Source organism: Onychomys torridus, chromosome 8 (assembly GCF_903995425.1).
Source record: "Onychomys torridus chromosome 8, mOncTor1.1, whole genome shotgun sequence".
NCBI classification, from domain to species: domain Eukaryota; kingdom Metazoa; phylum Chordata; class Mammalia; order Rodentia; family Cricetidae; genus Onychomys; species Onychomys torridus.
Genome location: NC_050450.1, coordinates 6,722,026 through 6,779,976, shown reverse-complemented (window position 1 = coordinate 6,779,976; position 57,951 = coordinate 6,722,026). Strand labels below are relative to the sequence as shown.

General features: G+C 47.3%; 1 non-coding gene across 1 annotated transcript; it reads left to right on the top strand.

Annotated features, from left to right (window-relative positions):
* Positions 1-17,014: 17,014 nt before the first annotated feature.
* Trnat-cgu lies at positions 17,015-17,086 on the top strand. Its single transcript has one exon. It is a non-coding gene; the product is annotated as a tRNA-Thr (tRNA).
* The last annotated feature ends 40,865 nt before the right edge of the window (positions 17,087-57,951 follow it).

Genomic DNA, 57,951 nt, shown 5'->3' with positions numbered 1-57,951 from the left:
TACAGCAGAACTTCTTAAAGGAGATGTGTCTGGCTTGTTTGTTTGTTTAAGCTTTCTCAGGCCTTATGGAAATTTGAGCCCCACATAGGGTGCCCAAATGTAGGGTTTTTGTTTTTGTTTTTTTTTTTTTTTTAACCTCTTTGTTCTTTAGGGATAAGCTCCCAAATCACACAGAGACACTTACTTATGACTACCTGGCCTTAGCTTGTCTTTTTTCTAGCCAGTTTTTCTTAACTTAAATTATTCCATCTACCTTTTGCCTCTGAGCTTTTACCTATCTCCATTTCTGTATATCTTATTTTTCCTTCTTATTCCGACTTGCTGTGTGGCTGGCCCCCAGCATTCTCCTCTCCTCCTCCTTTTCTCAAGTCTCTCTTCTCTTTCTCCTTCTATTTACCCACTTTGCCTGGAAGCCCCACCTATCCCTCTCTCCTGCCTAGCTATTGGCCATTCAGTTCTTTGTTAAACCAATCAGGTGTTTTAGGCAGACAAAATAACACAGCTTCACAGAGTTATACAAATGCAACACATCTTTGCATAATTAAACAAATATTCCACAGCATAAATGAATGTAATACATCTTAAGTTAATATTGCACAACACATAAATAAAAATAAATCTTCAAAAGACAGGCATGTCTGTGTACACCAGTTACTCCAGCACTGGGGATAGAGATAGGCAGCTCTCAGAGGCTCGCCAGCCAGCCAAAATCCTGAGTTCCAGATTCAGTGAAACCTTATTTGAAAGAAGAAAGAAAGAAAGAAGGAAAGAAAGAAAGAAAGAAAGAAAGAAAGAAAGAAGGAAGGAAGGAAGGAAGGAAGGAAGGAAGGAAGGAAGGAAGAAAGTGTCAAGGACCAAGATGTCAGGAACCAAACATGAACCATGGAAAAGTACTATCAAGGCCAGAGAACAAGTCATAAGCCCACTGCCCTTCCCCAGAGCAGTAATACCTGTATACTAACCAGAGGCTCCCAAAGATAAGACATTCCACAGTCAGGTGCCATGGCAACCAAATGTAAAGAGCATTCCATGGTCAGGTAGCCTAGCAACAGAACAAATGGCCCCTGACCAGTGACCTTAGCCGACATCTTGCAGTTGCACGACCTGCACGTCTCCCACGTCTTGCACCCCTTCCACATTCCTTCCCCTTCCCTCCTTCCTGCCCCCTCCCCTCCTATGCTATATAAGCCTTGCGGAGGAAAATAAAATCTGCAGCTTGATCAGAATCCTGTCTTGCTGTCGTCTCTCATGTCCTCTGTTCCTTTCATTCACTCCCACAGGTGGGTCACCCCCATTGAAACTCCGCTGGCTGGGGAAAGAAAGAGAGAGAGAGAGAGAGAGAGAGAGAGAGAGAGAAAGAAAGAGAGAGAGAAAGAAAGAGAGAGAGGGAAAGAGATGTCACAGTGGGTAAAATGGCTGGCTTCATAAGCCTGATGACTTGAGTATAATCCCCCAACCCACATAAAGGTGGGAAGAGAGAACCAACTTCACAAAGTTGTCCTCTGGCCTCTATACAAATGCTGTGGCACACATGCTACACACATCATACGCACACATTAATAAGTAAAATTACATCTTAATTTATAAAGTGGAGAAGTGATTGGAAAAGATACCTGATACTTCTCTTGCTTTCACACATGCACTCACAGGTAAGTATAGCTCCACACACATGCACATACCACACAAACACACATAGACCTAAAGGTAAAGCTAAAATGGTAACAAATGTACAGGAAAATACAGGAGAAAAGTTTTGCAACCTTGGTGTGCTGCGGTCCTGCTGCAGCAGGGTTCAGGTCCTGAGATGGGGGAGGGGCGTTGGCACAAAGAAGAATTGTCTGACTACCAGATGAGTTTCACACAAGCAGCCGCCCCTGAACAGCTTGAGCCATCTTTATACTTCAAAAACAAGCATGTTTTTCCCACCCTCCAGGATTAGCCTCCAGAAAAAACCAAATAAGTTTTTTCCCAACTTTTACATTTTCAAAACAACTTTTAAAATAAAAAAATGCTCAGCATTTTGTTAGCTTGGCTAATTATTGAGCCAGACATATCCTGTCCTTACAAAACTAAAGTTTATAAACATAGACACACATTCTCAAAAACAAGAATATTGTTCAAAACTTAACAAAGCCTATTTACAGAAATAGGGGTGATTTACTATAAACTACATGTATGCAGTTAGCTTGTATTTTTTCCAACTGTTCCCTTGTCCTGCAAAAGGGCCCTGTATGCCTAAGAGTCTCTATAAATGGCTAACTTTGATAAGGCACTCTTTTTTCATCTTAATGGTTTTTTCTCAGAATTAGGAGACATAGTTAATGTCCTCTGTGTTGCTTCCTCATATGTGCCCACTACTCTTGTATTGCCTTTAATCCTGTCAGCACTGAATCAGATGGGTTTCCAGGTCTGGAGTAACAACTGGTATTTCCAGATTAGAAAACTGAGAAGCATCAGTTCCCAATGAATTTTAGGAGAAAGTATTGGAGGGAAAAAAATGGAGTTTCTGGGAATGATCACATCTGTTCCGTGCATGACTGTCAAAGTGAAACTATAAACCACCGGGAGAATCAGTATGAGAGAAAAGGGAGACTGCAGGCTTTGAGGTCCCAACAGCATTCTGCACTGTCCCATGATCTACTGGTCCTTGCTGAGTGAGAGACTGTCTCCATGGGCTTTGCCTCTCCTGTTGGACAAATATTCATATGCTGATCCAAAACTAGACTACACTACTCCCAACCTTCATGTGTAATATTTTTCTTTTTTCTTATTTGGTGGGGTTGGAGTTGTGGTTGAACTCAAGACCTCATGCATACTATGCTAGACCCCTTTCACTTAGCTACACACCCCAGTCTGGGGTGTTGCAAGATATTTGATTACATTGTGTAGAGATATGTCATTGTGATTGGTTTAATAAAAAGCTGAATGACCAATAGCTAGGCAGGAGGTATAGGTAGGATTTCCAGGGAAAGAAAAGAAGAAGAGGAGGAATCTAGACAAAGGAGATGCCAGCAGAAACAGAGAGGACTCTGGGAAGGAGAAAGGCAGGAGACATGGAAAGGAAGCAGAAGGTGTAGACTAGAATACATAGTACTGTTTGCTCAGCCCATGACCCTGGGCTCTGCCCAAAGGAGGCGGTGCTTCCTGCCACTGCATGTGACCTCTGAAAAGGAGCTGGAGAAGGGTCACATGCCCCTTCTCCCTGCTCCTGCCTGCAAGGTGGATTTGCTCCCGGTTAGATCAGAGGACAACTTCTGCTGTCTACTCTGTTCTGTAATTGTGAGTGTATTTCCTCAATTTATATCTTAATAAATTCTTTTACCCATTTAATAGATTCATGTGATTGATTTTAATAAATGGTGCCCAGATGTGGTGGCAAGAGTTTCCAGGTGCACCTTCCTAGGTCATATCACTCATGGTGGGCTGAGTTACAGTGACATGTGAAAGGATACACAGCACTAGTGGGTCGGTGAAAGAGTCACGGCCAGGGCAGAACCCAATATGAGTTTTAGAGCTTTAATGGAGGGAAAGGCGGGAGATTAGCCAGGCCTGGTGGAGGGAACAGAGCAGGGACAGAGAGAGGAAACACAGGAAAAGAAGTGCAGACAGAGTGTGGGGGTGCACATCCACCTTTAAGGCTGGGACACAGTCACCAGCTGATGATGTAAGGCACCAGACAAGCCCCTGAGCTGCGCATGTACAGAATCCTAACAACATGTCCCCTGGCTGTAGCAGGTACATGGTGTGCGGGCTGGAGCTACAGAGGTTTCTTTAAGCCATGCAGTCACTGCATGGTGGATTTAGCTCTTGCTAGTACAGACAAAAAAAAAAATTGATTCTGGGCTACATGCTGCTTTGATGGAGGTGAGTTGGTGGTGTGCCTGGCCCCAAGAGCTGGCGGTAAATGTACCACTGCCATATTGGGAAGTTGAAGTGAGCAGAGTCAGCAGCCAAGGTTTCCACTTTAGTACTAGCCACTACAGTTTAAAGCAATAGATTCACAATAAGGCAGATTCAGATGGAATAGGACTTTAAATGGTTTACAGTGTGTGTAAAAATGTATGTAGGCTTGGAAGAGAAAAGAAAATGAATATAGACAGTTATATAACAAAATAGTTTTTAAAAACAAAGTCTTTAAAGAGACAGTAAGGTAATATAAAAAAATAAGCCACGTAAAGATGGATATTACACAGAGAATCTGGATTGTGTTGTCTTTGATTTTTTTTTTTGGAGGGGGCATTCAAAACAGAGTTTCTCTGTGTAGTTTTGGTGCCTGTCCTGGATCTCACTCTGTAGACCAGGCTGGCCTTGAACTCACAGGGATCTGCCTGGCTCTGCCTCCCGAGTGCTGGGATTAAAGGTGTGTGCTACCACTGCCTGGTGTCTTTGGGATTTTTTAACTGCAGAAAGACATGTGATTGTACTACTGAGTTAAACCAATATGTATAATTTAAAGGTATCTTGACTTCAAAATTTGTGTCTAAGGATACATTGCTTTGCAAAAGAGGATCTGCTTTTATTTCCACAGAAGATGAGAACCTATGGATTGCTTCCAGGCTAATATGGTTTGATCAGCCAAGATTCCCCTAAAAGGTCTCCAATGACCCAACATCCAGAACTCTAACTGCTCTAACAGCTAGCCCAGACCCCTATCCTACAGAGTAAAAAGCCCAAGCGCTGGACTTGAAATCCCACCAATCCCCACCCTGGAAAGCTTCACCCCAATAAGTTCCACCCTCCTCCCCAAGAAACTCTATATAAACCCTGGCTTCTGCTCAGTTCCCTGTTGCTTCTCACTCAAACAGAGGCAGCCACCCTCCTGATTTTTTCCATCCCAATAAATTTCTTACATGAGATTTTTCGTGTGGTGTGACTTAGTGGTATTCCTTGACTCCAAACTGCCAGGATACCTTTCCATCTGAGCTGTACTACTTACATTTGATGCGGAAACCTGGATAGGCTCTCCTGGTGCCTGTTTCCCCTCAGAGGCCTCAGCTGCTCTGAGACCCTCACCCCTATTGCCAGGCTACCTGCAACAGACTCATTGTACTTGTGCTTTCTCATTGGGACCACCAGCCTGCAAATAATGACATGGAGACCTATTAATTATAAAAGCTTGGCCTTAGCTTAGGCTTATTTTTAACTAGCTCTTATAACTTAATTAACCCATGTTTTTAAATCTATGTTCTGCTGCATGGTTCTTTATCTCATCTCCCTTCTGGGCATCCTGTTCTCCCTCCATGTCTTGCTGGTAACTCTGCCTTTCTTCTTCCCAGAGTTCTCTCTGTCCCTGGAAATCTTGCTTAGCCTCTTCTGCCTACCTATTGGACATTTAGCTCATTATTAAACCAATCAGAAGGTGCCTTGGCAAAGACACATCTTCACAGTGTAAACAAATATTCTGCAAAAACTCACCTTCCTGCTCATTGACTACTCACCCTATCCACCAGTGGAAATTGGGTAAGTTTCCCCCTTGATCAGTATAAACATTTCCCCGAGTCTGAGGAAGTGACTGATGAATGTATGATATGCCTCTGGTACTCCTGGAGACAGAGGTACCCTCAGCCACTGTCTTTAAGGCTACAGCTGGCCCTCTTCCCCAGACCCCATCCCCTCTGCCCTTGGAGCTGCAATCCTTCAGTTTCCTTAACCTAACAGGACTTTTGGCCTCTTCCTGCCCTCCTCTCCCATCTTCCCTTCAGAGTTGCCTGTAATCCCACAGATCCTCTAGGCCCTTGTGACTTTTGTGACTCAGTTCTCCAACCATTTCCTGTGGATGAGATCCCATATAGAGCTAGGTTTTGGTCCTCACCTCCTGGCATCTATGAAAGCCCTGGTACCAGGCACAAGTCTCTCCTCTGGCTTAGCCAGGTTAAGCCCCTGACCCCCATTGAGTGTGGTGATGACCCACCAAATGGCTTGGTCCTTGTTCTGTCTTTTCTGAGTTCTGGGGTCACCTACAACTACATACTGCAGTGACATTTTCTCCACCACCACCCCATCCATGGGAACATGTCTTTTATACCCTCCCATTCCCCCTTAGGATGCCTCTTAGAAAACCTCCAGCCTTTCCACCTGACACTGACCTGAAGGGCCCTAAACTTATTTGCTTTTGCAATCAACTCTGGCCTCAATACCCCTTAGATAATCAATACAAAGGGCCGCCTAATGGCACCCTAGATCCTAGTATTATTCAGGACTTTTACAAATACAGTGAATGATCAGGAGAATGGAAAGAAATTCTCTATGTCCAAGCTTTCTCTTGCCTCCACTCCAAACCTTGTCTCTGTACTTACTGTTCCCCCACTCAGCTCCTTTTAGCTGTGAAGTCTGAACAAGATGATTCTTCCATTACCTTCGATCCAGCTAATGAGCTCCCCACTAACCAAACCCTACAGCTCCCCTTCTTTTCCAGCCCCTCCAGTTTCCCTTTCCCCCTCAGTGACAGGTTGCCCACATCAACTCTCACTGGCACCCACTTTCAGCCCACAGGCATCCACTGGTCCTTCCACTACTCACTCCCTTTCTGCCATGGAGCCCCTTCTACCTCCCCCTATCCAACTTAAACCAGCCTCATTTCTCCCTGTGCAAGAGATTGCCAGGATGGATGGCTTGGTCAGCATATACATCCCCTTCTCATTAACTGAACTTTCTCAAATAGAAAAAAGATTGGGGTTCTATACTGCCAATTCTTCCACCTTTCTAAAGAATTCCAGTATATTATCTGTCTATTGCTGTGAAGAGACACCATGACTATGGCAACTCTTACAAAGGAAATTGGGGTGACTTACATCTGCAGAGGTTTGGTCCATTATCATGGTGTGACATGGTGGCATGCAGGCAGACATGGTGCAGGAGAAGTAGCTGAGTGTCCTACACCTTGACTTGCAGGCAACAGGAAGTGGTCTGAAACACTGGGTGTGGCTTGAATATATGTGAGACATCAAAGCCTTCCTCCAGCAAGAACACATCTACTCTAACAGGCCACACTTCCCAATAGTGCCACTCCCTTTGGGGGCGCATTTTCTTTCAAACCACCACATTGTAGTCCATGGTCCCCAAAAGCCTGTAGCTATATCATAATGCAAAAATGCATTCAGTCCAACTTCAAAAGTCCCCATAGTCTATATCAGTCTCAAACTTATTTAAAAGTTTAGAAGTCCAAAGTTTCTTCTGAGATTCATATAATCTCTTAACTGTAACCCCCTATAAAATCAAAGAGCTGATCACATACTTCCAACATATAATGGCACAGGATGTACATTACCATTCCAAAAAGTAGGGAAGAGAGCATAGTGAGGTAACACTGGACCAAAGCAAGACTGAAAACAAGCTGGGCAAAAAAACCTCCAAACTCTGCATCTTCATGTCTGATGTCAAAGTGCTCTTCAGATCTCCAACTCCTGTCAGCTTTGTTGACAACACATTTCTTTCTCTTGGGCTGGTTCCACTCCCTGTTAGCAGCTTTCCTCAGCAGATATCCCGTGGCTCTGGCATCTCCAACATCTTGAGGTCTCCAAGGTAATCCAGGCTTCAACTTCACAGCTTGACAAAATGGTCTCTCTAGGCCTCCATTCAGGGATACCCCTGGCCTCAGCAGCTTTCCTTAGTTGAGGGGGCAAATTCTATAGCCCCTTTCTTCTATCCTTGACTCTGAATCCAGAAGCATGTGGTTAAAGCTGCCAAACTCTGCTGCTTACTGGGGCTGGAACATGGCCCCTTGTTCAATTACATCTTTACCAACTTCCTGTTTTCCATGGTTTCCTTCCATGCCTGAGCTTCATGGTTCTGAAACTTGTTCTGTAGACCAAGTAGGCCTCAATTCAGAGATCTGCCAGCCTCTGCCTTCCTGGTACTGGGATTAAAGCTGTTCCCCACCATACCTGGCTCTAAGCTTTTCTTTAATTATTTTTATAAGTTGTAAGCTGGGTGAGGTTATCTTGCTTTTAGGTCCATTTCTTCCTTTATTCCATTTCTTGATCTGTTTATCTCCTTGAACACAGGATTTTTAGTGCTGTTCTGCTTTCCAGTGCCCCTTTTCTCAATCTGTACATTTTTCTTTTTATTTTTGCTTTTTTGATTTTTTTTTTTTTTTTTTTTTTTTTTAGACAGAATTTCTCTGTGTAGCTTTGCGCCTTTCCTGGAACTCACTTTGTAGCCCAGGTTGGCCTCGAACTCACAGAGATCCGCCTGCCTTTGCCTCCCAAGTGCTGGGATTAAAGGCGTGTGCCACCACCGCCCGGCTATATTTTGTGTTTTTAATAACTTGGCTTGCTCCTTTTCATTATAACTTTTCATCAGAGTTAACACTAATAACCAGACAGAGTTTATCCTAGGCTGTTTTGAGATTTCCTCTGCCAATGGAATTAATCTAAAACTCTTCACTTTAGCCTCAGGGAAACTCTTCAGATAAGGGCAAAAGGCAGCTACTTCCTTCACCAAAATATCACAAGGCCACATACAAACATTCTTCTGCTCTGAAACCTCTTGATCAAGACAACCACAGTTCAAATCACATTCAGTGCCACTGTCTTCCATGCTCCTACTAGTATGGCCCATTAAACAACACTTAAGGTATTCAACTGCTTTTCTAATCCACAGTCCCAAAGTCCATATTCCTTCAAATAAAAACATGGTCCAGCCTATCACAGCAATATCCTAGTCCCTGGTACCAACTTCTGTCTTAGTTAGGGTTTCTGTTGCTGTGAAAAGATGACCATGTCAACTCTTATAATTTAATTTAATGAGATGGCAGCTTACAGTTTCAGAGGTTCAGTCCTTTATCATCATGGTGGGGAGAATGGTGGCTGATGACATCCACCCAGTTGAGGCTAAGGCAGTTCCCAACCAAGACCCTACATGGGATTAAAATACCTCAGGGGACATCCTAGCTAGGAATCGATTTATAACTTGCCTCCTGGCTGGTCTCCACAGGGTTACCCTTAAGGTGGTAAATTATAAAAAGGTCCAAGAGGTCATCCAGGAAAGACATGAAAAGCCATCTTAGTTCCGCAACCTCCTCACAAAGGCCTTCTTACAATGTACCAACCTGGATCCTGAGACCCAGATGGAAAGCAGCTTCTGATGATCTACTCCTCCCAGAGTTTCCCTGGCATCTAGAAAGGGGACTCCTGACTCCACAGGAGGAAGACTTAGCTGTGCCCTTCAATATGTATCATGGAAGAAATGAGAAAACAAAAACAAAACAAACAAAACAAATATACCTAATGATGGCTAAGGCCTCTCAGCCAGCCAAAGCAGAAGCCCAGGCTCCCTGGCCTCCCAAAGGAAGAGAACCTCCAGGTCCCTGTTTCAAATGTGGTCAGGAAGGTCACTGGGCCTGGGCCTGTTTGAACCCTTATAAGCCATCTAGACTGTAGCAGTTAAAAAAAAAAGTCCCCCAAAGGGAATGGCTCTATTGGGAAGTGTGGTCTGCTGGAGTAGTGTGGTCTTCTTGGAGGAAGTGTGTCACTGTGGGTGATGGGCTTTGAAGTCTTATATATGCTCAAGCCATACCAAGTGTTTCAGACCACTTCCTGCTGCCTGCAAGTCAAGGTGTAGGACATTTGGCTACTTCCCCAGTACCATGTTTGCCTGCACACCACCATGTCACACCATAATAATGGACCAAACCTCTGCAAATATAAGACACTCCAATTTCCTTTATAAGAGTTATCATAGTCATGGTTGTCTCTTCATAGCAACAGAAACCCTAAGACATGGACCATGTCCAAGGTGCCGTCAAGAAGGACATTGAAGTGTTGATTACCCCCATGTTCCTTGGTGGCATGAGGCACCAAGCCCAGATCACCCTTCAGCTGACCTCCTTGGTCAGGCCTGATTGAGGAGGTCTGGGCTTACTTGGCCTGACCACCGCCATCTCTGACAGGGAGCTTTGGGTAGTCATCACAGTATCAGGGTGATCTATCTCCATCCTTCTGGATACTGGGGCCACATTTTTGGTCCTGATGAAGCTCTGGGGACCCACTTCTCCTTCTTGTTCCTCTTTTGTCAGAATAGGGAAACAGCCTTACCAGGCTCACCAAATCCCACCACTAGTTGTACCCCATTGACCCATTACTTCCTAATGGCACCAACCTGTCCCATCCCCTTGCTGGGAAGGGATCTCCTTGTGATGGGGAGGGGAGCCTCTGTCTCTTTTGCTTCCCCATCTACTTGACTCCAGGTTCTCGAGCCATTTCCCTCCTCCTTCTCCTCCAAACCACACAGCCTGACACACCTTTCCCCTTACCTGGTCTCTTAGGTAGATCCCTGGGAATGGGACACCCAAAAACCCTTTAGAGCCAAACATCACCCCCCCTCATTATTCAACTAAAACCCCACCAAATATATAACCCAGGCTCAATATCCACTCTCTCTCCAAAGCCTCAGGAGACTTAAGCCTCTTATCTCTAGCCTCTTTTTTTTTTTTTAAACTTATAAACTGTATGGCCATGGCAGGCTTCGTGTTATCTATTTCTTCTATCTTAAATTAACCCATTTCTATTAATCTATAACTTGCCACGTGGTTCGTGGCTTACCAGTACCTTACATCTCACTTGTCATGGTGGCAGCTGGCAGCTCTCTCCACCTCCGCCTTCTACTTCCCAGACTTCTCCTTTCTGCTTGTCCCACCTATACTTCCTGCCTGGCTACTGGCCAATCAGTGTTTTATTTCAACCAGTCAGAGCAACACATTTGACATACTTGAACATCCCACAGCACTTCCCCTTTTTTTTTTTTCAAAAAGCAAGGTTTTAACTTTTATATAGTAAAATTGCATATAACAAAACAATTATCAAGCAAGAATTACAGTTACAGTATTAAAGAAGATATCCTATCTATCTTATATTTGTGAGTCTAAGGTGTTATATCTAACTTATCTTTTATCATAATTGAGGAAATTATAACTGTCTAGTCTTCAACCACATCAAAGACCTCAGAAGGATATAATATTATCTGAGAACCGGGAGAAGGATGCAAGCAACTTTCGGGAGATTTGCAGGGTAGACAGAGACAGCTGGCAGCCTGGACAGTCACCTAATGTTCCTTTGTAAAGTTGGGGCATTTGTCTTCAGCCCACAGGGCTAGAGTCTCTTGGTCACTTTTTTTAGCGTCCTGTAGAATGTCTGGCAGTTTCCTCTGTGAAGCAGGAACCTGAAGGACCATTTTCTATCAATTTTTTAAAGCAGTCCAGTCAAGAACAGTTTCTTGCCCAAATGGCTATTTTTGTCAAGAAGAAGATAAACTTCATAACGGAGTATCTTCAATGCCCATCCTCCTTTCTGAAGTAAGTCAGTGCTGCCAGGAGCAGACATGTCTCACTGTCCAGAAAGTCTAAATTTTTAAAAATATTTTAAATGCCATATTCTGTAGGTCTTTGAAGTATTTGAAGATTACCTATCTATCTGAAATATATCTATGTATACCTAGAAGACTTAACTAACATGGCTATGAGTATGATTATCATAGATGACTAAATTATTAATCTATTTTTTCATTATCCATTACAATTTTAAATGAGCTATACAAACATAATACCTTAAACAAGAGTAGAAATATACACACAGTATAACAAAATTAACTTTAAGTTTGTATCAATAGACTAAAATCTATACCAATGTAAAACATTTTAAACAAGTTGTTGCTCTTTAGAAGTAAGTTCATTGGGGGTTGGAGAAGTAGCTCAGTGGTAGAGCACTTGCCTAGCAAGTGCAAGACCCTGGGTTTGATCCTCAGCTCAAAAAAAAAGTAAGTTCATTAATCTACCCTTTCATCCTATCATATCTATATCATATCCCCTTTTCTTCTTTAGAAAGAGATCGTATTTATAATCAACCTGATTTAAATAAAAATATTGGTTTTTCTCTGTCCCACACCAGAGGGCTCTTTCGATTTGGGACACAAGAATCTCTTAACTTTTTCTTTTAACAATATGTCTGGGTTTAGAGAAGGAGTGAGCCAATTCCATCTCCAAAGCCAACTTGGTATCTTTGGGAATCTGGGCGTAATTTTTCTTATTACTTCCTGCTGGAGGGGGGGGTGCTGTATCTTATGTGTAATATCTGTCTTTGTAAGACACCTCCACCTTCCTATCTCTGGCCTCTTAAGAAAGAATCTTCCGCAACAACATTTCTTCTCCCCTTTAATACCCTCATACTCATAGTTTAAAAACCCGACGAAACCTAACACTTGGTTCAGGACCTCTGATTTATTAACTTAGCCGTGATTCCCCTTTACCCCAGAATGCCCAACTCCTATACTCTCCTCTCCACAACCCTCTCAGAGTCCCCTCATTTATCCATCCTAGACCTCAAGGATGCTTTCTTTTCTATTCCCCTGGACCCAATTCACTTGGACCATCCTACCCCAGGGGTTCTGGGACATCCCACATCCATTTGGCCAGGCTCTGGCCTTTGATTTACTCTCTTTGCCTCTTCCTAAATCCAAGCCCATACAATAGATAGGTCATGTTCTCCTTTAGAGCCTGTTCTTACAAATTAGCCAGGCCAAAACCTCTACCTTATTACACTTTCCGTCCAGCCAGGGATCTAGGGTCTCGCCCTCTAAGGTCCAACTGTTCACTCCTCAGGTTACTTATCTGGGATTAGCTATTAATCTAACTCATAAGGTCATGTGGTAGTTTGAATGTAGTTGGCCCCCACAATCTCATAGGGAGTGGCACTATTAGAAGGTGTGGACTTGTTGGAGGAAGTGTGTCACTGTGGAGGCAGGTTTTTTTTTTTTTTTTTTTTGGTTTTTTGAGACAGGGTTTCTCTGTGTAGCTTTGTGCCTTTCCTAGAACTCACTCTGTAGACTAGGCTGGCCTCGAACTCACAGAGATCCGCCTGCCTCTGTCTCCCAAGTGCTGGGATTAAAGGCGTGTGCCACCACCGTCCAGCTGGCTTTAAGGTCTTTTGCTTAAGCTTCACCCAGTGTCACAGTTAATTGACTTCCTGTTGCCTGCAAGTCAAGATGTAGCCAGCACTATGTCTGCCTGCATGCGGCCATGCTCCCTGTCATGATGATAATGGACTGAACTTCTGACACTGTAACTGAGCTGCCCCAATTAAGTGTTTTCTTTATAAGAGTTGCCGTGGTCATGGTGTCTCTACACAGCAATGAAACTCTAAGATAGGCCATTACCCTAGACAGAAAACAAGAAAACACTTAGTCCAGTCACTCGCAGCCCCCACCACCAAGGATGAAATTCTATCCTTCCTAGGAGTGGCTGGTTTCTTATGCTCTTGGGTTCCTTCTTTCTCTGTTCTAGTCCATCCCCTATATAAGGCAGCCTCGAATGAACCCCTCCTTGCACCCATTACCAAAACATTTCATAAGCTTCAACAGGCCCTCCTCCAGGGCCCGGCCCTACATCTTCTGGAATTAACTCATCTCTCTCTCTCTCTCTCTCTCTCTCTCTCTCTCTCTCTCTCTCTCTCTGTTACTGAAAAGGAGGGATATGCCCTCGGGATCCTGGGCCACCAAAGACCTCCCTTTGCATCTGTTGCATACTTACTGAAAAAAATTAGACCACACTATCCAAGGATGGGCACCTTTTCTGCACCCTCAGGTCACAGCTGAACTTCTTCTATGTGAGTCAAAGAAGGTAACCTTTGGGTCACCAATTGCTGTCCTCTCTCCTCACCACCTGTCCCACCTTCTAACATACAAGGGCCTCCAGACACTACCCACTTCCTGAGTTCTCTCTTTTCAGGTAGCATTGGTAGAGGTCACCACACTTACCTCTTAACATTTCAAATCTTCCTCCACCCCTGCCAAGTAATCCCAGAATACTCCCCATCTCACTCCTGCATTGAGACCCTAGAAGAGTTATTATCTCATCCTACATATACACATGAGGGAGTACTACCTCAGGTCATCTATACTTGGTACACAGCTCTTTCCTACATGATGGAGTTCATAAAGCAGGATATGCTCTTGTTTCAGACACCATAGTGGTTGAAGCACAGACCCTTCCAGTCCAAACTACAAACCAACAGGCCGAATTAATACTTCTTACAACTAACAAAGGAACAATCCTTAAACCTTTACACAGACTCCAAGTATACTTCTCATCTTCTCTTGGCACATGTAGCTATTTGGAAGGAGTGTTGGGCTATGAAGAACAGAAGGAGGGTCCATAACCAACTCAGACCGTATCATGGCCCTGCTAGCGGCCTCTCATCTTTCTACAGCCTTAGGAATTGTCCACTGCTGATCACACCAAGCAGACAATCCCATTATCTCCAAGGGAAATCACCAAGCTGGTGAGTTGCGGCTCTCAGAGGCCTGGGTCCTTCTCACACACCACAGACATTCTCATTTTACAGCTCACATATTCATTATCATCTTTGATACTAGGCAGATATTATTCTATCCACACCAAGATCTTTCATCCCAATAGCCTGGCTTTGTCCACTTTACTAAAACCTATTTACAGCCTTCCTCTGAGGATCTATCCTTTTTAAAGACTATAACTGCTTCTTGTAAAATGTATCAAATGTCTGATCCATCTCCGGGCGTTGGAGTCTCCCTTTCCCCTCACTCATCAAGCCAGGGGTCCTCCCTGGATCCAACAGGCAGCTAGACTTCACCCACATGCCCACAGTTAGATGGTTCAGATACTTTTTGGTCCTGGTGGATACATTCTCGGAGTGGGTAGAAGCTTTCTCCATTACTAATAAAAGAGCACAGGCAGTTTCTGATCTCCTTTCCAGGGATATTGGCTCCTATTTCAGAGTTCTAATGTCTCAGCAACCATGTTGGGTACCTCTAACCTGTAATAACTCCAGCTCCAATGGGTCCAAAGGTTACCTACACACAGATGGGATACACACAAACACAGTTCTTGAAACTTGTTAGTTTATTTTGCCATCTCTCCAGCCCTGTAAGCCACATTGCTTGGGTTTTTTGTTTTGTTTTGTTTTAAAACTTGGAGCTAGGAGCTAGGACAGAGGTACAGAAAGAAAACAGAAAACTGTGGGCAGATTTTCTCAAATCTGAAGAAGTGTCTCTTTAACACAAAGGAAATATAGACACAAATTGCTTGATCGGCAACTCAGCCATATAGAGGAAACAAGACATCCCATCGCGTCACATGGTTCATCTATTCAGAAGCTTTCTCACTTGAAGCAGGATAGCCCCCCCCCCCACCCCAAGCGGCAGCACAGGCCTGTTAGGAGAGGAAAGCAGGTCCTGAATTCCAGGCCAGCCTGGGCTGCGAAAAGAGACCTTGCTTCAAAACCACAGGAAACAGAAGCCAGCAGCCTTCCACAACACTTCTAGCAACCCTCCCCGGAGCTTTTGAGAAGCCTTCCTACTAGCTTCCAAGAGTCCCCAAGCCAGAGGCCTGGAGCAACAGAGAAAACTTTCCATAGACTTGGGTTCTTCCAAAAGAGTGGACAACAGACTGCTGGACCCTGAGAAGGACCATGCCCTGAGGGACCATCCTAGTGTTTTCTGGCTGCTCAGAACTAGCAAACCTTCCTGGTACTTGGAAGGTGCAGGCTCCAGAACCACTTGAAAGAAATGCCCACAGCTTGATCCTTCCACTGTATTTATTGAGGCCTGTCTGCAAGCACCACTCTAAAGTGTGGGGCAGGACAGGCTGCCACTACACAGGTGTCCCGTTCTCTAGTTCTGGCCCCTTGGGTTTATGAGTATTTTAAAGCTTGGATTTTAATTTTGAAATTTGGGTTATTTTCCCATGCCTTCCTATGCCCTTGCCCAAAGGCTTTCCACAGAACAACTTAATAAACTTGGTTTTGGGTTTGTTTGTTTTCAGCTTGTTTTCAACAAGGTCCCATTTTGTCGTCCAACATCTTAGGCTGGCTTCCAAGGCTTCAGCAGCAGAGACAATGTAGCAGATCCCTGAGGAGGCAAAAAAGGCACAGCCCCCCCCCCCCCCCCAGTGTCTAGTTCCCGGTGACAGATTCAATCGATTGTGTGAAATGTGCATCAGGGAAAAGCAACTTGTTTGTTTGTTAGTTTGTTAGTTTTCCAAGACAGTGCCTCTCTGTGTAACAACTCTGGCTGTCCTGGAACTCACTGTGTAGATCAGGCTGGCCTTGAATACGCAGAGATCCCCCTGCCTCTGCCTCCCTAGTGCTGGGATATAAGGTCTGCATTACCAGACCAGGCAAAAGACAACTTTTAATGAGGCGACTGAGGAAATCCATCTGTGCATAATGTACTTGTTTTAGCATATGTAACCTACTCAGTCGTAGTGCACTAATATTATGTAGTATGCTAATGAGAAGTAGATAATTGTATTTTCTGAACCTCAGGCTAGCAATGATTGTGGTGATTATACTGTTTTATCTATTATAAACCACCGAATTAAGGCAAAGTACAGGAAATAGCATAATTAGTCCAGTTACAAAAAAATAAAAAGCCCTTTGAGTCCATGAACAGGAACATATACATTAGCAGTCCAGACCTCTGCAGCTCAGACCTGCACATAACAGCGCTATGTAGGGGATGGAACCCACACGGAGGGTTCACAACCCCAACACAAGTCGCATTTCTAGCAAAGACTGCAGATATTCAGGCTGATATAAGAGACATTCCCTACAGCAGACAGCCGTAGTCTGAGTAAAATCCCGTTGGGGCTTTTCATTCTGCAAAGTCGACGCACCGATTCACAACCCTGAGCAGGGCAGCTGAGGTCGCGCTAATGAGGACAACTGGCCACCATGCCTCTGTTTCCTGTGATCAGGGAGAAAAACATTCCTCCAAAGAGGAAACAGGCTAGGAGACCTACAGCCAAGCGAGAGAGCCCCCTGACGGATCTGGGATTCGAACCACCGAGACTGAGACGCCGAGCAAGGCCCGCGGCGCGCGCAGAGACCTGGGCTCGGCCTGAGCCGCTAGCGCGCGCCCGTGCGGAGCCCCGCCTGCCGGGCGGGGCTCCGCACCGGCGCGCTCTGCTCGTGCGCGCACTCGCGCGCGTCAGGAGAGCTCACAGAAGTGGCGCCAGTATAGAGGCTTGCACGGCCTCTACCCTAACGCAGGCGCGGTGGCCAAGTGGTAAGGCGTCGGTCTCGTAAACCGAAGATCACGGGTTCGAACCCCGTCCGTGCCTGCTTCTATTCTACCCTGTACCGAGACTTTTTATACTTCATCCATTTTCAAGAGTGACCGTCACAAGTCCGAACTCGTTCTCCAGGACCGTTGGTGGCACTCACTCTTTTCTTTCAGCCTCGTTTCACAAACTCCTCCTTTCCACCCTTCCTTCGCGCAAGATGAAAGTGGGTGGTCGAACCTCGCTTTGCTTGGCTCTCTGTGAAAACAGCGCCCCTGTGGGCCACGAGGTGCTTATGCCTCAGGGAGAATTTGCAGAGTCTGCAATCTGGAAGGGTCACCTGCCCATCCTCCCGTAGGAGCTTCGCAATGACTGGCTGGCTTCAAAGCACTTCACGTTTTTCTGGTCACTGAAATTCAGCGTTACCCGTCCTAAAGAAAGGACCGTTGTTGCCCCATCCCACACCAACAGTCAGCTAGTGTCTGTCTGTCTTGCAATGTTTAAAAGGAAATCCTCACAGGTGGGCATCGCCTTCTGGAAGAGAGGAATCCCTGCTCGGACTTGAACGATTCTGACTTGAAAATGTAAATCCCTGGCTCAGAGCTTCCTTTCAACCCCTCGCTAAAATGGGTCGTGTGGCTCAGAGGTGGCGTTGGGGAGGGGGCAGCCAGGTACTGGCTGCAGAGGTGGCCACTTCTGCACATGCCTGCACATTACATCACAGAGGTGTGATTTGTGTTATCAAAGGATGTACTGTACCAGAGGGCGCCCAAAGTGTCTTTGACGAGGTCATTGTCTGACTCCAACTCCTGGACCAGAGTCTGGTAGAATCTGACAGACATCTTGACCTGATTTGTGGAAACTGTTTGGGACCGGTCTGAGATGGAAGCAAGCACCAATGGAGCTAGTAGGGTGCTCCTGAGAGAACTAGATTCAGTAGTGGCGGGTGCGGGGCGGGGGAACCAATCAAACCAGAGTGGGCTCTCATAACCAGAAAGGGAGAAGAGCTGTGAGTTGGGGGTGATGGGTTCGATTCCTGACTGGACAGTAGTGAGTATCACAAGTGTGAATATGCAGTAGTTAAATCACAGCTACTGCTTCCGCGATCCTCTAGGATAGGGCCTGATCATCTGTGATTCTAAGGGGCTTCAGAATGATGCTGATGTTTCTCGTTTCCAGGTCACACTCTGAGAACCATTGCCCTGCTGAGAGTCATACCACAAAGCCACATTGCCAACCTAGGAAAGAGAATGAGCTATGGACGGTAATCCATAGCAAAGTAGTACCTGGAGGTGCTAGGAAGATGGCTCGGCCAGAACGTTCTTGTTGGGCAAGACCTGAGTTCAGACTCCCAGAACATACATTTAAAAACAAAAACAAAAAACAAACAAACAAACAAAAAGACATGATAGTGCAGGTCTGTAACCCCAAAGATGGGAAAGGTAAACAAGATGCTCTTCATTCACCAGTTGAGTGGAGGGCCAAAAAACAGGATGTAAGACAGGCAATGGTGGTATTTGCCTTTAAACCCAGTACTCAGGAGGCAGGGGCAGGTGAATCTTTGAATTCAAGGCCAGCCTGGTCTATAGAGCAAGTTCCAAGAAAGCCAGAGCTACACAGAGAAACCCTGTCTCGATAAATAGGCAGATAGATAGACAGACGGATGGATGGACAGACAGACAGAAAGACAGACAGACAGACAGATAGATAGATAGGTAGATAGATAAAAAAAAAGTATAGAGTAATTAAGGAGACACCCTCCATCAGTTCTGGTCTTCCTATGCATGTGCACACTCGCACACAAACTGTGACTATCCATGCTTACGACATGCAGGCTGAGGTTACATGTTACAGTGCAGGTCTGATTTCAGAGACAGTGCATTTCTAGTGTGTCATCAGGCAACAAAAGGAGACAGGGGTTTCAGCAGTGACTTTTTGAACAGAAATAGAACGGGGACACTATTTGGAAGGACCCTTTCCACTCTTGTCCTGGACATTGTATTTTCTACAAGATGGTAGTGACACATGTGGAGTTTTATTTTCACAGGATCTCGTCCAGAAAAGAAAGAATTGGGGGCTGGAGAGATGGCCCAGTGGTTAAGAGCACTGGCTGCTCTTCCAGAGATCCTGAGTTCAGTTCCCATCGTCCACATGGTGGCTCACAACCATCCGTAATTAGATATGGTGCCCTCTTCTGGCCTGCAGGGATACATACAGGTAGAACACTGTATGCATAATAAAGTGCATGAGCTGGCTGTTTGGAACCTGGGGCATATGCAGGGACACTTCGCTCAGCCTGGAAGGAGGGGACTGGACCTGCTGGTTCTGAATCCACCAGGTTGAGCTGAATCCCCAGGGGAGTCTTTGCCCTGGAGGAGATGGGAATGGGGGAGAGGGGATGGGGGGAGGCAGGGGCAGGAGTGGGAGGGGGAGGAGAGGGGAACCTATGGCTGATGTGTAAAATTAAAACACAAATATCCGTATAAAAAAATGAAATAAGTACATTTTTAAAAAAAGAAAGAAAGAATTGGAAGGGAAAGGGAGAGAGAGGCTGCAAAGATGGCCCTTTAGAACAAACGCAGAGTGAAGATGGCCAGCACGGTGGCTCTCCAGCCATGGGCCCACTCCTTTGGTCATATTTTATGTTGTTTTCTCTATTCACTTCTTCTTGAAGAGCTACAAAAAAGCACTTAGGTTCTTCCCCCATTAAAAATGTCTCCAAGCTAGATGTGGTGATATATGCCTGTATTATCAGCACATTGGGGAGGCTGAGGCAGGAGAATGGAGAGTTCAAAGTCAGCCTGGGTCTGTTTCAAGAAACAATACAATGATAACAAAAACAGATCTGGTTTGGGCAGAGCACTTGCACTTACAAAGCCCTGAGATTTCATCTCCAGCAAACACTAGAGCACGCACACACGCGCGCGCGCGCGCGCGCGCGCGCACACACACACACACACACACACACACACACACACACACACACGAGAGGGGGAGAGAATAAGGGTACAAATTCACTTATGAGGTGTTTGCTGTTTAAAAAAATATTGTGTCTGTGTATGTATATTTTCATGGATGTGCAGATGTTGAACTGCAGTGGAGGCTAAGGGCAGCATCAGATGTCTTCCTCTATTGCTCTCCACCTTATTTTTTGAGACACCTCTCTCTGGAACCTGGAGCTCCCTAGTCCCGCTCGACTCTGTCTCCAAGGATTCACCTGACTCCACTTCACCCACCAATACGAACGTTACAGGCATGTAGTGCGTTCCCTGTCCAGCTTTTTTACTTGGAGCTGGGGAATCTGAACTCAGGCCCTTAGCAGAAGAAGCACTTTACCAACTGAGCCATTAGTCACTTTGCTGTTTCCTTCATTTTGTTTTTGTTTTTGTTTTGAAGCTTGGAAAATTACACTGGAATCCCAAGGTGTCACCTACGTTGAGAGGTGGGGGTGAAGGATGCCATGGAACTGCGAAGCTAGTGTGCTGTGTGTTATCAAATTGGGAGCTAGTGACCCAAATCCTGAATTCAAGCTGTTTACAATTTTGTGAATAAAGCTGGTCATGTGTGTGAGTGAGCCAGATGTTTTCTGTTGATTTAAATCACTTGTGTTCCTGAATATAAAGCCATGTTTGGATTTCTAGAGCTTCTGTATACATTTCACGTCTACAGGTCTCCTTGAAGGCTGCTGCCTTTGTGAAAAGTCACACACAGGTCCTCTGTAGATTGGGAAGGGAAGGGAAGAAGATCTCTGGTGCCGAGAAGGAAGGGGCTGAACAGTGTCCTTCTAAGACCCCAACATGGGAAATGACGCCCAGGGAGAAAGTAATTCACATGACTAGTTCATGACTTTCTGATAAGAAGAAATTAAGTGCTTCTCATATCCCTCTCTGTCTTTCAATACACGGTGGCAGCCAAGGGCTTACTAGCTTCCTCAAGCAAAAGGAGCCTAAATTCCCAGACAAACCAGAGGCAGGGTCAAAGAACTGCTTGTCAGCTGACTGTGCAGGCGCAACACTGCCACCTCATGGCAATATGAAGCAAAAGCAGTCATGCATGCCCCGTTGTAAAGAGCCTCTTCACTATGCCTGGGTCCCTTCTGCTGTAGAAGACACAGTCATTTATTTCTTCTATTGTGGACTTTTTACTTCCATTATTGGGGGTGGGATGATCCCAGGGCCTTCAGGGTGCTAGGTAAACACTCTACCACTGAATTACACCCTCCTTTATTTGATTTTGAAGATAAGATCTCACTAAGTTGTCTAGGCTGACCTCAAGTTCTTGACTCCTGCCTCAGTGATTACAAGTTTGCTCTATCTCGGCTCTGTCATGGACTTCTGGTGACTAGCCAGATGGTTCTACCGAAGTTAGCTTATGACATCACAGCTGGTCACTGAGGAAACTATTATCTGAAGCAGTAACAAGAACCTCAGCTGAGTCAGGGAAGGTTTCATTCCAGCTTATTGTAAGAGCTACTCTAATCTATCTATTATAGGGCCTGGGAGATGCAGTGGGTAAAGTCCTTTCCACACAAGCATGAGGACCTGAGCTTGTTTGGATCTCCATTACCCATGTAAAAATCTGAGCAAGACTGGGGAGACCTCAGGATCACTGGCTAGCCAGCCAGCTTAGACAAACTAACAAACTACAGGTTCTCTGACTTTTGCTAAAATCCCTCCCAGGTCTTCTAAGGTCCAATGGAGACAGGATTCCACTGGAGTTTACTCAAGGAACTAAAGAGTTTTTGGGGTGAGGAGTGGGGTGCTCCTCCTCTCAAACGGTGCACTGGGTAATGGCTTTCCATAGCCACATAGGTGGAGAGCCCTCCTCTCTTCCCCAGCCCATACACAGTAGCCTCTCCCATTTAGGACGCTTTTGTATACAGCAGGGGACAGGAAGTGGTTGGGTACTCCTGAGGTGACCCCCCTCATTCCTCTGTGAGGGGCTGTGAACAGTCAAGTCCAGCTTAGGTGTCATGGGCATGACTGAACACTCTTAGATGGTAGTTGCTTGGCTTGGAGGATAGTCCTGTACAACAGCTGTGCACACTCACAAAATATAAATGCACTGGGGTGTGGCTGGATGGTAGAGTGTTGTTTAAGGTAAAGCCATGGGTCCCATTCCCAGCTCCATATGCACATAAAATAACTGCACAAATTTGGTTTAAACAATTCGATAATGTGGTGGTGGTCAGTACACCCTCGATACTAAGTAATAAACATATACATTGCCTCCAAAAGCTGCTTGTGTCTCTTTGACATCTGTTTATTTGTTTGGTGTGGCGAGCACTTATCACGTGAGACTCTCCCTTGGATCAACTACTAGGCATCATGTTGGTAGCAGACCTCTGGCATCAGCTGCTCTTGAGAATTGTAACTTGCTAGAACTTTAGTTGATGCTCTATGTTTGTGAAAACAACTGTCAGAGGTATGAGCTGTGTGCACACATGCACACTGACTTTGTGGACAGCATTGTATTTCTTTCTGTTTCTTAGAGTACCACTATGGTGCAAACACTGAAACTCACAATCTCCTGCCTCAACCCCTAAATGCTGAGATTACAAAGGTGTGTTACCACACCCCCTACTGGTTTCTCACAAGGTGAAGAAATTCTTTCTCCACACAGGACACCCTCATGCTTCTGGCCGTTCATTAGGATAGACCTCTAGGTCGGGATGAAGGATGAAGAGAAACCACAGTGCCAACAGAGACTTTCAAATTCACCGTTTCTGCACAAAAAACTTATAGAAACTGTAAACAGTAAACAGGGCGAGGGCTCTGGAGAGAGTTGAAATGAGCCTGTACTCACATGACAAGATGCCAATGAACAAGCTGACTGTGTCCCTGGCTCTGCAAGGGCAGCCCTGGAAGGTCCACCTCCCACCCCCTTGCCTACTGCCTAGGCAGACGTCAGGTGCTTAGAAAACAACCTGAAAGAATTTTTTTAATGGGCCCTTTCATAAGAGAGTGAGCAGTATGTATACATCCATGCCCTGAGAACCACATTGCACACCAGAAAAATGTCCCAGTTTTCTTTTAAGAACACTTAAAAGAAAAAAATCTGGCAGACCTGAAGTGGCAGCCATTCGGGCACACCAGGGTGGAAAGGAGTTGGCATTCAGGCTGGCTCTGTGTTTCCTTTGTCAGGGGAGTGTGGTGTACTGTGGGAAAACTGAACCAACAAATCAGGAAGCTTCACTATACGCAAGATCTGCAAACAGGCTGGATTTTTCTCCTTTCTCCTCTCCCTCGTTTCTCTTCCTGCCCCTTTTCTTTCTCCCCACTTCTTACTTCAAGACAAAGTCTCATATAGCCCAGGCTGGCCTAGAACTGTCTATGTAGCCAAGAATGCCCATGAACTTCTGATCCTCCTGCTTCCATCCTTCAAGTGCCAATAGGCTTACAGTCATGTACCACCACACTTATATGGTGCTGGATGGAACCTGATGCTTGGTGCATGCTAGGCAAGCACCCTACCAATAACCTTAGCCCATATCACCATTGTGCTCTAACTGGCTGTTGCCTGGTGGGGCTGTGGTCCTTTGGTTGCAAATCCTTTGGCCATCTATTTTTTTAAATGGATTTTTAAAAAAATATTATATTTCCTGATTTAAAAATGTTGGCCACTGAATAAAATACATTCCTATTGTTGTAGATGCTATGTGGGCCAAATGAAACACATTTGGGTCATCTGGGCCTGTGGGCTGTCAATGGCAGGCAGCCTCTAGGTAAAAAACAACAAAGACAAGAACTTCCAAATCCAGCATCATTTATTTTTTTTGCTGTTGGTGAGAGGCAGGGCTGTGGCAATGCCTGGGTGGATTCCAAAGAGAAGTTCTGTGACGTGGAGAAGAAGAAAAATGCTTTTATTTGGGCCAGACTCTGTCTTTCATTGCTTGCTTTCTTCTCTCCCTCCTTTTCCTCCTCCCTTCCTTTCCTGTATTTTAGTTTCTTCTTTTCTTTCTTGTTTGTGTTGTTGTTGTTGTTGTGTTTTTGTGGGTGTGTGGTGGTCATGTGTGTCCATATTCATGTGTGCACAAGTGTGCACGTAGAGGCTGGAGGTCACTGTCAGTGACTTCCTTCGGTGGCTCTCCACCTTGTTTTTTTATACAGCATCTCTCATTGAAACTGGAGCATGCCCACTCAGTTAGACTAACTGAGCAGCAAGCCCCGAGGATTCTCCTCTCTGCCTCCCCAGCACTGGGATTACAGGTGCGCTCTGCCACACCCTACTTTTCATGTGGGTGCTGAGCCAAACTCAGGCTCATACTTGCCTAGCAAACACTTTACTAACTGATCTACCTCCTCAGCCCTTGTACATGTTTTTATGAAACATGGCATCCTTTGAGAGGGGTCCTCACTGTAGCCAAGGCTCAACTCCACATCCTTCTGCCTCCCAAGTGCTGGGATTCCAGGCATCCGCCAACAAGCCAGGCTTCCTCTAAGTACTGAAGCACATAGGCCACATGTCTGAAACTCTAAACATTCAATACTCTTTCACCAGGTAAAAGGCCAGGTGTCAGAGACAGGCCAGTCAGGCCATGTGTATCCATCTAGCCATGTACAAATGCCTCCTCCACTTTGGCTCCAGTGGGTTTGGAAGTAGGATGAAACCAAAGCCACAGATGGCCAACCACACCTTACCAAAGGGAGATACCCTCACACTAATTCTTCACAACCTCACAGGCATGCCCGTGTCACACGTGTTTGCCATGATAATTACTATAATTTATTGAGCAACTACTTTGTGCTTGCTCTCTGCAAGGCTCCATGGGGATCATGCAATTTGCTCCTTCCACATCCCCAACATTGCCACCATGGAAACTGAAACTCAAGAGAGCTAGAGCTCTGTACTCCATTGTGGCTGGATCTCTGGTTTCTTTTTATGTGAAGCCACACTCTCTGCCAGCCTCCCGGCTAGTAGTGTCACCCTTTTCCAGGTGACCATCTTTGCCTCAGCCACCAGCCACAGGCCAGAGTCTCAGCAAGCAACAGCTTGTTTGTCTACATGGGGCCTGGAGTTCTCACCTCCTGGAAACTTTGAGGTCAAGATGTCACCTTGACCTCAGCAGTCAGTCTGTCTTCTACTGCCCTCCCCCCGTGTGTTCATTTTCCTAAACGAACATTGTTGGAGCTCTACTGTTTGCCAGGTGGGGTGTGAGGCCAGGGCCCCAGAGCTCAAGAGGATGGATGGCTGCCCCAGGGACTCACAGATGAATGGGGGAACCGAGGCTCAAGGCAGATGCAACAGAGAAGGCTGGACGTGGAAGGGAAGCATAGGTATCAGGTCAACAGGCCGGGGAGGTGGGCTAATGGACTGAGCATCCCCAACTTGGAAGAGTGTGAGCCCACAGGGCCCTTGGCCAGTTGCTTCCCTTTGCTGCCTTTGTGGAGCAGCCCTGTCCATCTTCTCCACCTCTGGAAGTTTGTCACATGCCTGTGAGCCACCCCCATCCTGAAAATGAATGTAGGAAAGCTTGGGGAATAGTGAACGGTGCATCCCCTAAATGCCTTGCTAGGCATCACATAGTTTCCCATCAACATTCTAGAAATTTCCAGACTCATGAGCCTTGGGCATACATTACCTCATTGCCATGACCTTACATTCCCCTTGTTTGACAGAAGGGACAAAGGGCAGGTCCTGTTCTGTGGGTCCAAGACGATTCAGTGCTTATTACAAAAGCCTGACAACTTGAATTTCATCCCCAGAAGCCCACAAAAAAGGTAGGATAAGAGAACTGTCTCCACAAGGTCATTCTTGGTCTGGTACGGTGACACACACACACACACACTTTTAAAAAGTTCTCATTTTTAATGTGTGTTGAGCATAAGCACCCCAGGACTATGAAGCCCCCCAGCCTTGTATTTCATCTTTGATTTTGAGACAGGATCTCTTGAAGTTGCCTTGAACCTGTGGCGCTCTCCCTCAGCCTCCTGAGTGATTGGATTGCAGACCTGTGCCACCACCACTGATTCTTGGGTTTTTATATTTCACAAAGAAATGCAAGGCTGGAAGTACGCGGGGTATCAGACTGCAGGCCAGGAGGCTCTTGACAACCTTAACTCCAAGGGCCATAGAGTGTGGAGGGCTGTTCCTGCTTGCGACCTGCTGTTTTCATAGAAGACTCAGCCCCACTCAGGCAGGTGCAAGGGCTCAGTGGAAAGTTGGACCTTCCCTTCCTTCCCTGTAGAGAGTCCAGAGTTGAGACACTTCTGGTTTGGGGGGAACTTCAGACCTAATCTGTGACAGTAGTGTGGCCCAAGATTTATAAAGAGTTTTTTGTTGTTGTTTTTGTTTTGTTTTGCTTTGCTTTGCTTTGCTTTAAGGCTCTCCTGTGGTCCAGGCTGTCACTAAACTTACTCTGTAGCAGAGGATGACCTTGAAATCTTGATCTTCCTGCTTCCACCTTCTAAAAGTACTATGATTACAGGCATGTGCTACAGCACCCCATTTATGTGGTGCTGGGAACAAACTTAGGGCTTTATGCATGCCAGGCAAGCACCCAAATCCTGAGCCACACCTGTTCCTGGATTAGATTCTTAACATTATCTCCCAGGCCATGATGGGTTGAAAGAAAATGGCCCCCATAGGGAGTGGCACTATTAGGAGGCGTGGCCTTGTTGAAGGAAGTGTGTCACTATGGGGGTGGGCTTTGAGGGCTCACATATATTCTTTCTGCTGCTGTGGATCAAGATGTAGAACTCTCAGCTTCTTTTCCAGAACCATGTCTGTCTGCATGCTGCCATGAGTCACCGTGTCCCACCATGTGATAATGGACTACACCCCTGAAATTGTAAACCACCACCTTAATTAAATGTTTTCCTTTAGAAGAGTTGGTGTGGTCATGATGTCTCGGCACAGCAATAGAACCCTAAGACACATGGATTTCACAAGTGTAGGCATAGCCTTCTGCTGGGATTGAAAGAACTAAGGGCTATCATGCCCCCTTTGAACTGTGTCCCAAGACACTATCGGAGGACCAAATCTGTTCTCTACCTACCCAGACCTCCTCCCATGTCCAAATAACTTCTCTGTAATATATTTACATGTTCTTTTTTATTCACCCACATTTGTTCAATGTAAACTTTTAACATGTACTGTACGATAACTAACATCAGTGCTGAGGATGGGCCTGGGCCTCCCACATCCTTAGGCAAACTGTCTGGTTAGTTTCTGACAGGGCTTCATTAAGTTGCACAGGCTGTGTTAGAACTCAGATTACTGCCTCAGGGTTTTTATTATTACTTGTGTGTGTATGTGTGCATGTGTGTGTGTGTGTGTGTCTGTGTGTGTATTCGTGTACTTGTGTCTGTCTGCCTGTATGTGTATGCGTGTGTGTCTGTGTGTGTATATATGTGTGTGTCTGTGTGTGTATATGTGTGTCTGAGTGTGTATCATGTGTGTGTCTGTGTGTATGTGTGTGTATATGTGTGTCTGTGTATATATGTGTGTGTCTGTGTGTATGTATGTGTGTATGTGTGTGTCTGTGTGTATGTATGTGTGTGTATGTGTGTGTATATATGTGTGTGTCTGTGTGTATATGTGTGTCTGTGTGTATGTATGTGTGTGTGTCTGTCTGTCTGTCTGTCTGTCTGTCAACTTATAGGAGCAAGTTTAGCAGCATTTTCCTCTTTCCCACTGGCCTGGCCTCGGTCCTCTTCCTCACTTCAGCTCAGGCCTCTCCAGGTAATGCAACCAAGCTCAAGTAATGAGTAATAGTTTATTAAAACTCCCCCAAAAAGCTACAGAGCAGCTTCTTTCTTCTATTTGTGAGTCAACACCACAGGCTTAGGGCTTAACTCCCACTTTACAGATGGGGAAACTGAGGTCCAGAGAGGCTCTAGGGCTGCCTTTACCTGCTAAGCCATCTTCCTGGCCCCTAGAAGTTTGTTTCTTTTACACTGAGAGTCTTGGCAGCTGATAGTTACTAACCACCTTTTTGTCGGCTTCCCTCAGGCCCCATGAAAACCCAGAGAAACCACGTGAGGCCTATGCCTGGCCTCTCTCACCAGCCTAGGGCTTTCCCAACGACTCGGGTTGGCTGTGATTCTCTGGGGCTCCAAAGCCCTTTGCAGCTTTCCCATAGATTTGGTTGAGTTTTGGTGTCACCATAGGGCCAACAAGTGAGGCTCCTTCTTGGGAGGAGGCCAGCATGGACCTCTGGGGCTTCAGGCCAAACAGCAAGTTCTTTTCCATGTATGTTGATGGTAACAGTGCTTAACTGGATCTCAGATCCATCACTTGCCTAATTGTGGGCAGCTAAGTTAGGCCTGGTAAGGACAGGACTCTAATGGACCTGGGAGTATCTTTTAAAAGCCAGGCGTCCCTAGCCTGTGGTGAGGCCTATACAGCCAACCAGAGACTGTTTACCCTCCTGCATCCAACCAGCTAACCCTTTGGGTTCAGGCAGGGTCTGAATTGAAGTGCCAGGGTGAGTCTTGCAGCTCCATACACAGATAGGGAGTATGGTCATCCCTGAAGGACCCTGAGCTGGACTTCTGTAGCAGAAGAAAGTCACCTCAGCTTCAGAGCTGGGCTGGGGCCCCCCCATGCCGCATACAGTCCTAGTGGCATCATCCCACTTTCCTGGCCTCTGTCCTCTTCCTCACTTCAGCTCAGGCTTCTCCAGGTAATGCAACCAAGCTCAAGTAACAGTAATGGTTTCGCTAAGTCGCTGTGGAACCATCCTTTTCTACACTATGAATGTGTATTACTTCCACATAAAAAGCTGACAGGATGGCAGCTGGGCAGGAAGTGAGGCGGGAAAGACAAACAGAGAATGATGGGAAGAAGGAGGGTGGGGTCAGGAGAGACTCGAGCCAGCTGCCCAGGAAGCATGACATGCCAGAGGACAGGTAAAGCCACAAGCCACATGGCAGTACACAGATTAATAGAAATGGGTTAGTTTAAACTGTAAGAGCTAGTTAGTAACAAGCCTGAGCTATTGACAGATCATTTAGAATTAATATAATTTTCTGTGTGGAAATTTGGGAAGCAGCTGCTGGATATTTGGGAACAGGCAGTTGGGACAGCTTCACTAAGTACTCCTAATGGACAGCTTCTTTTTAAATTTCCCTCAAAGGGCTACAAAGGGGTTCTTTGTTCTATTCACACACGCATAGTGGTGTGTCACCACCATGGGCATATGGCTTCTTCACTCCCATTTTACAGATGAGTCCAGAGAGGCTCTAGGGGTGTCCAACTTGTGACTCACAGTCTGTATGTAGCAGTTTGACATACACACAAAGATTTGTGTATGTGATTTTTTTTATTGGGGGGAGCACAGGCTTGAGCATGAACTTTGTAGATGACCATGTTGTGTCCCAGTGTCAAAAGGTTTGACATACCTAGACAGTGCCCAGGTGGAATAGAACATAGTTGTCTCTCCATGAATTTCACCAATGGGGGCAGCAAGGTTGACTATGCCACAGCATCTATTGAGATAGAACACAGCAGAGACTACCTCAGTCTCTTCTCATGGTCCCCTGACCCAAGGCCGCCTGGGTCTAGGACCCTAGACAATGGTGACTGCATAGAAATCACCATCAACTCTGGACTCTCCCCCAGAAAACAAGCTCCTGAGGGCAGGGTCATCATCAACACTGTACCTCCTGCCACATAGAAGCTACTGATCTGCAAGCATGACTCTGCGTATCTGTAAGTTAGGGGTGCCCGTAACACAATGGCACAGTCCTTGTTCTGTGTATGGCTCCTACACTAGAGGGGCAGTCATCAGTGAGCAAGCCCTGTCTCCCTTGGTCAAATGTCCTTTCCACATTGCTATTGGAAAAGCCTCTCTTTGAGGACCTTGTAATCCCAACTTTGCTTGCCTTCTGGAGCACTGCAGTGGCCAAGAGTCACTGCAGCAGTGGCTCACAGTCCTGATGCTAGAGTTCTTCCACACGCGAAGGGGGAGGGGTCTGCCTGGTTCACTCTCCTTGGGGTCTCTGGAACACTTTCTTTCTCTCTCTCTCTCTCTCTCTCTCTCTCTCTCTCTCTCTCTCTCTCTCTTCCCGCCCGCCCCCGTCTGTATTTCTCTCTGTCTCTCTCTCTGTGTCTCTCTGTCTGTCTCTGTCTCTCTGTCTCTCTCTCTCTCTCTCTCTCTCTCTGTCTCTCTCTCTCTCTCTCTCTCTCTCTCTCTCTCTCTCTCTCTCTCTCTCTCTCTCTCTCTCTCTCTCTCTCTCTCCCTCCGCCCCCGTCTGTATTTCTCTCTGTCTGTCTCTGTCTTCCCCCACCCCGTCTCTATTTCTCTCTGTCTGTCTGTCTCCCTGTCTCTCGCTTGCTCGCTCGCTCCCTCTCCCCATGGAATCAAGACTCTGGGTTGGTTGATGTGCTTTTCAGAGTGTGACAACCGCCGGCCAACAGAGGACAGCAAATACATTTTTTATGATCCCAGGAAACTCAGTCCAGTCACGTTTTCGCGCAGAGAGGCTGGCTGGGCTGTGGAGAGGGACAAGGCGTGTGTCTCAGTTATTCGGATCCTCTTTGGCCAAGAGGGGTGGTGGCTTCTGCAACGGTTCTGGGGATCCTTGGGTAGGGGTGTGGGAGGATGATTTCAGGAGCTGACTGAGCTAGGGCAAACTCCCTGATGTTTAAACCAAAAGTGCCTTTTGGAAGTTAGGGTGACAGCACCAGAGGTCAGTACCGTGCCAGACAGAAAGTGTCCCCTTCGTGCCCCACCCCATTTCCAGAGCCTGGGGCTGCAAGAGTACCGGTGGATTCTGAAGGAGAAAGCTCAACTTTCCGTTTGGGTCTGAAGGTGGGTTAGTTTGGGAGTAACTTTTGGGAACCAGTGGAGCGTACACCCGAAATTTAGACTGGGGGGTGCTTTCAAGGCACTGCAGTCACCCCGAAGGAGATTTGGGACACACAAGGGGTGGGCGGAAGAGCTCAGGGCACTTGCTGCCTTGCCCGCTTCCTGGTGCGTGCGTCTGGAGGGGGAGGGGCCGAGGGCTGGGGGAGGGGCCGAAGGCGCTCCCTGCGGCCGGCACCCGGAGTTCCCAAAAGAAGGGGGCAGAGCCGAGGGCGGGTCTGAATCTTAAGTAGATGCCTCTCCATTTCGGGCACCCCGGAAGTCCCCACCTCCAGCTCAGGGATCCCTGGAATACTGCCTGCTCCTCACTCCGACACCCGCAACAGCCCAGAGGGAGGCACAGTGGCACCCCCCCTCTTGGCACAGGGGAGTTTTCTCCCTCCCTTAGTATGGACCCTGGGATCTGATGTGTCCCTCTCAGCATCCCCCGCAAGGGTCGCTACTGACATGGCCCGGGCCACATTTCTAGGAATGTGTGTGTCCGTGGACTACATCTGGAGAGGGTTTCTAGGAAGGTTTCCCCCAGCCACCTCCACCCACCTAGCCACTGGGGCAGACGAGCTCAGCTGGAAAGCTTTAGCCTTCTCCCGGGCCGCGCTGGAGAGGAGCCGCCTCCTTAGTGCGGCCAACCCCTGGCCGGCCCTGCCCCCGCCTCGGGCTGGCCACAGGGCTCTGGGGGGGCGGGGGCCAGGCCGCGGAGGGGCGGGGGCCGCCCTGGCGGGGGCGCGGCTTTGTGGCAGGCGCGGAGGCCGGGTGCAGCCCCGTGGGCACAGCGCGCTGCTCTCGGTTGCAGGAAAACCTGTCTCTCCCAGCGTGGTTAGGAAGGGGTGGTGGGTTTTGCTTTTTGTTGAAGTCCCCCTTCACCCTTCGTTAGTCCCGGCGTGCAGCCGAGAGGATCGTGTGGAAAGGCTGCAGTGCCCCGGAACGCACCCCGCCCCTCGCACGCCGGCCGGGGCGCCAAAAGGCACAGCCCCGGGGGGCTCCCTGCACCCAGGAGGAGGCGCGGTGAGTGCCCTGGCTCCTTCCTGCACCGCTCCCTGCCCTGGCTGGGGTGGGGAGCGCGGCAGGTGGGTGCTCAGGCCTGGGGCGCATGGGGTGCGGGGCGGCTGTCTGCCCGGCTGGGTGGGTGGGGACCAGAGCGGGAAGGTAGAGGCGAAGGCTCGCACTCGACTCTTCCCAGGACCCAGCTCTAGAAGCTTAAGTAGGCTGCCACCACCCTGGCGTCTGGAGACGCTAACCCCACCAGAACCCCCTCCCCAGAGGGGCGTGTGTGAGGCCAGGAGGTGGGACAGGGGCGAGGCGAGGTTCCCACTCCCTTCACGCTGGGGCTTGGAGATGAGCCCGGAGGTGGAAAACCAGCCACCCCGCCCCCACCCGGGAAAACCTATTCGTGAAACTGACTTGCTGCGTGACCCCGATATCAATGTCGCGCAGAGCAAGGCTGCTGGCTCCCAGCCGCACCCGACACTCCACGTGCGTCCGGGGCCCCGGCTGGCAGGGAGCGCTGGAGGTCCCCGAGAGTCTAGAACAGCTTACCACCTTCCCCTAGATAAAGTTAGGGGGGCCTCCCTCTAGGAGCAGTTGGCCTTAGGGCTTTGGCTGCAGCCTAACCGGACTGGAGTAAAATAAATAGATTAAAACTAGGTTTCGGGGTGAGGATCCGAATGTCTGGGACTGAAACGACACCAAGTTGGGAGGCGGTTAGGAAAAAAACTTACTGATTTGTGTTGTGGGGAGTGGCGGCTCTGGTTTCTCTTGCTTCCAATCCCACCAAGGGGAGCGGAGGAATGTGCTGCTCACGTCTTCTGAGGACACATCCATATTTATAATTTATTTTTAGGAGAAGTTGTGGAAAAGGGAGGGGTTAAAATGGGGAGAAAAGGTGTGCTTGGGATGGTGTCCTCTTGGGAACCCGAAGGCTAATTGAGCTATTAAAGATGGAAATAATTTCTCCCAATCTGGACTGAGCAGCAAATTTGACTTTAATGAGCGACAATTTAGAGCATAAATGAACTTTATTTAGCTGAAGGTGGGATGGGGTGAGGTATTCCAGGCCCCTCAAACACTGGATTTATGCTTGATAAAAGACCTTGCGGGAGCCCTAGTATTTACTGGAATGTTTTCAGGCCTGATTGTGTGGGACCGATGGCGGGGGGGAGGGGGGGTAGATACAGTATCTCTCCCTCCACAGCGACCCCCTGGCTTTGGGGGAGATGAACCTCCTTCCAGCAGAAAGAGGCAGGCATTTTTAGTAACTCTGCCTTCTTCCGAACCCTTTCTCTAAGGCTATCAAGGCTGCTGGGACCTGCAAATCACAAAGGGGTTCACTTCAGAAAAGAGGCTCCTGAGGCTGTGGGCCCAGAATCGGGGTTTTGAGGGCGAGATGAGTTTGTGTTTTATCCAACTGGCCCACAAAGTCCCGCTTTTGGGGTCATCCAAACTGCAAAGGATTCAGGCCTTGCTGGAGGGTGAGGGCCAACACCCCCAGGCTATTGGTCTGAAACTACCCCCGACCCCCCCAAACCCCCCTCCCCGACCCCCTGCGCAGAGAATGAAGGCTGGCTCCTTTGGTCAAAGGGAAAGGCTGTTTGGGGGTGGGAGGGTATTCTTATCCAGCTCTGTTCTCAGTACAAACCTGCAATGGCCCCTCTCTCATCCCAAGAGGCTTCATTAGGCCTTTGGGTGGACAAGACCAATAGGAAATGGTGGACTGTGTTTCTTAGCTTGAAACCCCTAAACACCACTGAGACAAACCATAATGCTATGAGACTTTGATTTACCTGTCAAAGGAGCAAGCAGCCAGCTGTTTGCTTCCACCTGGATTCACAAATTTGTAATTCTTTGCTACTCCACGTTGAACAAAACATTTGTAAGAAAATCTGGACAATGAGTTGAGGAGGCATCTATAAGGCAGAGCAAATGTCCCTCTCAGGACGATCACCTTAGAGTTCACACACACACACACCCCTCTGCTCTCTGTTGGGTAAACACAGCACACCATATATGTATCTACACACCCTGAGCTATTTGCAAACCTGAATTTAAATTAAGCGTTCACAGCAGGGAATAGAATTCCTCAATAGCTTTTGAACTGAGCCCCTGATAGCAGATTGAGCGATTTGCTCCTTGTGGCACACGGACACACAGATGACATTTGTGCTGCCTTGGCAGACAAGCAACGTTCTTTCTTTCCAGCCTTCCTTGTTTTTCTTATGAGGTTCAACAAGTCCACACCATTTCCAGGAGTCCGTGGTGGTGCTGTGGCTCACCCGTGGGTGATGGCCACATGTGAGCTGTATTTGTGTTTTGCTGACCTTGAAGTGACAGCCAGATCCTATCTACTCTGATAAATAATCTCAGCAAATTAGCCTTTAATGATACTTGTACAAACAGAGTGTTTTCTATGAATGAATGCGCCTGGAGCACTAGGTGATGAGCTCAGATCAGGGGCTGTCATGGAGGTGATGAAGCTGAAGGTGAAAATTATGGGATTGTTAAAAATGTAGAAAGTCAGGCAGAATTTAGTGTTAAATGTGAACCAATTCCTGTTTTTTAAGGTGAGCATAGCCCAAGCACAGGGCAGTGTTTACATTAAGCTCTGTGGGTCCACACGTGTAATTATGAATATATTTAGCAAACTGCTCCCTGCCCCCAACCAGAGTTTGCAAACAGGTAAAGTAGCATGGCAAGGAGATTATAAATCAGTACTTTGCAGTGAGAGGTCACAGTCACGAAATCAGCAAAGCATGTTCTAGCTGCCACCCAGCTTCCCTCCCCTGCCAATGAGAAAAAAAAAAAAAAAATCCAACAAGGAATTGTTGAATACCCTGAATACATTTAGGTTTTTCTCCCTTGGCCTGTCCCCATAAAATTTCATTAAGCAGCTGCAGCTTCCCACCACCCATCTCCTTGCTCATGCAAGGAGTGTGGATTTGGGAGGGGGGGGGGCTTTGAATTTGGTTCCTTTGCAATATATATGTTGTACAGGGGAAATTTTCAACAGAAAATATGTCAATAATTATGACTAGATGTGAGACAGAAAGAATATATCCTTCAAAACTAAATGTGCATGCATGACTCAAGCCAGTGGGAACTGGGAAAACCCCTGCTTCCCTGCCCCCCTTGTCTAACTGAAAGAAGGGCTGGGGTGTAATTCTACCTATTTTTCATAAGGCCCTGGGTTCAACCCTAGCACTGTAAATAAACAAACAGAAGATTCGGGTGAGGCAAACTTAGAGCTCTCTGAGCTAGTAAATGGCTGTTTTAGATATGAAAATGAAAATTAGTCAGGTACACGAGTCCCCACTTCAGAACTACTTACCAGAAAACACACACAGTGGAGAAAACTTCATCGGACTTAGGGTGCATTCTAACCTAAAGTCCTTCTTGCTTCTCAGATTTGGAACAAGATGAAAATAAACCCATTCAACACACACAAGCATTTTATAAACAGCTGTAGATTTTTCAGGGAAAGAGATGTTGAAGAAAGGGGGTTGGAGGATGGGAGCAATAGACTCTGGGGTCCATCTATTCACTCCATGCCAGGCCAAACCCCCAGGCACCTCATGGTTTCTTTCCATAGCAGCCAGTGTTCTGCCGTGGCCTTCACAGTTCCTAGCTGTGGGGACATGGGCAGATATTGATGTTTCCAGTCTGTCATTGTTTTCCTCACAAAGGACACTGGAGTTGTACAGACCCACAAAGTGCACTTTCCCCAGTGTTTCATGCACTGTGTTAGGAAAGGGCCACCCTGGAAAACACAAAGGGAGTGATGTCCAGGGAGAGCCCCTGTAAAGTGACCTGGCGGACATAGGCACAGGCAAGCTCCTTCTGAGGACCCACCCTATGTGGGGAGAGAAAGCCACACAGGCACAGGGTTGAGCTGAGCTGCTGAGTTTCAATGTGGTGTCCAAGTTTTGAGACCTCAGCAAACAGGGCTCTTCTGCTAGACTCAGCCATGAGAGCTGTGCCTGGGGCCTGTTGGCATTAGTACCCAAGACAGCCTGGACTGCTGCCAGCTGAGGCCCAGACATGGCCTTATTGCTATGACTAGAGGTCTTTCGCCTGGGGTCTGGGTAGAAGCGTTTTAGTGAGAATGTGGGTGTTTGGGTCTCTAGAGTGGTCTTCTATAGCTTGGTGACCTTGTGGGCTCTGGGAAGGATAGGTTCTTTGTGGACACACAGAAGGAAACACATGAAGCCGTTGCACTTAGCTTCTAGAACACACACAAGGTTCTAGAAAATTCCACTACAGAGTTGTGCTTTTGTAGCCAAATAAAGCCTTTGCTGCTGTCTAGGGGTGGTGAGTGAGGTTGGAGTGCCCTATGACCCATCTCAGCCACTGTGGAATTCTTTGCCAATCTCTCCCCCAGCCAGACAGCCTGGTGTACTCTTGGGAGTTGAACCTTCTCTGCCTAGACCTTAAGAGGCAGAGCTGTGGGCCTAGAAATGGGGAAAAGGCTGCAGGTATTTGATGACCTAGAAGGAGGGCAAAGAAATGGGGGACACCAGAGCCACCTTGATACAGGCTTGAGTATGAGGCCTGGGTGGGTATGCTGGCCTAAGTTCCGCGGGAAAGGGTATCTGCAGCCTGCTCAACCTTGGCAGATCCACCTGCTCTGGGAAGCTGGGCCCAATGTCAATCAGCCAAACCCCTGGGATTCTCACTTGGCCCTACTAATTGAACCCCAGGCTCCAGGATGGTTCCTGGGCTCCTCAGTGTATCTCAGCATGGCATTCAAAAGACCCAACCAGCAGCTCACGGGCCAGGCCATATTTAGCATCAGGTTCTCCCGAAGAACATTTTAGGTGCTGCCCTGGAAGGAGAGCTCTGGGCTGTGTGGTTGGCTGTCACATGGTAAAGATGGAGTGGCACCCTCACAGGCCTGACCCAGATGCCTGGAGGCGGCACCAGTTGGGGCCACCCAACCGGTACTGAGAATGTGTTGGGAAGGCTTTGGTGGTGATAAGCTCACTTCCATCAGCCCAGCCTCTTCTCTGAGATGGCCCAGTGTGATACATCAGACTGCTAAGAGAGCAACTCTTGGGGATAGGTTAACCCTATAAAGCCCTTGGGTGCTAGGTAGCCTGGTGGGACATCAGTAGAAATCTCCAAGGTCAAATGACATTGCTGTGGATTTCTTCTTTCCCAGACCTTAGTGGCTAGACCTCAAGGGGTTTGTGGACATCATAGTGACTTTGTCCCATCAGCTATAAAAGCCCAGTGGCCCTTCCCTAAGCCCTCACCCTCCAAGGGTCAGCCATTCACCTAGCTATTTCCATCCCAGCCTCCAAGGCAGCTGACTTTCTTCCATAATGCAGGAAGGGAGGCCCTGATGGATCTCTTGTTCTCTCTGCTCATCAACAAGGGCCAGGAATGAATGTTTGGTGTTTGGGGAAAACGAGGCAGGCCCCTGTGCATTCCTGCTTTAGGGTATCTCTGTGTGATTATTTCTGGAGCCTGCTGGGGGTAGGGGGTGGTCTCAGATGCCTGTTTCCCTGCTCTTAGACTGAGTGCGGCATGTCTGTATGGGAACTCTGAGGTTCCTGGAAGACTGTACCTAGCACCACACACCCTCGAAAGGTTCACTTGTCTGAAGTTTGCTTTAACTTTCTGCATTTTTTTTCCTTTTTAGTTTTGGCTCTTGGTGCCTCCGAGAGCCTCTACTTCCTGCCAGCTGGTTGGATACCGCAGGGAAAATGAGGGACTTTTGGGGGCAGATGTGTTTCCATTCCGCTATCATAATGCCCCTAAAAATCCTTATTGCTCTTGCAGTATTCCTCGAGGGTCCCTGGGCCAGGAAGAGGTGACCCTAGAGCTGCCAGCAACTCACAGAAGAGAAAGTGTTCCCTGCGCCCTCTGCCCCAGCTCCTCGGGCTCTGGGTTAGATCTCCCCTTGCTGTGCTCAAAACCCGTGGAAAATAAAAAGATGCTGGGTGGGGCCACTTGCTAAATGTGCTTTTTGCCCTCCAGGGGTAAAATGATGGTGCTCAGGCCTGGGAAAAGGCTGGCTATGGCTGCCGTCCACCTCAGCTCCTGGGGATGTAGGGAGGCGGCAAAAGTGAGGAGAAGCAAGAGTTACCAGTTTGACAGGCCTGGGCCCTCCAGGGCTTCTAGGATCTTCACTGGGGGCAGGGAGGGGCTGGGAAGTCTTTGCCTGCCAGTTCCCAGAAACAGGACCCTTTCCCCACTCTGCCTCAGTTTCTCATCTTGCCAGCCAAGGGCCTATACTACCTGAACTAGCCTCAGAGTTTCTTGGACATAACCAAGGGTGTAATGAGATCAAAGTCACAAAACTCTGAAGGTGCTTGAAGGAATGGAAGGTCAGTGCCTACAGTATTAATTAGTATTGACACTCATGTTTACTAATACATGCAAAGACTCAGACAGGAGAGGTTAGAAGCCACAGCTCAGCTGCAAACCTGGGTTTCTGGAAGCAGCCTGTCTGCTTAGCCATGTCCTCCCTAAGCATGGGGATTCTCTGTGTCACTACAGAGAAATAACTCAATCCATGTGGGCCTCAGTACCTCACACCTGAAACCCATGGCATAGAGCAGAAGTTTCTCCAAGTCTCTTGACCTATCCACTAGCTGATTTTAAGTGAATTGTGTCTAAAGTTATGAATTATGCTAATAGGCATTTCTTTGCACAGTAAATGTTTAGTTATGGCAGCTGGTTGGTTTCCACTTAGGGTGGGGATATTTCACACGAATTTATATTTTTTAGAAAATGAGAGGGTTTCTTTTTCTCACCACCCCCCTTTCTTTTAGACAGGGTCTCACTATGTAGCTTAAGCTGGCCTGGACCTTGATATATAGACCAGACTAGGCTCAAACTCACAGTGATCCGCCTACTCTGCCTCCCTGGCTGGTGTGGGTTTCTTGAAAGAAAGCTACAAGCAAGCAAGAGGTGAATCCAGCACCATGGTCTATACGGTGTCCTAGGTCAACTTTTAAAACTCCTGTTTCCTAGGGGTGGTGAGGGTGCACAGAGAGCTAATTCAAACTCACTGAGACTCCAGCTGTGACAAAGCCAGTGTTCTGTGACCCACCAGTGAGGTAGAGTCAACTTCCAGCTTCCTGTCCCCAGAGGCCACTCCATGCAGTCTCATCTGTGGCTCTGGTTTGTCTCACTCTGGGGTGATGTAACTCCTTCCTTGTTTGGCTTCTCTGTGAACTTGTTTTCTCTGGGAAATGGGAAGACTCAAATCTCTGGGACATGCCAGGGGTCAAGGTGCCACCACACAGAGCTTTCATGGACAGGGCACTAGGACAGGCAGGGGCACCATACTGCTCTTTGCCTTGAAGGGTGCCAGTTCAAAGGGACAGAGTATGCTGAGCTGAGCTCAAGTGCAGCTCCCAGCCAATCCCCCCAGGGTGGTGAGGAGGGAAACAGGCCTCAGCAAGGGGCCAGCTCTGGTTACACTTTATGCTGTGTCCTGGGGTGGGAGTGCCACAAAGGGCTGGCTGGCCAGCTGGGGCAGGTACAGAAGCCAGCAGACAGCTGCCGGCCCAGCTGCCAGAGCACACTCTGGGGATCCTACAAGCCTACCAGGATAGGGCAGGGCCCTAGGGGCACCCTTTACATACCTTTCCACCCACACATTGGGGAGAACTTTTAGGATTTTTGATTTTTTTTTTTTTTTTTTTTTTTTGAGACAGGGTTTCACACTGTAGCCTAGATTGGCCTTGAACTTGCAGAAACCCCAGTGCTCTGGCCTCTGTAGGTGTGGCCAGAGCTTGCTACTAAAACAAGCTTGTGTGTCTCTCTGTCTTTGTTTCTCTGTGTGTGCACCTGTCTCTCCCCCCCACACACACACCAACTTAGAACTCTCTACACTTTTTTAAGGCAAGGTTTGTCATTGAACCTGGAGATTCCTGATCGAGTGAGGCTGTCTGGATAGCAAGCTCCAGGGATTCTCCTGTCTTCACCTTACCTGCAGGACAGGGTTATAAAGACGTGCCCCTACACCAGGCTGCTTTTTATGGGTTCTGAAGATCGAACTGTTCTGTATTTGAATTTGGGCTCTTCTAAGGACTGGCTTTACAACCTCTAGCAAGTGGCAACAATGCTTTGTCCCTCAGTTTCCCTGTCTGTACTAGAAAGACAGACACGGGGAGCAGCGGGGTGAGGTAAACAGATGTCAGTACAGATCCAGAACAGCACTGGACACAGTGTGTGCTGTGTGAGCCTTGGCCAACACGTCATAATAATATATACAAATTATCATTAGAAGTCAGCTATGGTCACCCATCAGACTGGTGGATGATTTGGGGACATTACAGCCTCTCTACCCCTTAGGTGGGCCTCATCAACTGGAGGATAAGATGGGGACTCAGACCTCTGCAGAGATGTGCTGGTAGCCACTCACCTGGCGGGCAAGCCATTTGAGCCTAGATTTAGGCTGGTTCCCAAAGGCCTGGGGTCCACACTTGGGGCAGTCTTGTAGTGTTGCTGTCTTGAACTTAATGATTTTGGAACCAGGGACCCCATATTTTTATTTTGCAAGTTAGTCTGTCCTGCCTTGCTGTAACAAGACTTCAAAATGGCCACTCTTCTGCTATAAGTAGTTTGTACATCTGGACCCAGGGTAATTTTTTAGTTTATCAATTCAGCGTTTGGTGTGTTTTGTTGGTTTACTTTTTGAAACAGTTTTTAGTCCAGGCTGATCTGGTCTTCCTGCCTGGCTGCCCTTCCTCGATGCTGGGATTATAGGTCACACTCAGTTTTATGTTGTGCTGGGCATTTCCATACATGCTAGGCAAGCATTCTACCAACTAAGCTACATCCCCAGCTTTCAGTCTAGTGTTTTGTGACAGGGTTGAAACCTCCAGGAGAAGATGACATTCACTTTAGGATCGATTGTCCATACACATGCCTGCCTGTCTTTCTCACAGGCAGGGTGGGTACTGAGGGCAGGGTGGGTGCTGAGGGCAGGTGGGTGCTGAGGGCAGGGTGGGTGCTGAGGACAGAGCAGGTCCCTTCTCCACTGAGGCTTGAGACCCTATGGAATAGGAACTCAGTGGATCATAGACTACTCTTTCTCCTGACCCAAACCTACCTAAGCAGCTGACCCCTTCTAGGGAAGCAGTGTCAGTTCCTGCCACCCTGCTTGGCTCCTGGAAAGCTTTGTGAGAGTAGAGACTGAGGTCTGCTAAGACCCTCCCCATGACCTCAAACCTGCCCGAACACCAACACTGCTCAGTGGACACTGGTGTTTAACAGGCTCTGTGATGTTCAAAAGCAACACAGATTTAAAGGCCTATAAGGATGGGTTTGTGAAGCCTGTCCCAGGGGAAGAAGCTAAGTACGCTTAAAGACACTCATTTCCTTTCTGAGTGGGTGTGAGACCCGGCAGGGGCCATGGCTCAGGGTTTCTGGACTGTTACATAAGACAGTGTAGAAGAATAAGTCAGTAGTATAACTCAGCTCTCCAGAGGCTGAGGCAGGAAGATCATGAGACCCTGTCTCAAAAGACACCATACATGATGGCGTATACCTATAACCTCAGCACCCAGGAGAAGGACAGAATGGAACTTTAACAGCTTTATTGAGTGATCCACTTAGCATGAAAACATGCACATTGAAAATGTGGCAGTCAGTGGCCTTGGGTGTATTCAGTGTCATGTCATGCAGCCAGCATCAAAATGAGCTCCAGAGCCTTCCCATCACCTGCCGGCCATCCTGCCCCCTAATCCTTACTTTCTGGCATGTCATGCCTGGGATCATTCCATCTGTGGTCCTTTTATGTGACACAGTGGTCTCAAAGTACAGCCATGTTGTGGTATCAGGATGGACTTCCCTTCTTCCTTCTCTCCCTTTCCTTCCTCTCTTCCATCCTTTTCCTTGTGTTTTTTTAATCTTTGGGTTTTTCAAGATAGGTCTTACATAGCCAAGACTAGCTTTGAAGTGTTCCCCTGCCCTACTTTCTGAGCTGCCAGTGTGACAAGCTTAAGACTTCATTCTTGTCTGTGCCTGAGTACTGTTCCATTCCAGGGATGGCTACCTGTTGTCCATTTGTGGCTGTCATGAGCAATACAGCTGTGAATATTCACGTATGAATGCACACCTTTATTTCTCTTGGGTATATTGCTAGCAGTGGAGTTGCTGGTTCCTAAGATGACGACACAGCAGATACCCATTGTCCAATGCTCCAGTGCAGTCCTCGGCTTCCTTCCGTTTCCGCTGTCCTCCCCACTTCCTCTGTCCTCTCAGTGTGTTGCCTCTTGGCCAGTGTTTTGTTACTCTTCCTGCTGTGCGTGTGTGTGTGTGTGTACGTGTGTGTGCAGGTACCCATGGAGGAGCTAGAGTTACAGACATTTGTGAGCTGCCCAATGCTGGTGCCAGGATCCTCCAATAGAGAGCAGTAAGCACTCTTTCTTTCTTTCTTTTTTTTTATTTTTTTATTTTTTTTTTTTGGAGCTGAGGATCGAACCCAGGGCCTTGTGCTTGCTAGGCAAGCGCTCTGCCACTGAGCTAAATCCCCAACCCGCAGTAAGCACTCTTAATCACTGAGTCACCTCTCTGCCTCTTTCATATGTGTGTGTGTGCACATGTGACTCTGAGGATATGTGTGCACAGAGACCATGTGGCAGTCTGAGGACAGCATCATGTATGGGCCTTCACATGCCTTTTGCTTCTCATTTGAGAGACTCTCTTTGGCCTGGAGCTTTATCAAGCTGAGCCAGGCTATCATCTGGTCTGACAGTTTCTGGGGATCTGCGTGTCTCTGCCTCCTATGTCATCATTGTGGAATACAGGTGCACACCACCACACTCATCTTTTTCCATGGGTGCTAAGGATTTGAACTCAGAACCACATGTTTGCAAGGCATACTCTTTACTGACAGCCATCTCTCCAGCCCTAACATTTTAACATTTCCCTTTGTCTCAAACTTTCAGTGGGTGGAATTTGGAGAGGACCAGAGAGCTGGACAGAATCTGGAATAGGGTAGTGTAGCATGGGAAGGGAGGAGCCCTGGGTGAGGCTAGACCAGCTGTGTAACTCAAAGGATTCAGGGTGAAACCACTACTTCAGAGTCTGTTTTTCAAAACTGCAGTGGCAGAGCCAGCAAGGTCCCTTTGTGACTGCACAGGGTGTGAGCAGAACAAGAAGATGTAGTGGATGCAAGAATGTAAACCGTGGGTGCCTGGGAGACACATGAACAAGCCTCATCCTATCCCTGGAGTGGTTCCAATGACAGTTGGGTGTCCCCTAGTATGTCAAGATCCAAACCCATATCATTTGAATCTCCCAAAGTAAGATGACTCCATCCAACCTATAGGCTCTTAAAAAATAATCATTTGTCTGAGGCCTTCCCCCAAGAGCCACAGTTGTTTTATTTTGCCACAACATCTAGTCCTAGCTTCTAAGTGGGTTTAGATAAGATACTCCAGCAGGTGACAGAGCTGTACTTTTAGTAACACAGGCACACAAGGGACCAGACAGTGGAGCTACACAGATCCAGGGTGCCCAATAGAAGCAGGTGGCTATGGTGGACACTGGGAGCCAAATGTGGTAGCTGATGCCTCGCAGAAGGCCATTATCTTTCTCAAGGGCTAGCCTCTACCAGCCCACAAACCTCATTTCCCATGTTCACATAGACCCTTGTCCCTAGGATTCATCATATCTACTCAGTACTTTGGGATTCAGAGCCTCTGAAGTGCTGGGGTGGTGTGTCGGTCCCTTGTCATGAAGGGGTATTCAGACTGGTTGGGGTGGGTAAAGGATCCAGCCAGGGACTCAGAAGAAGGGTGTCTGGGGATACTCATAGCCACAAGACAGCTGTAAGTCCTTACCTGGTGCCTCCCCTGCCTGACAGGCATGTGGTAAAAGAGAGCTGGTATATGATTCTGTTTCAGCCAGGATGCAGAATGAACATTTCCCATCTCCTCTTCTCTCCCTCTCAGCCACCCTCAGCCACCTAAGTGCCAGGATTATGGGCATTTGCTACAGCACCTAGTCAGAAGTGACTTTTAATACCCCTCTAATGTTTTTTAATTATCCCAGATATTTTAAAAATGTAGTCTTTATGGTTAAGAGAAAAAGAGAGCACAAAAGAGAACAGAGGTACTTGCCATCAAGTCTGATGACACCAGTTCATCCTGGGCCTCAGATGGTGGAAGGAGAGAGCTGACTCCCACCGGTTGTCTTCTGACCTCCACGTGTGCTGTGGTGTGTACCAATAGCACATGCACATGCACATTAACACATACATATGCCAAGTACGTGAAAATTTTACTCGAAGTCCAACCTCACCTTCTAGAAACTAACCACCAAGCTGTAGAGATGGCTCAGTTGGTAAAGTGCTTTTTCTTTTCAAGTCTGAGGACCCAAGTTCAATTCCTAGAGCTCATAGAAACAACTGGGTGTGTGGTGCATTCCTGTAAACCCAGCTTGGAGAGGCAGAGGGTTGGATTGGCCAGTCAGCCAATCCAATCTAATTGGAGAGCTCCAGATCAGTGAGAGATCCTGTCTGGACAGTACTCGAGGAACACCCAGAGTTGTCTTCTGGCCTCCATACTTCACACATCTGCACACACACAAAGGAAGTAACACCATTTGTGGTTTGTACAGTTGATATAAATTTTATGGGCAAGATCAAGTGCCCTTTGTTTTGTCATGAAGTTAAGGCCAGAGTGTGGCCCTTACCTGGAAGATGCAGCTCCTAGGGCCAGCCCTTTTCAGTAGCATCCAGCATCTCACCATATTCAATGTCCCCTACTGGTCAACATTTGTGTTAACTCCGGGACTTGGTGTGATAACACATACATTCCTTGGCACAAGTACAAACCCCAAGAAGTGGATTGTCTCCATCAGAGGATCTGTACATTTTTAACTTCTGCATCGATTCCCTGGTGCCCTTCAGAAAGGTTGTGTGACTCACATGCCCCTCAACAATGAACACATAAGGACCCCTGTTTCTGGCAGCTTTTCCCTCTAGCAGAGAAACAATATTCTCAGTGAGGTAAGTGGGCCTGGATGGCCTGGGTGGCCAGGTGGCCATGGCTGCCAAGGTGATCATGTAGCTTTCTGAGAAGACCAGCCATTCAGCGATCTTGGAAGTCTAGGTTATGTAAACAAAGGCAGAGTCTGAGGAGGCGAGCTGGGAAACTCAGAGTGAGTAGCATCGTGCCAGCCAGTATTTATTTCTTTAGCATGGTTAGGACTTAAATATGGTCAAAACATATTCTTCTTTTTAATTTTACACAAACAAATATGTTCCCAGGCTGACACTTCCGATGCCAAGTTTCTAAGGGAAACAAAATTCTCCCACAAAGACAGTAAAGCAGCAGAGAGCCACTGAGGACGGAAGCTCCATAGAGAGGGACCGTCCCACCAGCACCATGCTGCCCAGTACTGCTATGTTTTGGCTGCAGGTAAAGTTGCCAGGAATCTCAGTGGTTGGGAAGGGCTTGGTTCTGCTCAAGAGTTCCTCTTTGCTTGATAACTTCCCTGCTGACAGTCAGGTATGCCTCCAGAGAGGGGCCTTTCTGCCTTTCACGTTCATGTAACAATCAAACAGCCTGAAACCCTTCCAAGCAGGTGAGTAACGCAACATGTTATTTGGAGTGATTGCTTAATTTATTGAGCCTCCACTGGACCTGTGATGAAGTAAAGTCCTCATAGCCCGAAGTTTTCACTGCCTCCACTCCTCTGTAATGAAGGAGATTTTCCATGAGTTTCTCTGGAATTTTTGCCTCTTTTTTTTTTTTAAGTGTGTCAAGCTGATGTGGATAATAGATGTAAACATTTTATGGGGGCTTGTGTGCCCCTGGTCTTTATATACATGATCTAATCCACCCAGTTTCCTACTGAAGTAACTCGTTAACCCCTATTTTACAGCTGTGCAAGCATAATAAGCAAGGGTTTACTAGAGAGGGGCTGTCCAAAATGGTAGCTGCTAGCCACTTGGATGATTTGTGTTTAAATTAGGTACATTTAGATACATTTAGCTAAGTGTGGTATTACATGCTTATATCCAAACACTCAGGAAACTGAGGCAAGAGGATTGAGGGTTTGAAGATGGTTTGGGCTACATCCTGGGCTACAGAGTGATACCCTGTCTTTAAAATGAAATTTTATAATGGATTCCCTAGAGTGTCCTAGCATCAATTCAAATGCTCAGTGCCCTGAGTAGGCTCACAAATCTCATTCACTGTGATGGGTGGAGAAAGTTCTGGAGCTTTCTGCAGGCCCAGAGACTTCATAGCTGTAATGAGCCAGCCAGCACCAAGACCAAGCAGATGGCTCAAATGGCAGAGCTGCCCTGATCTTGCCCTTTCTTCTCTGCTGATGATAGCACTGGCCACAGGGTTTCATGTAGACCAGGCTGGCCTTAAACTCATTCTGTAGTTAAGAATGACTTCAAACTTCTGTGTGCATATCTACATGAGTTCCCATGTATGTTAGTTCATACGTATGTGTGTGCATGTGCTGAGGCCTGAGGTTGATGTCTGCTGTCTACTTTATATACAGAGAGGGGTCTCTCTCTGCTGGTCTGCTGTGGGGATCTCCTGACTGTGTCTCCCAAGTGCTGGGATTACAGGTGACCTGCCTGGCATTTCCATGGCTTCTAGGAGTCAAAACTTAGACCTTTGTGCTTTGAGGCAAACATTTTATACACCAAAGCAACTTTATACACCCATCCCAACCCTGAACTTTTGAGCCTCCACCTCCTAAGTGGGATCCTAGGAATGCCTCAGCACACTTGTGTTACGTGGCACTGGGGCAGATCCAGCCCTCATGCATGATAGGCTCTCCTCTAACTGCACCATACCCTAGCCCCACATTAGCACTGCTTATGGAAGTGTTCCCCTCAGCAAACACAAGCTAACTGTGCACTATTTTGTGATTTCTAATGAAACAGTGGATTGAGACAATGTCCAGCAGCTGCTAGACCCTAGAGAAAGGAAGCCAGATGTCACTTTTGAATGGAATGTGGTTTAGTCCTACTAAAATAAATAAAACACAAATCTAAAGGAGCTTCCAAATCTGAGTACCAGTACATAAAAAATATGGGAGTTGAACATGAGGTCAAAAATAAGGTAAGTTAACCATAAGATGTTAACCATAAGATGGTCCAAGTTTTTCAACAACCAAATGGGGAGTGAATTGTATGTAGATTAGGGGAGAAGTAACCAGGATGACCTGTTGTGACGTTTGAGGCTTCTCTGGATTCTGATTTCATGCAGCTATGAAGAAAGCACTCACGAGACCCCAGGAACTTGAAGGAGGACCAGGTTTTCACTAGTGTTAAAACATTACTGTTCATTTTAATGGGTGGTGGTGGCAAAGCATTTTTTCCTGTTGGAGTCTGATATATATATATATATGTATGTATACTGGTGTTTGTAATTTGCTTCAAGATAGGCTGGATGGTATATATGCATGGAACAACACTATTGAATTAATCCTCTTATCCCACTCCCATGTGCGCTGGAAGCTCTTAACAACAGTAGTGAGAGAGATGGCCCTTGGTGAGGAGCTTGCTTGTTGCATGGACATTAGGATCTGAGTTTGGGTCCCAGCACATGTGGGAAAAGCCAGGCACTATAACATGTGCCTGTGACATCAGTGCATGGGCTGAGAGGCAGGAGGATCCCTGGGACTCACTGGGCAGTCAGTCTAGCTGAATCAGCAAACTCAGGTTCACTGGGAGTTCCTGCCTCAAAAATAAGGTGGTGGTTAAGGAAGACATGGAACATATACCTCTAGTCTCCACAAGCATTCACATCTACATATACCACACACAAATGGGAAGAAAATTTTTTCTGACCTCTCAAGGATAACAGATTGGTTCCTGTATTAGTTAGGGTTCCTTAGAGGAACAGAACTCGTGTGTGTGTGTGTGTGTGTGTGTGTGTGTGTGTGTGTGTGTGTGTGTGTGTGTGCGCACACGCATGCACGTTTGTATTCCATAAGTTATTTTAATTATATATAATAATTATATATACATATATACACACACCCACATATATAAAGGGAATTTACAGGCTGTGGTCCAGCTAGTCCAACAATGTCTGTCTACCAAAAAGGTCCAGCAGTTGTTCAGTCTATGAGGCTGGTGTCTCCTTTGGTCTTCAGTAGACTCTGAAATCCAGAAGTAGGCTCTAATACTAATGAAGGAATGGACTTGCCAGTGAGAGCAAGCAGGCAAAGAGCAAGTCAGCTCCCCTCTTCCATGTCCTTTATATAGGCTGCCAGTAGAAAGTGTGGACCAGAAAGATGGAGCTTCCCACCTCAAAAGATTTGAATTAAAAGTTCATCTTCTCACCTCAAATATCCAGATTAGAAGTGGGTCTTCCTACTTCAAATGATTTTATTAAGAAAAAAATTCTTACAGATGTGTTCCAGATACTTGGGTTTTAGTTAATTCCAGTTGTAGTCAAGTTGACAACCAAGAATAGCCATTACAGCTCCCCACTGCACTACCGTGTCTCCAGGTGAGCCTGGGGAACAGGCTTAGGATACATCTTTAAGCATCCTGCCTCATCTCCATGGCAACTAGTAAGGACTAGCATTCAGAAGCCACCTTCCTACACTAGGGTCATGCCAGGCTGCCAACATCAATGATGTTGTTCCCTTTAGAGTCTCCCCCAGATGGATTTTCACAGTACCACCCTACTTGCCACACCCTTCTCTCTGGACCTTCCTGCACGGTCACCAAGGAAGAGTGGCCAGTTGGGGTGGGGGCAGTCCCTGAATCATGTATGTTCCAATTTTGACCCTGCCTTTAGTGCCAGGGCCTTCACACCTTTCTGGACCTCTTCTGCAAAGTGAATAGAATATAAAGGGGCCAGATCAGGGATAGGGAGATGGCTCAGTGGGTAAAGCACTTGCTGCACAAGCAAGAAGACCTGGGTTTGAATCCCCAGAGCTGATGTAAAGCTGATTACAGTAGAGAACACATCTGTAATCCCAACGCTCCTCCAGGGGAAATGGGAGGCAAAGGGCTCTAGCTAGCCTGGTGTCCGCAGAAGAAAACAAAGAGCCCCTGTTTCACACAAGGTGAAAGGCAAGAACTGACACCCAAGGTTGTCTTATCTCCACTTACACAACATGGCATTTGTGCACCTGTATACACACACACACACACACACACACACACAGCAAACTCAGTAGATCTATGTCAAGAGAACAATGAGGACCTCATCTCCACCTGGTGGAGCTAGATTCAGATTCCTAGTATATGCGATGCTGAAGATGGAATCCAGGCTTCCTGCATGCAGAGCAAGCGCACACTGACTGCTACACCTCCAGCCATGAAGCAGGCTAGTTTCATGTTCTAGGTTTTTTGGGGTTTTTGTTGTTGTTGTTGTTGTTGTTGTTGTTTTTGAGACAGGGTTTCCCTGTGTAGTTTTGCACCTGGAACTCACTTGGTAGCCCAAGCTAGCCTTGAACTCACAGAGATCCTCCTGCCTCTGCCTCCCAAGTGCTGGGATTAAAGGTGTGTGCCCCCCTCCCTCATGTTCTAGTTTTTGTTGGATTTGTTTTAGGTATGCTCTTCTGTTGTTGGGGTTTTTTGGGGGAGGGTGTTTTGGCTTTGGGGTGTGTGTGTGTGTGTGTGTGTGTGTGTGTGTGTGTGTGTGTGTTGCTAGAAATTCATGCAACCTAACCTGGCCTTGACAATGCTCTGTAGTCAAGCCTGGACTTGAACTCCAGATCCTACTTCAACCTCCTAAGTGCTGGGATTATATGCACGAGTCCCACACCTGGCTAGAAGTTAGCTTCATTGCATCCTGTCTGGGAGCAAGATGATCTTGCTCACCTTGGACTGAAGGGTTTGGGGTCCTGAGAAATTCAGGTGGTAAAGCAGAAAAGCCTAGCTGTCTCCTACTCCATCCACATTCAATCCCACAGACATGGTTAAAGGAGTGTTTTCTAAGTAGCAAACTCTGGGGATGAAGCCAATTGAAATCAATTTACAAGATCCCTTCGAATTTGGGGGCTTCATGTGTGTGACACCCATGGACCATCCATGTGTCACTTCTGTGGCCCCTCAAATTCGTCCATGGTCCAGCATCTTCCTCACAGCCATCCCACCTGCTGGTGCCCAATAGCTAAAATGCTCTCTCTGGTCTAAAAACAACAGCACCCTGACTACTTTACCAGCCTAGTAAGTTCTCATTTTCCCATCACTTTAAGACAAACTAGAGACTTTGCAGGTCCAAAGCTTGGACCTGGCTCCCTTGAGACTCCAACAGGGTAAGGATCACCTTGTACCCGCACCCTTCCTTCCTCATCTTCAATTCTCAGGACTCCTCCATTCAGTGTCCATTCCTTGCCCCACCACCAAGGTGATGATAAAACTCACAACCTCATTACTTGCTTGTTAGCTGATCCTGTGTCTTTGTTTTTCTTCCCCTTTCTCAAATGAATTCCTGAGTTCTTCCAGATTTCTCATTGCTAAGCTAGCTATAAAGTTCCAGGTTTTGCAGCCTTGCTGCTCATTGGTGGAGAGTTCCTGGGCTGCTCCAACCAGGAGGCTGCAGGGAAAAGCATTCACCCCAGGAATCGGGGAATTTCTAGCAGCTGATGTCATGTAAAGGTCTTTGTCTAGCAGTGTGGAATTTGCTGTACTCTTGAACTGACTGAGGAGAGACACAGAGGTTCTAGAATGTTCCCCCAGAGACCATGCATGGACAGCGTTACCTTCTACCCTGTCCACCTCCCGGCCTGGTCAGATGACAGCAGAAGGCCCAGGAACCTGATGGCACTGAACTTGGAGCACTTGGAATGAGGGATCCATTTGCAAAGGATCTCTGAATCCCTAGCCGGGGTCATCCCCAATCCTTGAGCAGTTGAGACAATATGTACTGTCACAGGTGGCTATAAAGGACTATAAAATATGTAGATGGAAGAGCATTTATCTCAGCAACCATAACAGCCTGCCCCCTCCCATTCAGAAGTGGCCCTGGACATCTGGAGACCAAGAGAGATGGCCTTCAGAAAGAAGGAAGTCATATGACCCAGATAGTTTCTAAGATCGCCACATGACCCAGATAGGCCAATCAGCATTTTCTCTGAGACTTGCCAGCCAGAGCTATAGGAGAAGACCTCATGCACTGCACTGGCTGTGAAATGTGTGGAAGGTATTTGAGAATATAGAAATCCTTAAAAGATATAGAGCCCCTGAGCTCCAGCTGGGGATAAACAGATCCATGCCTCATATCTAGCAGTGTGTGTGTGTGTTTGTGTGTGTATGTGTGTGTGTGTGTGTGTGTGTGTGTGTGTGTGTGTGTGTGTGTTGCTAAGAAATGGGAACATATAGATTCACTACATAGTGCTTGGCTGAATGTCAGGTGATGTGCATACAGTTCACGTAACGTCCTTGAGATCACCTAGTGTGTTACTACTACATTTTGCAGACTGAGAAACTGAGGATCTGAGGGGTACAGGAGCCTTGCCCAGGGGACAGTGTCACTGTGTGTTCAGGGATTCCAACATGTGCTATCTAAACCTTAGCAAATTCAACCTGATGTCTCATGATGTAATGTCACATGTCCACCTTTGGGAACCTCTTGAGACTTGGTCAACTCCTGCTAGCTTCCACCTAATTCTCAGATTTTGACAGTTTTCTGCATCCATCATCCCATCATTTATTCCCAATTATGAGATGAGTCTGTTGTAGAAGCTACTTTATTACCATCCGGACACAGGGTGCCCTCCACCATGTTAAAGAGCAGTGAGACCATATGAAGGCAGAGCAGATGCCATGCTCATGAGCATCTCCCCCCCAGGACTATGAGCTAAATACAAAATTTCTTCTTAAATAACCTGAGTGTTTTGTTATAGCAGCAGAGAGCTGACTGAGGTGGCTAACTTCCTATGGGGTGAGTGGTATGAGTGCTGGCAAGCAGGGCACTGAGCAGAAAACGTGAGCAAGACCCGAAGATGCTCAGTGACACTTGGCCAGAGTTCCAGGGTCCAGGGTAACCAGGTATGCTGTAAAAGCAGGGATTGTCGGCACCAAGGGGGTGCATCCCTTGGATTCCCAGCTATTGGCCCTGTAGGAGTCATGTAGTTCTGCCTTCCTTCAAATCAAATCTTCCAGAGCCTGAAGAGAACATTCTCATGATACACTGCCAAAGCCTTGCATTTTTACTAGTGGTTGTCTCCCATCCTCATCTGCTTCTGTTTTGTCTTCCATGCTGGTTAAATCATGTCCCATAAGCTTTCGTCCCACCAAAACTCCAGCTGCCGGGCAGTGGTGGTCCATGCCTTTAATTGTATCACTCAGGAGGCAAAGGCAGGTGGATCTTTGTGAATTCAAGGCCAGCCTGGTCTGCAAAATGAGGTCCAGGACAGCCAGGGCTACACAGAGAAACCCTGTCTCAAAATCAAAAAAAGAAAGAAAAAAGAAATAGCATCTTGATAATTTTTTTTTTTAATTTACTGTGTGTGAGTATGTTGCCAGGGTGCATGGATGTGCCCCATGCCTGGTACTCTAAGAGGCCGAAGAGGGTGTTGGATCCACTGGGACTGTAGCCTCCATGTGATGGTTGTGAGCTGCCATGTGGGTGCCTGGAATTGAATCCGGTCCTCCAGGAGAGCAGCCAGTGCTCTTAACCACTGAGCCATCTCTCCAGTCCCCAGAAATAGCATCTTTGTAGATGTAATCAAACAAGGCCACCCTGGACTATGGTGGGTCTGATCTTAGAAGAAGGGGAGCCAGGAGCGGTGGGTGGCTCACGCTTTTAAACCAAGCAATTGGGGAGCAGACACAAGTGGATTTCTGTGAGTCAAGGCCAGCCTGCTGTACTTAGCAAGTTCCAGGTAAGCCAGGACTAGTGAGATCCTGTCCAAAAAAACAAGGGAGGGAAGGGGTGGGGCATAGAGACTCACAGGCTAAGCCTGGAGGGATGCAGCTGCAGGCTATGGAAGACCAACATGAGTGAATCCCCAGAAGCTGAGAAGAACTAAAAGACCTTTCTCTGAAGCCGGCAGAGGGAGTGGGCTCTGAGCCTCTGGAACACTCTGGGTTAGATTTCATTTTGAAATCACAAGGTCTGTGTACTTTGAACAGCAGCTGTAGAAGCAAACACACCTCCATTCTTTCTCTTCAGCTGCCCCCTACCCCTGCCTCTCGCACATCTAGGGTCACTTGATACAGAAAAAAACCTTGTCAATTATCAGGTGGTAACAGCCCCACCCACTACAGATCCCAATGGTTTCCACAGCTCAAGAAGACAGACCTGTCCCCGGCCTGGCCACAGCAGCTTTTGAGAACAGGCACTGCCTGGGTAGGGTGAGGGGTTGTCAGACTCTAACCCAGAGCACAGGAAGTAGACTCTGCTCTGAGAGGAAGCCCCATGACTTTCCATTCTCAACCAAACCCAGGCTCAGTACCCCAAGGAAAGAATGCCTGAAAACTAAACTCCCTCAGCTCCAAGCCAGGCTGTGATGGTCACAATTAGCTTGGGTTGTTTCTGCTGCTATTGTTTAGTGAGTTGTTTGTTTGAGACAGAGTCTCACTATGTAGCCCTGGGTGGCCTAGAACTTGCTGTGTGAACCAAGCTGGCCTCAAACTCAGAGATCTGCCTGCCTCAGTCTAAGTGCAGAGATTAAAGGCGTGCCCCACTGGTCTGGCTTTGGTTCTGTTTTAACGTGACTCTCTGGAGAGGTATTGCAGGCTATACTAGAAAGAGAGAAATTGCTTATAATTTTTCACACTCAAAACCCAAGGAACTGTTTGGCCTGCCCTCTTCCCAGACCAAGACAGATGACTGAGCCTAAGTAACAGATCTTTACAAAAATCAAGGTATTTGAATTCAACACAGAGCTGTAAACCCCATGGAATGGTGTGACTGTTAATCGCAAAAGCCATTCACCTCCACCCAGTAGCCAACTTCCCACTACAGCTGCCTTGGTAAAAACAATGGTTCCCGCCCAATGACTGCTTTCTAGGGATCAGTAGAGTAAAAAGTACTACAGACTTTGCATGTAACACACTTTCATTCTCACCACTAATTCTACAAAACAGATGTTATAAGACCTAGTTTGCTGATAGTGAAGGTGCAGAGGGGCCAAGATGTGGGCTTCAGCCCTCACACCTATGTGGTAGGTTAAACAAGCCCAGAAGTACCTCTTCCTCTGCTCACAATAAGGTGAAGTCTGTTTCCTCTGCATCTAGGCTCTTCTCTCAACGTTTCTACTGATAGGATGTTCTAGAAGCTTCTGTTCTGTTGACTTAGAATGCTGGGTAAGGATGCCAGTCTCACCTATTAAAAGATGCAAGGCCTTGTGAAGAAATGAGATAATTTAGTCAATAGCTGGTGTCAACTGTCATTCCAAAATGGTAAAGGGCACTGTGGACCCTGTAGCCAGCCATGGCCATGAGCAACACCAGAGTATTTAGCTGAGGAACCATCCCGTTGGTATGCAAAGCCATTCATACTTGGCTGTTTTAAACCATTCTAGTTTGGGAATTGTCTGTTATGCAGCAAAAGCCAACAAATACATTATAAAAGGCCACGCTGGGTTTTCAGCCCTGATCTCCCACTATCAGGATCTGAACCTTTCAAAAGCAGTCTATGGTCCCAGAGCTGGAAAAAGATGCTCAAGCAGGGAACCTCCAGAAGACATGCCAGCAAATGCCGAGTTGCTGGCTGGGCTGTCTGTGTGAAGAGAGGCACCATCCCACGTTAGTTCTCTAGGGCACTGATCTAAACGATTCATTTTAGAAGCAGCCACTGTTGGCTACCAGAGATGGGGGGATGCAGTACGTGCTCTCTGGTCTCATGAAGCCTGAAATTTGGGAGATAAAGTAGACAAAAGTGAGCCAGTAACCCTCTGAGCATGCTGTTCATTCCAGGTCCTCTGCTGCAGTGTCCCCACTGTGGTCTAAAGCCCCCTTCCCATCCAGACCATCAACTGCCTCTTCAGTCCTCATTCACACTTCACCTTTGGTTATGCCCTAGGGGGCTCATCTTGCCAAAATTCACACTGAAACCACTGCCAGTGATATCATAAGATGTGAGCTTTATGCAGTTGAGGGACAAATGTCTTTCCTGTCCTTACGACTACTTTCTCTAGACTGAGTCAAATGCCTTGAGGGCTGATCATGAGCCTTCTTTTGCCATTCTTTTTTTCTGCTATGGGTCTAAGGATTGGGAGGCTGTCTTCTGGACCATGCACTGACCTTTCAAACTCTGAATCAGATTAAACTTCCTCTCTTAGCTGGGTGGTGGTGGCACATGCCTTCAATCCCAGCCCTCAGGAGGCAGAGGCAGACAGATCTCTGTAAGTCCCTTCTCTTCCTTCTCTTTCATGTTACAAAGTCTCAGGTAATAATAGAAAGCAGACTAAGATATTCTCCATCCAGAAACCAGGATGATTTCTTGTATGGAAAACCAGACTTTATCACTCCTATTTTTACCCACAACAACCTGCATTGGGGGTCTAGTAAGATCCAAGTCCTCATCCAGGCCTGGGAGTCCACATGACCAGACCAGCCCGGGCCACTCTCTCATAGCCACCCTGCACAGATGCCTAATCTGTTCCTCTTACACATAGCTCTTTCCTGACTCTGGGCTTTTGCACATGCTGTTCTTCTGGCTGCATGCTCTCTTCCCCTGTGTTCTTGCAGGATTGATGCTTTCTGATCCTGTGTGTCTACATGATGGCTTTTGCCCTACCCACAGAATTGACACTCCATAAGGTGATGACTTTTCCCTTCCCGAAACATTTACATAGGCGGGCTCTACATGTGCTCAAGGCCCAGTGGGCATTTTTACTGTTTGTATGTTTGTTTATAAACTACTACTGGGGTGACATTACTTATTTGCACATATGGTTCTGAGCAACATTGAGACATGAGATGTTTGCAGCCATTCTCCACCCCAGCCAAGTTCCCATGTGGCAGTCTAGAAAGGAGCACATCATGCAGTCTTCATACATCATCCCAACCCCCTTCATGTCTAAATGTCCAAATACCATTTTCTGAGACCCTGAAAAGAAATGGAACCCACAGCTGTCACCAGAGCTAAGTCACCTCATGGCTCTTGGTGCACCACTTGGCAAGACTCTTCCTGGCCAAGCCTTAGAAGCTCTACCTTCCAGATCCGCAGACTTTCTGACCAAGTCTGAAAGCTCCTGTCTGCACAGAATGTGAGTAACACTGAGAAGTCCCTTCTTCCAGCTCCAGTGGACACTGATGCATGCTGGGAAATTCAAATCTCAATCAAATGTGAACTTTTGCTTTTCCCTTTTCTCCACAGATGTGGGGTGGCCCAGCAGTCACTCAGCAGGTATGACAGATATAGGTGATGCATGCCACTCCATATTCCTGATCCCACCCCAACCCGAGACAACCAAAGCTGCTGCTTCATCACACAGGGACTCCTGTACTGACACATTCCTGTAGGCTATGATGGTTTTTAGAGCTGTGTTCCCTCGGGCAAGTTACTCAACCTTTCTAGTCCTCAGTACCCCCTTCCCCCCAAAAAAAGATCAGAAGGGGCTGGCATGGTGGTACATGCCTTTAATCCTAGCAATTAGGAGGTAGAGGCAGGAGGGTCTCTGTGAGTTCAAGGCCAATCTGGACTACATAGTTCCAGGACAGCCAGGACTGTGTGGAGAAACCTTGTCTCAAAAAGGAAAGGAAGGAAGGAAGGAAGGAAGGACAGACCCGAGAGGTGAAAGCTCCTCCTCCAGTGCCCACAGAGGCCCTGAGAGCAGCCCCAGTGAGAGCATCCTCAACAAATGCAGCCGCTCCTGTGTTGTGCACAGAGCCTAGCTGAGTAAATGTCTAAAAACAAATTTTATTGGATTTTCCTTTAAAGCTTCAGAAGCAATATGTGCCCCTGAAACACACCAGACAGCAGAGAGGGAATAAAAGACCTAGCAGCTTCCCAGATCCCCTCTGGCATGATGTTCCCAGGGAGAACGGCTTGGCCCTTTCTCCTTCCGGCTGGGTCTCTCAAGCATGCACGTTGTTCACTTTTACATGCATTTCCCCAGGTTAATACAACAGACTATTCCCCAGTGGCTGTGGAGCTCAGTGCACCCCTGCTACTGCCACATGTCTAAGTCCTTCCTCCTCAGCAAAGCAGCCTCGACCATTTCCTCTCTCTACCACAGCCTGAGAATGTACTCACTGGGTCAAAGGATGCAGTTTCAGTTTGTTTGTTTTTAATGAAAAGGATGGCTGGGTAAGTGCATGTTGAATGATTCTGAATAGCTCTGAATTTATTTGGCTGCCTCCAGGAAGGCTCAGATGACCTTAATAACAGACAGGACACCCATTCCTGTTTGTTATTGATCTTTTCCTTTTTCTGTCTTCCTTCCTTCCTTCCTTCCTTCCTTCCTTCCTTCCTTCCTTCCTTCCTTCCTTCCTTCCTTCCCTTCCCTTCCCTTCCCTTCCCTTCCCTTCCCTTCCCTCCCTCCTTTCCCTCCATTCCACTCCCCTTCCCTTTTTTATTTCTTTCTGTTTGGGACAGGGTCTCACTATGCAGCCTTGGTTGGCCTGGAACTTGCTATGTAAACCATGCTAGTCTCCATAGAGATCTGCCTGCCTTGTTTCCTGTGCTGAGATTAAAGGGTTGTGCTGCCGCACCATCTTTTTCTCTTTGCCATATTGGGGATTAACCAGGGCTAATAAGCGCTCTGGAACAGAACTATCCTTCACCCTCTTCTTACCTTAATTTTGAGGTAGGGTCCTAGTAAGTTTCCCAGACTGGCCTTCAACTCACTGTGCAAGCCCAGGCAGGCCTTGAACTCATGATCCTCCTGGTTCAGCTTCCTGAATCGATGGATGGCAGGCATTGTTCCTTTTAATAGTAAGAATGTGGTTTATCCTCAAAGACAGTGTGTTCACCTCTTGTCCTAGCTAGAACTTTAGAGGTGAAGGCAGGAGGACCAAAAAAGCTCAGATCATGCTTAGGTACATAGAGAGTTCATGGCTGGACCACATGAGACCCTGTCAAAAAAAACCCAAAAGGACAGATGATGTTAGCAGAGGTAGGGAGGGAGTGGCGAGGCCCAGCCATGGCTGGGGTAGTGCTCCTGCTAAGGACATGTGACATTCCTTGGTGCCAATTTCCTCTTAGGATACAGAGGAATGGTTGCTGGCTCATCACAGCCCTGGAGGAGGGGTGCTTACTGTGGAGTTAGC